The sequence below is a fragment of the Heloderma suspectum genome, chromosome 9 (assembly GCF_057233095.1).
Source record: "Heloderma suspectum isolate Gila_16-S chromosome 9, 16-S_ref, whole genome shotgun sequence".
NCBI lineage: Eukaryota > Metazoa > Chordata > Lepidosauria > Squamata > Helodermatidae > Heloderma > Heloderma suspectum.
In genome coordinates, this window is record NC_139466.1 from 38,940,019 (window position 1) to 39,000,966 (window position 60,948).

At 44.9% G+C, this 60,948-nt stretch overlaps 1 protein-coding gene across 3 annotated transcripts; it reads left to right on the plus strand.

Moving 5' to 3' along the window:
- Positions 1-13,090: 13,090 nt before the first annotated feature.
- On the plus strand, positions 13,091-60,192 carry MTMR8 (myotubularin related protein 8). 3 transcript variants are annotated; one of them, XM_084814168.1, is made up of 14 exons: positions 13,091-13,206; positions 24,660-24,782; positions 26,292-26,454; positions 28,954-29,111; positions 31,391-31,519; positions 37,527-37,661; positions 39,503-39,635; positions 40,963-41,072; positions 42,004-42,129; positions 44,834-44,883; positions 46,801-47,001; positions 48,608-48,736; positions 49,548-49,674; positions 52,988-60,192. In XM_084814168.1, exons 1-14 carry the CDS (start codon positions 13,183-13,185, stop codon positions 53,282-53,284), a joined length of 1,905 nt encoding a protein of 634 aa, XP_084670294.1. In that variant the 5' UTR covers positions 13,091-13,182; the 3' UTR covers positions 53,285-60,192. The 3 variants fall into 3 exon arrangements, with proteins under 3 accessions (XP_084670294.1, XP_084670295.1, XP_084670296.1); XM_084814170.1 differs by lacking the exon at positions 13,091-13,206 and adding an exon at positions 23,107-23,152 and having other exon boundaries at positions 24,658-24,782; XM_084814169.1 differs by lacking the exons at positions 26,292-26,454; positions 28,954-29,111; positions 31,391-31,519; ... (7 more) ...; positions 49,548-49,674; positions 52,988-60,192 and adding an exon at positions 17,233-20,378 and having other exon boundaries at positions 24,660-24,749.
- The last annotated feature ends 756 nt before the right edge of the window (positions 60,193-60,948 follow it).

A 60,948-nucleotide genomic window follows, 5' to 3' on the forward strand; every position in this document is an offset into this window, starting at 1 on the left:
GGAGACTTCATGCTTTGCCTATGCAAGGGTCTCACTATAGATCTGTAACTTGGCACCACAGAAATAGCTCTCCCCATTAAAGAAAAGGCTTGGGGGCTATGAAACGCCTTTGGCAACACCTTGCTCCCAACTTTTCTCCCCCACAGGTGTTTTGGACATCATACAAGAAAGTCACTCCATGTTTACAAGCTATTTTCCTTTCAACACAGAACCTTCCAGCACAGAGTGGCCCTTCTAGTGACATCTTAAAGAAGGGAGTTTGGTTGCATGACCTGTGCGTGTTTCTACTTTCAGGCATGCTGTTGAATAGGTCCCAAAATCAGCAAAGAGCAGGCAGCTCACAACAGCTAGGGCCAGCCAGCAGGATACCAGTACCCAGCGGAGAAGGGGCTCCATCATTTTATTACAGCCCCTCCCTTAAGACAAAGGTAATGATCCATGAACAGATATTTTGTGCTTCCCAACACTGCATCAATTGAGGTGCAAAAGGGCCCCCCAGGAAGTCCTCTGCACTGTTGCTCATCACAATCTCCCAGTGTATCGTCTTTGAGAAAATTTACATCTTGGGCAGGTAGTCAGTCTTGTTAATACGTGCCCTTAAAAGCATCATCTTACAGTGTCCACTCATGTCTTGGATCCTAAAAGCAAGCCATAACTATCCACAGTGGTATTCCAGTGTTGCAGGAGTAGCTCGTCTTTGAGGCGCATCTCTCCCTCACCATACATAACTTCTTGGAGTTCCATCTCCAAGGCAGGCTCTGAAGCACAGCCAGGAGCACTTCTGTGCATGAAAGGCCCAAGAACAGAACTGTCTTCCGGGTTTCCAGAATTTGCATGACAGAAATGCACAACAGGTGATGGAGGGAGCAAGCCCCAGTTCCCTTGAGGGTGCTCAGCAAATCTATATGGTGGGGGGTCCTCAGCAAAGGTATATGGTGCAGGGTCCCCAGGGTAGGGGGGAGGAGTTCCAAGGTTATGGAGTGAAGGAGGACCAGGAATCTCCAGCCAGATCTGCTCCTCATTCTCATGGTTGAATCTGTTTGGAAGCCGGTGGGATCCTGATTGACGACGGAAGAATTTCTCCCTATAATAGCACGTGACACTACAGAGGAGCAGGCAAACAAGTAGTGTGATGAAAAACAGTAATGTGCCCATTCTGGAAACAGAGAAAAGGACAGTCATTACTTTTTACAGTGATCCCATATTCCAACATCTGTCCCCTCACCCCTGGCTCATTTCTTCTCCCCTCCTTTCATGAGCACCCCTTCCCAATTCCTGCCCTCTCCGGGGGAAATTTTGCATATTCACAGAACGCACCCCTTTCATCCCAAATAGGGGTGCATGGGAATTTCGGTTCAGTTCATAAGTCATCCGAACTTGCCCTGTTCACAACTCTGAACATGACTGGGAGCACATTCTTTCAAAAAAATGTTCTCACATTCTCAAACTTGCAACTATGTTTGAAAGATGTGTATTTTAATGCACACTTTGACATGCACATTTAAAAAAAAAAGCACTCTTTTCCATGCTTTAGTCAATGGGTGGGGGAAGTGAGCACTTTTGAAAAGTGTGCAAATAAATACACGTTATCCCCATTCAAAATGTGCACTTCCCCCATTTGAACGAACCAAAAAGCGTCCGCGCCGTCGGACCGCCCCAGGGACGGGCCAGCTGTTCCAACCGAGGGCTCGGCCCCGCGCGCGCAGCTGGCGCACAGCGGGCCCCCGCTCCTCCCAGAGGCGTCTCCCGGGGCCAAGAGCGGGACAGCAGCGCCCTCTCCGTGGCGCGCATGCAGGCGGGGATCCCGTCGGGGCGACACCTCCGACCAAAGCGCCCGCGCCGACCAGCTGGCGCAGCTCCGTCCTGCCCGTCGAACCAGCCCGAGCGCCCGGCAGGATCACAAGCGCAAGCACGCCCCTGCACTCCGCCTTTATAGTCCTCGAAGAGACGCAACTAGTCTCAGCTGGGCTGGCCCCGATCCCCGCCCCTGCGTCAACGAAGACGCCCCCAAACATTATCACACACACACCGCTAGGCATTGGGCCAAAATGGTTGCATCTGTAAATGGAGAATGGACCCAGCTCCTGTCTCCCGGTTCGTGGTCGCTAATAGCCTTTCAGAAGGCAGTTCGCTCGGGAGTAAGTCTCGGTGTTTGAAATGGGACTTGGCCCTTAGTACCAGCTTGATCCTCTCAGTGTTTACTTGGAAGTAAATTCTACTGAGTTCCATAGAACGCACTCTTTAGTAATGAGTTTGTGCTTATTTACTCGGAAGTAAGTCTATCTGATCTAAAGCTACTTCTAGGGCACCTTTAAGGGTGAAACCTAGAGGTGGCCGGTGGCTCAGATATCAATGGGGCTGTGCATCCGCTCTGGGTTTCAGTCAGAACTCTGAAGGAGTTCTCTAAAGGTGCGCCTTGGATAGCTCCTTTAGAGTTCTGACGGAAACCCATAATGGATTCACCCGCCTGCTGACATAGGAACCACCAGCCTCCCCTGAAACCCTTTCAAGGCAGGTTCTGAATATCTTTATTATGGTCATAACACAAATAAAAGAACACACAAATATTTCCCCTAATTTAGCTAATACTATCAGTTGAAGTCTTATAGACATGGTGAATAGAAAAAAGTTAGCCACCTGTTCAGTAATATGTGGGCTGGGACCTATCTGACAGACATAAGATGCTTTACCACTCTTTCACCTGAATGCCCTGGAAAACCAGTCAGAATATGGTAAGCAAGCAATCCTATGCATGTTTAGACAGAAAAAGGCCTACACCTCCCAGCATGCCTCTGTCTACACACACACACATTCGCTTCCTAAATTATACAACTTCTCAAATCAGCATAGGATTTACAATATAAAAGTACTTGTTTCAGGAGTAAGTCCTTCTACATCTAACTGAGCTTATATAGAAGAATTTACCTCTGAGTGTGCCTAGGTATGAAAGGAGAGTTATTTAGCTTACCACTGAATAAGAAAAAATGAGCTACTCCCTTGTTAGAAGCAAAGTCCATCTTATTCTTCATCATCTCCTGTTCCAATAGCACACCAAAACAGGCACAGGAAATAAACAGCCCCGCCCTTAACCATCTATCTTATCAGTTAAAACTCTCTGATGTATTAATCAACTAAAGTTTAGGTGAGTACTTACCAATTCAAGGTTGCTTAAGAGGATAGACAGACACCATGCATAATGTCATTATATAGTTTAGTCACTAGGGGGCACTGGACTTACTTTCATCTAGGCAGAATCAGGACTTTTCTGCAGCTGTTCTGTTCTTGCTGGAGAGAGACAAAGTTCTTCTCTAGTTTCCAGAGTGGTGTGCTCTCTGTCTAAGCCTTCCCTGGCAGTCATAATCAATGGCCATGATCCTAGAAGAGCTGTTGTTATTTCAAAGGGACTATCTACATCCTAGAGAGTGAAGTCAAGTGGGCCTTAGGAAGCATTAGTAACAACAAAGCTAGTGGAGATGACAGTATTCCAGCTGAGCTATTTAAAATCCTAAAAGATGATGCTGTTAAAGTGCTGCATTCAATATGCCAACAAATCTGGAACACTCAACAGTGGCCACAAGACTGGAAAAGGTCAGTTTACATTCCAATTCCAAAGAATTGGAATTGGATCAAATCGCCAAAGAGTGTTCAAACTACCGCACCATTGCGCTCATTTCACATGCCAGCAAGGTGATGCTCAAAATCCTACAAGCTAGGCTTCAGCAGTATGCGAACCGAGAACTACCGGAAGTACAAGCTGGGTTTAGAAGAGGAACTAGAGATCGAATCGCCAACATTCGCTGCATCATGGAGAAAGCAAGAGAATTCCAGAAAAACGACTATTTCTGCTTCATTGACTACTCTAAGCCTTTGATTGTGTGGATCACAACAAACTGTGGCAAATTCTGAAAGTGATGGGAGTACCAGACCACCTTACCTGTCTCCTGAGAAACCTGTACGAGGGTCAAGAAGCAACAGTAAGAACCAGACATGGAACAACCGATTGGTTCAAAATTGGGAAAGGAGTACGACAAGGCTGCATATTGTCACCCTGCTTATTTAACTTATATGCAGAGTACATCATGAGAAATGCCGGGCTGGATGAATCAGAGGTCGGAATTAAGATTGCCGGGAGAATTATCAACAACCTCCGATATGCAGACGATACCACCCTAATGGCAGAAAGCGAAGAGGATCTAAAGAGCCTCTTGTTGAGGGTGAAAGAGGAGAGTGCAAAAGCTGGTTTGAAACTCAACATTAAAAAAACGAAGATCATGTCATCTGGCCCTATCACTTCCTGGCATATAGAAGGGGAAGAAATGGAAGCAGTGACAGATTTTACTTTCTTGGGCTCCAAGATCACTGCAGACGGTGACTGTAGCCATGAAATTAAAAGACGCTTGTTCCTTGGGAGGAAAGCTATGGCAAACCTACACAGCATAGTAAGAAGCAGAGACATCACCTTGCCGACAAAGGTCCGTCTAATCAAAGCTATGGTTTTCCCATTAGTAATGTATGGCTGTGAGAGCTGGACTATAAGGAAGGCTGAGCGCCGAAGAATTGATGCTTTCGAACTGTGGTGCTGGAGAAGACTCTTACGAGTCCCCTGGACTGCAAGGAGGTCAAATCAGTCCATACTAAAGGAAATCAACCCTGAGTGCTCATTGGAAGGACAGATAATGAAGCTGAAGCTCCAATATTTTGGCCACCTAATGCGAAGAGAAAACTCCCTGGAAAAGACCCTGATGCTGGGAAAGACTGAAGGCAAAAGGAGAAGGGGACAGCAGAGGATGAGATGGCTAGATAGCATCACGGATGCAATGAATATGAACTTGAGCACGCTCCGGGAAAGAGCGCAGGACAGGAATGCCTGGCGTGCTATGGTCCATGGGGTCACAAAGAGTCGGACACGACTGAACGACTGAACAACAATCTATGCCTATATGAACTTTGTCTGTTTTTTATAATCACCATCTTAGGCTTTCCTGTCATTTCAACCAGACTTTCTTGGAGAATACTGATGACAGGGCCTTTTTTGCAGCAGCACCAAGAATGTAAAATTCTGTCCCTAGGGAAATTCATCATGCCCCCTTTCTCTATGCACTTTTGTGTGTTGTGAAAATGTTGTTGTTGTATTCTGGGAAGCTTTTCATGATGAATGTTTGTTTATGCTGGCTTGTTTTTAAACTGTGCTATTACATTGTTTTGATATTATGGCTGATTTTTAATGTGGGGGGGAATTATATCTAACTTAAGTTTTGTTGATTTCAATGGGTCTACTCTAAATATGACTAAGTCTGGATCCAACCCTTTATTTTTTATTTAACTTATTATAAATTATTATATTTAGATCCCTTCTTTCTTTCACGAGGCAGAGTACATAGTTCTCACTCTCCCCTTTCCCCTCTCCACCACCACTATTTTATCATCAGAACAACCCTGCAGGTTAGGTTAGGCTGAGAAATAGTGACCGGCCCAAGGTCACTGAGGGTGCAATCCTATGCATGTTTAGACAGAAAAAATTCCTACAATTCCAACATGCCCCAGCATGACTGGCTGGGGCATGCTGGGAATTGTAGGACTTTTTTCTGTCTAAACATGCATAGGATTGCACCCTCAGGGAACTTTATTGCTGGCAGTGGACTTGACCCCAGGTCTCCCCAGTCCCAGATTGTCTCTACATTAAGGAAAACTCCCACTGCCCTACCAGAGCATTTTGCTTCCGTTTCTGTGGCGGGATTAGGATTGGCTCCTTGAGATGATAAACCTGACCTGACTGGAATTGAAAACACCCTTTCTCAGTAGCCTTGCAGGGCTTTCTATATTTTTCAATGGAACAGTTCCATCTAGTGGTGGAATTATCACATTACGCTGGCACTACACTGCAGAAATGGAGGGTTTAAAAAAAATATTCCAGCTTATCTCCAGTCTTTTTTAAGGCAGGTTAACTGGGAAAACCCTCGAGAGATGTCTTGGAGGTTTAACAACGTCGTGTAAAGGACCCGCAAACTTCTGTGAGTGGCCAGTCATGTTATTCAGTCGTTCAGTCGTGTCCGACTCTTCGTGACCCCACGGACCACAGCACGCCAGGCCCTCCTGTCCTGCGCTCTCTCCCGGAGTATGCTCAAGTTCATATTCATTGCATCGGTGATGCTATCTAGCCATCTCATCCTCTGCCGTCCCCTTCTCCTTTTGCCTTCAGTCTTTCCCAGCATCAGGGTCTTTTCCAGAGAGTTTGAGTGCACAATAAATGTCTTATGTAGAAACGGCCCCAGTTAAGAGTCTGTCACTCCAACTGCTGCATCACAATCAAAATGTCACGAAATAGTGAGCAGGCTTTTGAGGTCTTCAGGCTGGATGCTACACAAAACAGGATGGTCAAACGGTGGTGGTCAGGGGATAATGTTGAGACCCCAAAGTCTACAGACTTACAACACAATCCTATGCATGTTTACCTGAAAGTAGGTCCCACTGTCTCCAATGAGACTTAGGGCGCAATCCTATGCATGCTTAGAAAGAAAAACGTCCTACAACTCCCAGCATTCCCCAGCCAGCATGGCTGGCTAGGGAATAGCTGGCTGGGGGATGCTGGGAGTTGTAGGATTTTTTTCTGTCTAGGCATGCATGGGATTGTGCCCTTACTCCCCTCTATGTGTGTTTAACATTGCAGCCTCAGTAGGATTAGGCCCTGCTAAGTTGTTTTTGTTTTTTACATAAGTGATGTGTAAGCCAGCTTGAGAGAAACTTCATTTTCTGCTCTCAGTGGAAAAGACCCTTTATTTTCTATTTTTTCCTTCTTCCCACATGCCTCTTACTTATCTTCTGTCATTTCCTTTCCCCTTCTCCTTTCACACTTAAAGTGTACCCTATCTTCCCCAACAGCCAGTGTCCTTCATCCCTCCTCCTGCTACTTTTACATTCACTTCCTCCTCTAACAGCCTTCCTAGCTACCCCTTGCACTCTATTCCATGATGATGACGACGACGACGACGACGATTAAAATACGAACCTTTTGTCTTTCTTTCTAATTTTCTACAAAGTCCCCTCTAGCCCTTTGCCTTCAGAGGAGGGAGACCCTCCCTTCCCTCCCCCACCCCATCCCAAAGGTCTCCATCTTCAGCCCCCTTAACTCTGCTCCAGCCAGTGGAGGCTGGTGGCTCCGATGTCAGTGGAGCGGTGAATCCACTCTGGGTTTCAGTCAGAGCCAGTCAGCACTCTAAAGGAGCTATCCAAGGTGCTGAACCCTTTCCTCAATCCAGATTCAGCACCTTGGATAGCTCCTTTAGAGTGCTGACTGGTTCTGACTGAAACCCAGAGTGGATTCACTGCTCCACTGGCATCAGAACCACCAACCTGCACTGGTTCAAATTTCTTTCCCCACCACCGGGAGAAATGTACGGACTGTGTAAAATCCGCTTCGTCTGTGTTTCATGGATTATCAGGCACCTTTTGTTCCATCGTCCGCCCACAGACGGATGGGAATATTTCTTTTTTCCATCATGTGGAAAAATACACAAATAATTATGTAAATATTTATGTAAGTATTTACATAATTTACCTCAGTACATAACATTTAGCGTATTGTCCCCCATTCCATTCAACATTTCCTCAGCAGAAACCTACAGATTTTTCTACAGATTTATATGTGTAAATTTCGGGAAAGTAAAAAAAATCCTCCGAAAGTCCACGGACTCCGCACGGCCTGAGGGGGTCACTCCGCAGCAGATTCCAGAGGTCGAATTCTTAGAAATCTGAGCTCATTTTAATCCATCTTGAATTTCTCCAGCATCCCACCACACACAGATGCACATGCGCGTGCACGGCCTCTCCAGTTTGCAGTGCCACTGCCCAATGCCAGCTGGTTCTTTTGAGGTGGAGGAGGTAGCTATAGCCACTCTTCCCTCAGTCGGTCTGTCCTTTTCACCTCCCTGCTTTCCATTTTGTCTCCTTCTTCTCTCTCGGCTGGCCCTTCACCGTGTCCTTGCTCTCTAACCAGCTCCTGCTGCCACATGTGCCTATGCGCTTGCCCGCACAGAGCTGCTGCTGGTGGCGTCAGTCCAACCCAAAGGCCATGGGGCAGCGAGAGAGCACTGGGCAGGCTGCAGCGCTGAGGCCCACAGGACTGACAGATGGGACTTCAGGGCCTCCAACAGAGAAGGGTTTTCCCCAGCCCTTCCTGGACATGCTGGGGATCAAACCTGGGACCTTCCGCACGCAAAGCAGGTGCTTCACCACTGAGCTACAGCCCTGCCCCTGTCTGAGACCCTGGAGAGCCACTACAAGTCAGCACTGGGCTGGATGAGCCACTGATCAGACTCAGTACAAGGCACCTTCCTACACTTACGTTCAATGTCTTTGTAAAACAGACATTGTGCCGCTGGTTCATATCAGCACCTGTTTCTGCCCTTATGCGCTGCTCCACATTAAAAAAAAAAAAAATCAGTGCTAATTTCTGCACTGCTGCTCCTCTGTGCAAGCTTTGCCATTACCCCCGCCCCCAGCCGGGCTTCTTAGTGTCCACTGGAGAACTATTTTTCAGCAATTTCAATAGCTTGCCATGGGGCATCTCATCCATCCTTTGTCCCTGTAATTGAATCCTGCCTGGCGGAAGGTGGGGAGGGTGAGGGGGTGGCTCCTTTGCAGGAAAACAACAGCAGCAGCACACACAACATTCCCATCAGCTCGGGGATAAAGCCTGAGACAGAAGCTGTGCTTTTGATTTCTGCCCTAAACAGCTTCCGAGCAAAGCTCATTAACGTTGTGAAAGCTTTTGTGAGGCACTCGCTAATCCCTGGTTTCTCGGGCCCCGGAACTTCTTATTTTTGATTAGATGGTCAATCAGATTAGAGAAAATCCCAAGGAGTTAACAAGTTTCCATGCTCTACTAGAGTCCTGAGAGAGATATCCTCTCAAGTTGTTTTTGCAAGGGAAGAGACGTGTACCTCTGAACAATTACACTGACCGCCGATGGGTTTCCTACCACAAATTACGGTGCGGATTATAACTGGCAAAGCTCAGTTGAACTCCTTGTGCTTTAAGGTCTTCTGGGGAAGCTCCCAGGTCCCTCCCACCCCCATGCATGGCCAGCCCTAGGATAAATTGTGCCCTGGGTGAAGCGTGCCCTTGGTGCCTCCACACACACCACTGTCAGCTTTGCAGGGCCATCCAGAGGGTATCTGGGGCCTGGTGCAGGTGTGATGTTGTGGGCTCTGCTGCTGCCCCCTACAAGTACAAAGCTGAGGGGACAGGTGAGAAATATTGCATCCGTGGACTGCATCTGAGAATTCTCGCCTGCAGCTCCTTCTTGCCCGGGAATCAAGCAGCATGAGAGATGTGCTCCGTTTTTTCTTACATGAGAATAAGGGAATAGGGATCAGGTTGTGCTTTCCCTGAGGACCTCCTCCAAATTCCAACCCCCTTTTGGCAGAGCTTCTTCCTGCTTCCTGGGGCTCAGTCTCACAGGTCTTCTGGCTGTGGCCTGCTGCTGGCTTTCTCCATGCCTCGGGGAGGAAGGATTCCTCCAAGGCTGGCCTCACACCACTCCTATGCCTTTCCCTGTGGAAACTGCCACAGAAAATTACTCTCCAGTGGCACCATGAAATCTTAGGTGTCGTTCACTCACTCAGTCAGTCACTCCCTGAACCCTTTCCAGGGTGGTCCTGGAGTTCTTTCTGTGACAAGAACAGGCCACCAGCTCTGCCACAGAATCCCTCCTTAAAGCCATCCCTGTTCCTTCTCTGCTTACAACCAACTCTATACCCGGGGCTACTTGGCCTTGGCCGATCATAAGCCTGCCTGACCAATCTTTTTTCTATTGCTGCCCAGACATGAAGATTTACGGGTTTAGACTCCCTTACTGTTGGGCTGCAGGCCTAGCTAATAAGCAGGCCTCTCTCTCCCTTCCAGTTTCCCAAGGATACATTTCACAGCCAGCTTAAGCCTCAAATTAGCATCTATCCTATTTCATACACAACTATGTAAAATAGTTACTTCATCATGGCTGCGGGGAGGTCCCATGAAGTCACAATTGTATGTTGAGAGTCAGTGGCATCTTACACTCTTAACATACCATTTCCACCTCTTATGAACATTTTAAACGAAATGTTTAAATTCTTTAAACCAAGAATTCTGGCAAGCAATGTGGCAGGGTCAGGGCATGGGCCAATGATACACACAGGAACTGAGGCGCGGGGGGCGTGCTTTCTCTGGGCCTGGGGCAAATTGCCACAGTCCGTCTCCCCCCCCCCCCCCGCACGCCTGCCCCAGCAGCCCTGCAGCTTTGCGGTGTTACCAAGTTGCCTGGCTTGTGTATAGCAAATGACATCACAGCAGAAACCAAAAATGAAACATTCTTTACAGCGAATGGAGGGAAGATAAGTTTTGGAGTTAGTGCTCCAACAACCTGTAGAACCTTGAAAAAAAGTTACAGTCACTTGCGTTTTGCCACCCTAGCTCGCTGCAGGCAGTATATTAAAAAAAAAAAAATGCAGCCACTGAGGTCAGCTTGGTGTGCCCCCCTCAACTCAGTTTGCCCCCCCCCCGCTTGGTGCCTTGGGCAGCCACCCAGTTAACCCGCTGCTAAGGCCACCCCTACCCCCATGGGATGTGAAATAGAAATGTACTTAGCAGGGCCATCTACCCAGTGGCACCACAAAAGTAGAATAATCTCAGAAAGGGCAGCTTGAAAATCTTGCTTTTTGGTTTTCAGCACTGCATGGTGGCGGCAGCGTTATTTTACAGGCATCTTGCTTTTTAAGTTGCTGTTTGGTTTCTTTATTCTCTAGATTGCTTCCAGATGAGGTTTTTATCATGCAGTTGCCCTGCCTCATTCATGGAAATTTACAAGGGGTCCAGAGAATGGCGTTTTCCACTCGTAACCCTCCTGTGTTTACCCACCACTTCTTCTGTCTTTCTTTCCTTCCACAAAATGACCATTAAGGAGGAAAAGATGGAATGGCTTCACAATGTCTTTTGATTGGTAGTGCTATGATCCTTCTTGTTTCAAAACACCCTTGTTTTTAGTACTGTGCTTTGTCTGTGGCTTACAGAAGACATTTTCTTCTTCTGCAGCCCTCCGGTCTCTTTTTTGCAGGCCCTTCATAGCAAAATATGGAAAGCATGGCAGAAGAAATTACCTATTACTGAGTATTCATTCAGCTCTTAACAGCAAACCAACAAAATGAAAGTATATCGCCAAGGTTCATCTATCAGCTTTCTCTGCTCTGTTGGGAGCAAATTGAGTACCAGGAGAATTCTGCCGCTCTTACTGCTTGTTTTCTTTTCGTTAAAAATACCCAGCTACAGAAAAAATACTCATTTGAGCATTTCCTTACCTGATGTTTCCTTTGTGCATTTCAGGCTCTGCAAGCAATCCTTTAATTAACCGGGAAAGCTCTGAATTTGTGCAGGTTGGCGGTACAAGGTCTGAACAACATAGGAGGCTAAACATAAAAGCAAAAATAAATATTTTGCTTTAACTGACCAGTCCATTAGGCAGAGTGAAGTGGCCATCCCAGGAAGTCAGTGGGATGGGGTGGAGTGGGGTGGGGTGGGGCCAGTAGCAAGGTGTTAGAGGACAGAGCTGTGTGTGCATTGCGGCCTGCCCTGCACCCCCTAAACTAGTCTGCTGCCCTTAGGCGTGGTGGAAGATGCTAACCTGTCACCAGCGTCAAATTAAGATTCAACTGCCAGCCTGGTTAGGGGTTGTACGTTGACTGGGAAGAGCTGCCATCTTGTCCTTCACCGCAGGCAGCAAAATGTCTTGGGCTGGCCCTGCTTACAGGGGTTCCATTTCGGATTTTAGCCAGGGCAGGGGGAGCATGCTTCTCAGTTTAAAGGCCCACTCTTAGTTATGTTTACAATAAAATGGCCAAAAAAAAAAAAAAACCAGAAAACAACCCTCAAACAAGCTGTACTTATTGCAGTTACAATTTAGTTGTTGTTGTTCAGTCGTGTCAGACTCTTTGTGACCCCATGGACCATAGCACGCCAGGCCTTCCTGTCCTGCGCCCTCTCCGGGAGCGTGCTCAAGTCTACAATTTAGTGCCTCGCAATAACTAAAGCTATGTTGTCAAGAAAGGTCATAGGCACATATGCAGCAATATCTGTCAAAGCCTTTCCTCCAATTATGGAAACAAGACTAGGGTGCAATCCTATGCATGCTTAGACAGGAAAAAAAGTCCTACAACTCCCAGCATTGACTAACCAGCATGCATGGCTGGCTGGGGAATGCTGGGAGTTGTAGGACTTTTTCCTGTCCAAACATGCATAGGATTGCACCCGTAATATAATGTGTTATTATGAAGAAACATAAAGAAAACCTCCAAGCAGCAAATGGATTCCACCTCTATTTTTGTCTGTAAAGTAAAAAGAAAAGGGGGGATGTTAAATGTACTACGCTCTGTTGATAACTAGATTTAAATTTGATGCATTATTGTTTGTCTATGGATTTGGAAAATTAATTAAAAAAAGAAAAAGAACAGTCAGTGTGTGCGTTTGTGCCTTTGACATGCATGCAAACAAACCAAGGATTTAGGCTACTTGCCTTCTTCCCTTTACCATCTGTTTGTCATGACGCACATGTACAGAATCAAAGATACAGAGAGACCATGGTGCAAGGTAGCATAAATCAGAGAAAAGAGAATTTCCTCATTAATCAGTGAGCAATAATAATAATAATAATAATAGATTGGATCCAAGCTAAGACATACCTAGCGTAGATCCGTTGAAATCCATGGGATTTAATTTAATCATGATTAGCTTATCTCCCATTGATTTCCTTGGGTCTGCTCTAAATATAACTAGGTCTGGATTATTATTATGATTCCCAAAGCAAAAGAGCCTTCTTCTCCGTGAGTGTAAAACTGCATCTTCCCGTCCGCATGCGGCGGACTACTAATCCAATGCTCGGGGAGAGTCTGCTTCAACTTTGCAAAGCGCCTTGCGGAGAGGTAGTCCGCGCAGCGGGCGACGCGACGAGGTCGCGGCGTCCCCGCCGGGCCGCGTGTGGGCAGCGTGCCCTCGCGCAAAATGGCGCCCGCCGCTTCCCGCCGCGGCGCACGCCCCCGCCCGGCTCGGAGTCTCGCGATGCTTCGCGTCGGCGGGCGCTTGCCGAGGACGAGGCCGGGCTTGGGCCCGCAGCGGGCTTCGCCTGAGGGAAGGGGGCGAGGCGGGCCCGCCTCGGCCATGGAGCACATCACGACGCCGAAGGTGAGCGGGGTGGGGAGGCAGGAGCGGGCCCCTCGCGCTCACCCGCCCCCCGAGGGGCCTGCTCGGCCCCCCGCCCCACGTTCCCAGCACGCCCGCGACCCTCGCCTCAGCCCCCACCCGCCCAAGGGGGCCGCCCCAGCCCCAGAGGCGGCTTCGGGTGCGAGAGGGTGGGGGTAGGCCCTGTGCCGCGTGAGCGTTCCCGTTTTGGAGACTCCCTGCGCATGTGCGGAGTGCCTCTGAGCATGTGCAGAGCGCGTTCCCGTTCTGGTGCGCCCCTGCCTGGCCATGGGTTAGCGGGCCGTGGAGTTTGGCCTGGGAGCGGCCCCTCCGCTTGCCACGGAAGGGGCTTGCCCCTGGTCTGGTGTGTGCCCCCTCCCCCAGGACTCGGCCCTGTCCTCGCTGCGCCTCGTGCCGGATTTCAGCAACCCCCCACCTCCACCCCCGGGCATATACGAGGTGGGGGGCCCCACCTCGGCCTCAGCCCCAGAGCCTGGTTTGGACGGGCGGGGTGGTGGTAGAAGCTAAACCTTACACAGTGTAGTTCGTCTCGGAGGGCACTCTGTTAGCTGCTCAGATGCCACGAAACTCCTTTTCGGTAATAGCAGCAGGGCCCCTGAGCATATAGAGAGTGCCTCTCTCTGCACTAGTCTGTGTTGCATTCTTGCTGTTGAATTGCAATTCAGTAGGAAACTTGACAAGGCAAGGAATACGGCCTCAAGAAGTCGTGGAAGTGGCTTAGCTTGCCGCAGAAATCTGTTATTGCTCTCTAGGTGTGTGTTTGCTGATTCTCCTCCCTCTGTTCCTCAAGACCTACTGAGGTTCTGAGCTTTCACCCCATCTCGCTCCAAATTTCCAGCAACCCTTCACCGCCGCTCCATGCAAAGTGAGGCTTTTGAGATCTCAGCACCAGCGCCTGCTTTGGAATGGGGAGATCCGTGCCAGGCAATGTGAAATAGTCCCACAGGGGGTTTTGATCATGTGCAGAGTGTGTTCTGCTGTGCTACCATTGTAATTGCTGAACTAGAATTAATTAGCAAGTTTCAGAAGGGTAGCTGTGCTACTGTATCTGCCACATTTGCATGTTAGTCTACATACATTTGAGTTTGTATAGAAACGTAATTGGCTGTACCTTGCATTTTGTGGCCTTTTGTCCTCGCTCCGTGTCTGTGTGTGTGTGTATATATATATATTCTTAGGTCTTTGTGTGTGCGTACACACATCTTCCAACTAATTTCATATATCCAGTGAAGTGGGCTGTATCTAAGGAAACCTATGCAACAGTAAAGGCTCAATCCTATGGATGTTTAGACAGAAAAAAATCCTACGCTCCCAGCATCCCAACAGCTAGCCATGCTGGGAATTGTAGGACTTTTTTTCTGTGTAAACATCCATAGGATTGCACCCTAAATCCATTAGTCTTTAAGGCAGGGGTTGGGCAGAAGGTAGATCTCCAGGTGTTTTGAATTTCAACTCCCAGCATTCATGACTATTCGCAGTGACTTGAAGTCCAAAACATCTGGAGATCTGCTATCTGCCTACTCCTGGTTTAAGGTACCACAAACCTCTCTCTTGGTATTAGAATCATAGAATAGTAGGGTTGGAAGGGGCCTACAAGGCCATCGAGTCCAACCCCCTGCTCAATGCAGGAATCCAAGTCAGAGCATCCCTGACAGATGGCTGTCCAGCCTCGTTTTGAAGGCCTCCAGTGTGGGAGAGCCCACCACCTCCCCAGGTAAATTAAAATTAGCAAATTTAACACTGTGGAAATTGGTCTCGCTAGACTCACTATAGAAAGTAATTATAGATTATGTTAGATTGTAAGCCTGAGGGCAGGGTTTGTCTAACTACTGATGTTTGTAAGCTACTCTGGGAGCCTTTTTGGCTGAAGAGTACAGTAAATGTTTTGAAATAAAATTAACTGACCCTCTATGCCTTTTCATTGCCAGTGGCTCCTGGTCATGAGGTGGGTTGGTTTGTTTATTAAATATATGCCCCATCTTTCCGCCACAAATGGTGCTCAGTGAGGCTAAAAACAATGAAATACAAGGTAAATAGAAAATTGTAATCAAAACATAAAAGCCAATAAATTAAAAAGGAGTAATATTGAACAGTGCACACCAGTTAAAACCTCTTTCAGCAACTAACAAGTCAGATCAAAGGTCAAATGCCTGTCTGAATAAGTGCATCTTTGCCTGCTGGTGGAAGGACATCACAAATGGTGCTAGCTTGGTCTCCCTTGGCAGGAGTTCCAGAGTTGGAGCAGCTACTGAGAAGGGCCATCTCTCACATTCAGGACCAGCATCAAGGGTAGGCGTGGTTGGGCACCTGCCAAGGGCCCACATCTCAGTAGGGGCCCAACCTGCTTGTTCACTTGCCTCTTGCTCTGGCCTAGACAATGGTGGTGGTGGCGAGGAGGAGGAGCAGGAGATGCCACTGTTTACTTTCTCACTGGCTCTCTGCTTATCAAGCAAGCAAGTGGTAGCAGCAGTGAGAAAGAGGATAAGGAGCAAGAGCAGCTGGTGCAATGGCAGTGAGAACGTGGACTCAGTGAGAGAGGCGGCCTACTGAGGGTGTCTTGCCCAAGGGCCTTCAAAAACCTGAAGCCGCACTGCTCACATTCCTGCGAAACATGCCTCTGGTGGTGGTGGGACACAGAGAAGAACCTCTCTTGAGGATCTTAAAACTTGGGCAGGCTCATATGGGAGAGCGCAGTCTTTCAAACAGCCTGGTCCCTTCAAGCCATATAGGGGTAAGGGTACGGTTCCTGGGTAGAGCATTTTACCCGGAAACAGATGGGTAGTCATTGAAACTGTTGTAACGTGGGAGTTGCATGCTTCCTATATCTGGCACAGGTCAGTAAACTGGCTGCAGTGTTCTGGGCAAGCTGAAGTTTCTAAACACTTTTCCAAAGCAGTTCCACATACAATATGTTATGATAGCCCAAACGAAATGTTACTAAGACATGTGGTACTGTGGCCACCTCTGACATTCCAGGAACAGGTGCAGTTGGTAGACTAGCCTTTGGCTGTACAAATGAAATTTGGGCGTCCAGGTTCAAGGCTGAATTTAGGGATACATTCATACTGCAAATCTGAATCTTCAAGGGGAGTATAACCCCATCAGCCCTATGGGGTTGCCCCCATACTGACTGGATTTGGTATCCATTTATGCTCTGTGTAGTAGTAAGACATGCCTAAGCTATCGCTTGTGTTGATTGCTTTCTGGCTCCATTTTGTAAATATATCTGTGTTTTATTCTCTAAATTTAGGGTGTACATTCTTATCCCTCCGCTAAGTAACTGCTTTGTGTATCTGACAGTGTGGGCTATGACCCACAAAAGCATATGCCATGACACATCTGTTATTCTTTAAGGTGCCCCAGGATGCTTTGTAGTTTTTCCATATGCCAGTAATACACAGCTCCTATAATTTTGTACGTGTTGAAGATTTTCTTAGGTGCTTAAAGGAGTGGGGGAAGGGAATTTATTTTAAGAGATGCTTTTCAAGTACATATTTCAAAGCCGTGTACAGTGTAACAATCATAAATGTGTATATAATCAAATTGCACAGAAAAACAATATGGAATTATTGCACAGAGTCCACTTGCAGCCCACTTCTGCCTCAGGTGCAGTCATAACGGGAAGGCTGCACCCTCATGGGCCTGTTCCCTCATTTCCTCTGGTGCAGGAGCATCAGGTTCTTTGTCCCAGAGAAACAGGCCTGGATGCCACAACAAGATGCAAGAGCCCCTTCTCCCTAGTGGCTCACTGCTGTTGGCCCAGAACTGTACTTAGGCTGTGGAAGCCGATGAAAGGAGAGTAGGAAGAGCCACTTCCAAAGGTTCACTCAACCCGATTTATTAAGACCCAATGCTCTTTAAAACCATTGATAAAGACCCAGTGCACTTTGAGTAGAAACACTTTGGAGGGCAGCCAAGCTCAGTTTCCTCTATATTTAGTTGATATTTATATGTATTCCCCTCAACACAGAACTACCATAGTCCTCTTCCTCTCTCCTCCTCTCCCAGTGCACACAAAATTAGAGGTCAAGTATTCTCAACAATACCAGGTGGAGAGTTCTGACAAAATGTGGTCCACTGGAGAAGGAAATGGCAACCCACTCCAGTATTCTTGCCAAGAAAACCCCATGGAACGTATCACAAGGCTAAAAGAGATGACGCCGGAAGATGAGCCCCTCAGGTCGGAAGGTGTCCAATATGCTACTGGGGAAGAGCAGAGGGTATTTCCAAGTAGCGCCAGAAAGAGTGAAGCGGCTGGGCCAAAGCCAAAAGGATACTCAGCTGTGGATGTGTCTGGTGGTGAAAAGAAAGTCCGATGCTGTAAAGAACAATATTGTTTAGGAACCTGGAATGTCAGATCAGTGAATCAAGGTAAGCTGGAGGTGGTCAAACATGAGATGGCAAGATTGAACATCGACATCTTGGGAATCAGTGAACTAAAATGGACAAGCATGGGCGAATTTAATTCAGGTGACCATCATATCTACTACTGTGGGCAAGAATCCCTTAGAAGAAATGGAGTAGCACTCATAGTCAACAAAAGGGTGGGAAAAGCAGTACTGGGGTACAATCTCAAAAACGATAGAATGATCTCAGTACGAATCCAAGGCAAACCATTCAACATCACAGTAATTCAAGTCTATGCCCCAACCACTGAGGCCGAAGCAGCTGAGGTTGATCGGTTCTATGAAGACCTACAACTTCTAGAACTAACACCAAAAAAAGATGTCCTCGTCATCATAGGGGATTGGAATGCTAAAGTAGGAAGTCAAGAAATCACCAGGATAACAGGCAAGCATGGCCTTGGTGTACAAAATGAAGCAGGACAAAAGCTAATAGAGTTTTGCCAAGAGAACACGCTGATCATAGCAAACACTCTTTTCCAACAACACAAGAGGCGACTACACATGGACATCACCAGATGGTCAATATCGAAATCAGATTGATTATGTCCTTTGCAGCCAAAGATGGAGAAGCTCTATAGAGTCAGTGAAAACCAGACCTGGAGCTGACTGTGGCTCAGATCATGAGCTTCTTATTGCAAAATTCTGGCTTAAATTGAAGAATGTAGGGAAAACCACTAAACCATTCAGGTATGACCTAAATCATACAGTGGAGGTGAGGAATAGATTTCAGGGATTAGATCTGATAGACAGAGTGCCTGAGGAACTATGGACGGAGGTCCGTAACATCGTTCAGGAGGCAGCAGCTAAATCCATCCCAAAGAAAAAGAAAAGCAAGAAAGAAAGTGGCTGTCTGATGAGGCTTTACAAGTAGCTGAGGAAAGAAGGGAAGCAAAAAGCAAGGGAGAAAGGGGAAGATATATCCAACTGAATGCAGAGTTCCAGAGACTAGCAAGGAGAGACAAGAAGGCCTTCTTAAATGAACAATGCCAAGGAATTGAGGAAAACAATAGAATGGGAAAGACTAGAGATATTTTCAAGAAAATCGGAGGTATCAAGGGAACGTTTTGTGCAAAGATGGGCCCGATAAAGGACAAAGGTGGCAGGGACCTAAGAGAAGCAGATGAGATTAAGAAGAGGTGGAAAGAATACACAGAAGAACTGTACAGGAAAGATCTTAATGTCCCTGATAGCCATGATAGTGTGGTCACTGAACTTGAGCCGGACATCCTCGAGAGTGAAGTCAAGTGGGCCTTAGGAAGCATTACTAACCACAAAGCTAGCGGAGATGACAGTATTCCAGCTGAGCTATTTAAGACCCTAAAAGATGATGCTGTTAAAGTGCTGCACTCAATATGCCAACCAATTTGGAACACTCAACAGTGGCCACAAGACTGGAAAAGGTCAGTTTACTTTCCAATTCCAAAGAAGGGCAGTGCCAAAGAGTGTTCAAACAACCGTACAATTGCGCTCATTTCACATGCCAGCAAGGTGATGCTCAAAATCCTACAAGCTAGGCTTCAGCAGCATGCGAACCGAGAACTACCGGAAGTACAAGCTGGGTTTCGAAGAGGCAGAGGAACTAGAGATCAAATTGCCAACATTCGCTCGATCATGGAGAAAGCAAGAGAATTCCAGAAAAACGTCTATTTCTGCTTTATTGACTATGCTAAAGCCTTTGATTGTGTGGATCACAACAAACTGTGGCGAATTCTGAAAGAGATGGGAGTACCAGACCACCTTACCTGTCTCCTGAGAAACCTGTACGAGGGTCAAGAAGCAACAGTAAGAACCAGACATGGAACAACCGATTGGTTCAAAATTGGGAAAGGAGTACGACAAGGCTGTATATTGTCGCCCTGCTTATTTAATTTATATGCAGAGTACATCATGAGAAACGCTGGGTTGGATGAATCACAGGTCGGAATTAAGATTGCCGGGAGAATTATCAACAACCTCCGATATGCAGACGATACCACCCTAATGGCAGAAAGCGAAGAGGATCTAAAGAGCCTCTTGTGGAGGGTGAAAGAGGAGAGTGCAAAAGCTGGTTTGAAACTCAACATTAAAAAAACGAAAATCATGGCATCTGGCCCCATCACTTCCTGGCATATAGAAGGGGAAGAAATGGAAGCAGTGACAGATTTTACTTTCTTGGGCTCCAAGATCACCACAGACAGTGACTGTAGCCATGAAATTCAAAGACGCTTGCTCCTTGGGAGGAAAGCTATGGCAGACCTAGACAGCATAGTAAGAAGCAGAGACATCTGCTTGCCGACAAAGGTCCATCTAATCAAAGCTATGGTTTTCCCAGTAGTAATGTATGGCTGTGAGAGCTGGACTATAAGGAAGGCTGAGCGCCGAAGAATTGATGCTTTTGAACTGTGGTGCTGGAGAAGACTCTTACGAGTCCCCTGGACTGCAAGAAGGTCAAATCAGTCCATCCTAAAGGAAATCAACCCTGAGTGCTCATTGGAAGGACAGATACTGAAGCTGAAGCTCAAATATTTTGGCCACCTAATGCGAAGAGAAAACTCCCCGGAAAAGACCCTGATGCTGGGAAAGATTGAAGGCAAAAGGAGAAGGGGACGGCAGAGGATGAGATGGCTAGATAGCATCACGGATGCAATGAATATGAACTTGAGCACACTCCGGGAGAGAGCGGAGGACAGGAAGGCCTGGCGAGCTGTGTTGCATGGGGTCACGAAGAATCAGACGTGACTTAACGACTGAACAACAACAACATTCCCAGTAAGTTCATAACACAGCCCTTCTGCCTTCAATATTTTTTAAACATGCATTAATCATTGCTCCCAGGTCTCCAGTAACTCACCCCACCTTTCTACAGATCTTAAATTCCCGCTCCTGCCCTCCTCTGTCATCCAGGACAGATAGAAGATGTACCTCTGTGCAATGTGATGGTAGCCTCTTGCTTAGGTAGCTTGTAGCTTTGATGGCTGAACTGAACCTTCACATAGAGAGGCAGTATACCTCTCAGGATGCTTGGGACAAAAAACATGAGAGTGGCTATTCCTCTTGTGCTATTATTGTAGCTTTAGTCCTGTAAAACACTATAATACTCAGGGAATCCCAGAAATCAGTGGGCTTAGCAATGTGCTTAATTTGGAAGCAGTGATTGTTGGCAGAAACATGCAGTTATTCATAACAAGTTTGTATCCTTATTTTCAGCATATAACACTGTGAATATTTATATCGTGTCCTGTCATTCCAAAGTCCTATTACAACCTTTGGAAGTTCCTTTTGCCTACAAATATTGTAAATATTAATAGTGTAAATATTAAATCAATGAAGGGTAGATCTACCTTATGCCAGTGAGATTTACAACTCTCACTTCTTGCTTTACTGTATTTTCACTTTGGGAGGTGTCTCTACCAAAGTATGGCTCAATATAGTAGCTTTGTGTGAATTTCCTCTCAAAATAGTTGAAGCTGAAAGATCTTGCACTAATTATTAGCATCTAAGGATCTTTGTGAACTAGCTGGTAGTAGGAATGTCCAGGGTAAGTTTGCTTGCCAAAGACAAGCACAGAAATAATTAACTTAAGGAGTAAGACTGGTGTATGAATAATGCCAGGGCTAATTAGTTACTAAGGGGAGGCAGCAAAAATGTGGGTAGGGTAGCCAGTAGCCTGATTGCAACAAGTGGGGAGGGGCTGTTAAAGTAGGATGTCCCAGTTTCAGTTCCTGGCATCTCTGGTTAGAAAGATCCCCGCAGTGCCAAGAAAAATAATAATACTTTGCATTATTTAGCAGTTTTGAGTATGCATGTAATGAGCATTTGAGAATCTTATTATCCTTACAACAACCTTACAAAGTAGGTCTGTACAAGTGGGCCTGCAACAAAATGTTGTAGTGTAGAGTGTTCCTGTTCAGGGTGCCAGCCAGCCATGCCCTCTTCCAGGATATTTTTTTTCCATTCCCTTTCCCAAAAGACACTCAGTGTGTGGCCACTGAGCATGTTCAGTTCTCATTAGGCTGTGGCGGGGGTGGTGGTGGTGGTAAGAACATAAGAAGAGCCGTGCTGGATCTGACCAAGGGTCCATCTAGTCCAGCATTCTGTTCACACAGTGGCCAACCAGGAACCCACTAGCAGGACACAAGTGCAACAGCACCCTCCCACCCATGTTCCCCAGCAACGGGTGTACATAGGCATACCACCTCTGATACTAGAGGTAGCACAGAGCCCTCATGACTAGTAGCCATTGATTGCCTTCTCCAGGAATTTATCTAACCCCCTTTCAGAGCCATCCAAATTGGTGGCCATCACTACATGTTGTGGTAGCGAATTCCATAGTTTAACTCTGTGCTGTATGAAGAAGTCGTTCCTTTTATCTGTCCTGCATCTCCCACCAATCAGCTTCATGGGATGACCCTGGTTTCTAATATTATGAGAGAGGGAGAAAAATGTCTCCCTATCCACATTCTCCACACCATTTTGTACACCTCTACCATGTCTGCTCTTACCCTCCTTTTTTGGGTTGACTCTTTAGGTGTTACCTAAATATTTTTTTCTACTTCAGCAAACCTTGGAGTTCCCCAAAATAACTTGACACCTCCCTTTTATTTCTCATTGGGCCTGTTTTGACTTCAGTCTTTTTGGCACTTCCTCCAAAGTTCACTATTGGAGGGAGTGATTATTGTGTCAGCGTAGATGGGAGGATGCTGAGGTCACCTAGTGAGTTTAGTAGTAGCGGTAGGATTTGACATTCAGTTAGCTGCTTTGTTATACCAGCTCTATTCCTCTGTTTCCCAAAGGCTTGGGTTAAACTCTCCGCTAGAATTTTTTTTCAAACATTTGGATGAATGTTCGAGTATATGAAGGAAACATTTTGCTTAGCCAGCTTTACACTGAGGGGGAAATTCGTATTTTTTCTTAGAAACCAGTACTGAATATTATCCTGCAAGTACATGAAACCATTTTTTAAGAGATGGCTATTGAGTAATGTTAAGCATCTTCAATGTGGAGCTTTATTTTAAGATATTTGTGACTTCTCAAAGTTGGGATCCCTTAACCTGAGCAGTAGAATCTTATCTGAAGATGAAAGAACCTGAACACAATTTTTTTCTTTAACCTCATTTCCTCTTATCTGGGTGATATAGATAAGAAAACCAAACACTGCATGAATGAGCAATAATCAGGCATATAGATAGTAGGGAAACACTGGATTTAGCCATTTTGCTACAGCTGTCCTTATGACATCTACATTGCACTCTAGTTTCCTGTTTTGCTGGCTGTTGGCTTACAGGAGACACAGGAACATGAGAAGTTCTTTCCGTAACTGGCGCCAGCGTGATGTGGCAGGGAATTGACCTAAAGCTTCAGTTGTCCATAATTTTATTTATTCTGCAGTTTCTATCCTGTCTTTCTACATTAAAACTGAGCCATGCAAATGTTGTTCCATTTTAAGTGTAAAGCATGAATGTTCTATGCTTTGGCAGTTAAGTTTGCAGGAAAATCCGAAGTTGACTTATGGATGTACAGCCTGCCATGTCCCCGAAATGGTGAGGAGAGAAACAAAAGTGAACCTCCCAGCCTTCGCTTACTGACTTAAACCTGAGCCCTGGAAGCCCGCCTGAACGGGTAGGCCTTTCATGGACAGCCCATGTTTGCCATCCAGAAAAGATTCATTGGAGAGCCCTTTGTCAGCAAAAGAGGATGACTGAGCTGCGTCAACTGCCATGGCATATTTTTAACCAATATACATGCGGCAAGTTAGCCATTTTCTGCTTGAGCCTGAAGCCAGCTGGGCTCTAGTCCTGTCAGGTTCTACTTCAGGTGTTGCATATCATCTGGAAACCAAGGTGGTCTCCACTGGCAAAACACCAATAACAGACACCTAGAGCTATTTTGCCAGTAACCCTAATCAACCTACTGTTCCACAGGTCAAAGTTGGTGGGAATGTCCTTTCAGGCAGAGGAGGGCAGACTTCAGCTTTTCCAGATCTTCTTTGCTTTTTTACTAAGATGCCGAGGTCCACCAACTAGAGCAGGGGTGGGAAACCTTTTTCAGACTGAGGGCCGAATTTTGATTTGGGAAGGGTCTTGGGGAGTGCGTTCCAACAGTGGGTGGGCCAAGGACAGATGTAATTTGTACCAATTTGTACATTTTCCTACCAAACATACAAAACTCAGTTCAATTCTAGGCATGTCTACTCAGGAGTAAGCCCCAGTGCACCAGCTTTCAGGCCTGCAAAAACAACAGCTCAGTTCTAAGCAAGTTCTAGCTACTAGAACCAGGTGCCAAAATAGCAGTTTAGAAGCACAAACATACACTTTGGATTAAGGAACAGAGTGCCTTTGAGCCCACACCCAGTGCAGGAAATTGTCTTCAGTACCAAAAATGACTGTACAGTTCTTTTGCACAAAACTCCACTCCTGTTTCCTCCCCTAAGCTTTCTTATTTAGAACAGCCTACTTTGGAAAGAAAAATAAGAGCCTTTTAGTTGTTGCTGTTGTTGAACAATGGAGAGTCAGAAACCTTTGCAGATCACCCAGCGATCTACCAGTGGATCCCAGTCTGTCTTTTGCCCATTCCTGCACTAGAGAGCTTGGGCAAAACCTCCTGGCTCATGAGTCTCTGGAGTGGACCAACCTAAGTGAGTTCCTCAAATACAGTGAGAGCCTCAAAATGGCTAGGGTGGGGTAGAAGACCAGTGTTTTTATAGTAAAAAAAAAAAAAAAAAAGCTTCCTTGCTTGGCCTCCTAAAAGTGATTTTTCCTCATCAAAGGTGACGGATGAGAGGCTGTTACAAGCCTGACCTAACTGGCTCACACCTGACAAGGGACATTGGAGGATGAGGCTCTGTGCTTAATGACCACAACAATGACATTGTATCCATAAGCCCAATAACTGGATTGCTCATTTCTAAGCCAGTACAAAGCATTCAGTCGGAAGAGTGTGCATCCTATCTGGGCAGGCATATGGCTTTTGTGTGCTGTGACTGATCTGGCGCATTACAGATCTTTTCAACATCTTCTGATTGGTTCCTCTTTTCTTCCTTGTACCCTGCAGGTAGAAAATGTCAAGTTATTAGATCGATATACCAACAGAAAAACAGCAAATGGGACACTATACTTGACAGCAACTCATCTGATCTACGTAGATGCTTCGGCTGAAGTTCGAAAGGAGACATGGGTAATGTTGGAGCACAGGGGCATCTTGAGAACCAAGTTGGGGGCATCTTGTGAGCTAAAAGCCTGTGCTGATTTCCACATTTCTGTGTAAAAGCTTTAACCCTGTTAGCGCACAATGATGTGTTTGAGCTCTATGTGATTAGCATGACATGAACATTAGGACATAACGGGAGCCCTGGTGGATCAGACCAAGACTTCAGTTCCCTTTTTCCAACAGTTGTCATCCAGTTATGTCCAGAAAGCCTGCAAACATGGAATGAAGGCAATAGCGTTCTTCTGCGGCTTGCTCTTCAGCAGTTGATGTTCAACACCATATTGTGTTGCTGTTACTGAATTTTTGGTTATGAGAGTAGCATTTCTAGAGATGAACAGTTATTAAGACCTAAACTTGCACCTTTAGGGCGCAATCCTAGAGACAGACGGGTGCCCCCAACCTCCCCAGAAGTCAGAGGTGACCGCCTGTCCAATGCAGGGTAGAAGCAGCATGGAGGAAAGGATTCCCTCCGTGCTGCAGCCGCCCCGTGCATCTAAGTGCGACTTCGGGGAGGGGGTGGAACTGGGCTGGAGACCACATAGGAAGCTGTCTAAAACAGCTTCTGTGGTCTCCCCCCATCCCCGCCCCCAGGAATGCCCTGTTTTCACCCCTCTGTGCTATGTGTTATAAGCACAGTGGCAGCATGGTGCTCCGCACGAGCTACGAGGGGGTGTGGAGCATGGTTTCCCAGCTGTGAGCTTGCAGTGCTGTCTACAAGCTTGGAGCCAGGAAACCGAAAAATCCTGTCTCCCCCAGATGCTGTCTAGGGGACATAGGATTGCTCCCTCCAAGGTTCAGCAGTGTTTTGCTCACACAATTACACGTTGCCGGAATGGTGTCTGCGCACTGGGGAGATAAGAGAGAGATGTATAGGATACCACTTAATTGTTAACTTTTCATCCCTGTATTTTCACACTGCATTAATTTTACTTCATGAAAGGGAAAATGTAAAAGCAGCCTGGCAAATAAATCCCCTGTCAAATTATTATCCTGTAAGTTTTCTTCCTAGCTTTGCCTGCCCACACATCCCTATCTTAGTCATTTGTGCCTTCAAAGAAAAAGAGAATTAAAGTTGATAAAGCACCCCTGCCTGGAGACACTTGCCCCAGGGAAGCGGCTGTTTATAAGCCTGATTCAAAGTACCTGCATCCAAGATTTAATTCATGTTTAGGAAATGAATCATCTTAATAAACAATATGGGTGCCTGTGGGTGTATGGTGGCCTAGCTGTGAGATTTCACTTTGTAGAAGTCGAATTACGATATCTTTCATGCCGAGTCACAATTCTTAATAACAAATACTGGCTGTTTGGGATGTTTTGTGGTTCTAAACAGCCACTACTTTCAGTTAAAATTGCTTCTTAAGTTGCATTCGTCAAGTCACTTCCTCCAGATTGGCACTAGTACTTATTTTGAATGTAATTCACAGGAAGAAGGTTCAGAATTGCCTCTGTAAGCTCTCTTCCTGTTTTCTACAGATTCTTCACCACCATATTGCTTCTGTGGAGAAGTTGCCTCTGACCGCATCTGGATGCCCGCTGCTTATTCACTGCAAGAACTTCCGTGTGGCTCATTTTGTTATTGGGCAGGAGAGGGACTGTCATGAAGTCTACACATCCTTGCTGAAACTCTCACAGCCAGGTATTCGTGGCGTGCAGCCTGTTTCAGGCCTGGCAGTGCAATTTCGGGCTGATGATGGGAAGCTCTTGTTATTGACCTTTGAGTACTTCTTAAACTGGACAGGTAGAAAGGAATGCATTGATTAGATGCCACCACACTGGAGAGCTAGTGTGATGTAGTGGCAAGAGTGTTGGACTAGGAGCTGGGAGATCCGGGTTCTAGTCCCCACTTGGCCATGGAAGCTCACTGGGTGACTTTGGTCCAGTCACACACTCTCAGCCCAACCCACCTCACAAGGTTGTTGTTGTGAGGATAAAATGGAGAGGAGGAGGATAATGTAAGCCGCCTTGGGTTCCTTGCAAGAGGAAAAAAGGCGGGGTATAAATGCAATAAATAAATAAATAAATAAATATTCCTTTCAGGAGATAAAATATCCTATATTTTATCCTGGCAGGATGTTGGTAGCATTCATACATACTTTTTTGTGTTGTATAAACTGAAGTAGTCTTAAGAGTTGAAAAAAAATCTTTGACCTTCTAAAATATCTTTGGTCAGCTTTGGTAACCTCTGCAGTGATAAGTTGGCAGTGCTAGAAAAAATGCCTGAATTGTGGTGATGAAAAAGAGAAAACTTGGAGCACACAGTGAAGCAGTGGAACTGTCCTTCCCAATTGAAATTTTTGGGAATCCACTTCTCTAAGCCTGGAATAAAATATTGGCATTGAGCACTGACAACGTTTGTGATATGCGGACAAGTGGAACTTTTTTCAGCCTGTGGGGCCAGATTCCCACTGGCTGCTCTGTGGGCTGGACATCAATATGCCCATAACCTTTCAATGAAAAAATCTCAGCTTCATCTGAATTTGATACCAAATTATCAATTCCACCTTAAGTAGGCACAAAAATTGGTGTGGGGGGGGGGGTTGAAATAGTTCCAGCCATTTATAGTTTGAGTATGATAATATTATATCATAATTATACTGTCATAAGGTTGATCTGCATGAAAAGTTGCCACCAAGTTCAGTGCAAAATGGAACTAATTAGTGGAAATGCTAATGAGTATAATTCTAACATATTTTAATTATAACTTCATTTCCTTTGTATTGTTGGCCACCTTGAACAGTAATTTTACTGGAGAATAAATATAATAAATACATGTATTTATTCGTACACAGTACTTCATTGCATGTAGTAGCAGCCATGAACAAGTCGGTCCCTTTCCCACAGCAACGTGTGGAGAATGTGGTAGGGGTCCTACAGCCTGCAGTGGGTACCTTCACAGGCCTTGTGAGGCTCTTGGACCTATATCTGACCCAGCTGAGTTTAGACTGCCTCTCATGATCAAGCGCTGAAGGCAGCTTCTGTTGTCTCACCACTTTTGTGTGCTGTGGCCTTTATCCTGTTTGAGTTCCCGTAGTTCTGTTCTGGTTCAGTTCCTCCACAGAATCCCACAGTATCTGTCCTCAGCAGAGCACATAATTACTCATTATTTGCTAGCGGGTGACTGGCAGTTGAAGATTACCTGTTTGGCAAACTGGGTACTTTATCAGATGCTGGCAGGGCCCAATCTATCCCCAGAGAGCCTACTGCCATGAGAGTGTCAGCAGGATGAGTTATCGATTGGATTTGCATTTTGCAAAGGCAGCCTGGGAAGACAGACAACGAAGAAGGATGGAGGGGAGTTTTCATTTGTCTATGTGAATACTGAAGCTGTCACAGGGTTTGACCACAATGCTTGAGGGAACCATTATTCCTCTCCCCCCCACCCCCACCTCCAAATTTGAGAGCATATTATTGAAACAGTTCTAGGCAGGTGAGAGAGCCTCAGATGAAATGAGTGCAGACATGACATCTTCCTTACTGAGATAGATATAAAAGATCAACTGTATTACAAGTTGTAAGTAATCAAGCAAATACAGAAGAGGAAGGAAAACTGTCAGTAGCAGAAGGGCCACAACCAGTTCCTTTATTGATATCTGATCGTGTTTAAGTAAAACATGCTTTCAAGCAACTTGGCACAGAAGTTTTATGAAAGTTGGTCGCCTTCTTTTAGGACAAAATTGACTATCATAGGCATGTGTGGATTAGCAGGTGAGGACACCAGTCTTATGAGTTAGTAAATTTAGGCCTTATTTTTCCTAGGTGAGGAAAGTTGTTAAAAACAAATCTAATATGATTGAATGAAAGATGCACCTGCTAACTCCACTTTGCAGCTCCTAACTCCACAAGGTGGAGTTAGGAGCTGCTTCTTTCATTCAGTCATTTTAGATCTGTTTTTAACAATGTTCTTCATCCTTAAAAAAAAAAGGCCTGAAGTTACCAACCCGTAAGACATTCTACTAGTTTCCTCGCCTGCTAATCTCCACGCATGCCTACGATAGTCAATTTGGCCCTAAAAGAAGAGGGCCAACTTTCATAAAGGTTCTGTGCCAAGTTGTATCCTTTTCTGAAAGACTCTGGCTTGAGCTCCATATGAAAATGGCTGATTTTTGCCACTCTTAAAATTGCTTTTGTGCTCTAGTGAAACCTGAAGAACTTTATGCATTCTCTTACAACCCCAAAATGCCCAAGGACAACCGGGAGATGGGCTGGAAGCTGATAGATGTCAAAGTTGACTACCAACGGATGGGGCTTCCTAATGACTACTGGGAAATTACCGATGCTAACAAAGACTATGAGGTGATTCTTGTCCAGATGGACACAACATTTCATTCTGATAACTTCTTTTGGTATTGCTTCATCATGACTTTATTGGTGAATTTTGGTTTTACTTGTAAGCTGCCCTGGAAGCATTTATATCCTTCAGGGCTGGATATAAAAAATAAATAAATTTTATCTGAGTAAGGGATACTCCCAGCGGCCAAGGAGGAACTTACATCGTTAAAAGCACTGATAGTCTAGAAGCGTATTGCTTAAGAAGGCTGATCACATGGTAAAACGTCTGGACTGTACCATTCACACTGCAGAAGTGGGTTAAGTAATGTGAAGGTTTGAGGCCTATAGAGGCAAGGAAGGGTGAAAAAGATCAGGCCTAGAGGAAAATGAGGATGTTGGGGAGAAATAACTGCTTAGATCCCTTCTCCATACTGTCTACTTTCCTACATGCATAGAAGTCTGTTTTATAGGTGGGTGGGGGGGGGGGTGTTTGTGCATATAAATGTGCATTCAGTTGTTCTGTTTTAATTTATTTTAAATGTTTTTTAGCTCACTCTTCAGCCAACAAGGCTTGTACAGTACCTTACATAAAATCACTGACCATCAAAGCAAAGCAGTAAATAAAAGCAGCATTGTAGTCCAAGATCTAAAAGTTTTTTTTAAATCCAGCATTAAATATTTGCAGCATTTGCAGCCTGTGCAAATAAATTTTTTACATGAAACCTAAAAGATAATAAAGATGGCACCGGGTGAGCCACTCTACAAACAGGGATGCAGCAACTGAAAAGACCCTGTCTCTCGTTACCACCTACTTGACTGCAGTTGACACAGAGCAGGACCTGTGAGGTGATCTTAATAGCTGAGCAGGTTCATGTGGCAGAAGGCAGGCCTCTACGTCCCCTAGTCCTAAGCTGTTTAGGGTTTTATAGGACACCAGCATTTTGAATGTGATTCCTTCACCTGCAGTCCAAAGTGGTACACTCCAGACACCGTTTTACCAGCATGATGTGCTATTTGTATACATCAATTCTTCCTGCTAGACTAGATGGTATGCTAGGTGAGATTTATATTCATAAGCTCACTGTAAAGTCAGTTGAAACAATAAAACAAAAAATATTGTAGCATTTCCTGAAGGTAGATATTAGTGAGCTTCCCAAGGGAATTGTACCACAGTGGGGCCACAACTGAAAAGGTTGTGCTCGCTATTCAAGCCAGTCGTGCGTTAACTTGGAGCAGGTCCCCTCTCCTCCAGATCATTTATTATTATTATTATTATTATTATTATTAAATTTATTAATCGCCCATCTGGCTGGTCACCCAGCCACTCTGGGCGATGTACAACATACAATAAAAACAGTTTAAACAATAAAATTCTACAATAACAACATTTTCTAAAATACCCTAACCCACCCCAAATGCCTGCCTGAACAACAACGTTTTTAATGCACGACGGAAGCTCATTAAAGAGGGGGCATGACGGAGTTCCCTAGGGAGGGAGTTCCACAGAGTGGGGGCCACCACAGAAAAGGCTCTCTCCCTCGTCCCCACCAGTCTAGCTGTCCTGGCTGATGGGACAGAGAGAAGGCCATCCGAGGCTAATCTTGTTAAGCGGCCTGTCTGGTGCTGCTGGAGGCGCTCCTTAAGATAGGCTGGGCCGGAACCATATAGGGTTTTAAAGGTCAAAACCAACACCTTGAATTTGGCCCGGAAAACAACTGGTAACCAGTGCAACTCCTTCAGCACTGGAGTGATGTGATCTCGCCGGCGGCTGCCTTTAATCAGGCGAGCCGCCGCGTTCTGTACCAGCTGCAGTACAGATCATCATGGGTCTTAGTGCTATGCATTCCCTCTCTGAAGGCAAATTTAGAATGAATACATAGATTTGAGGAGAGACTGTAGCTCAGTGATAAAGCACCTGCTTTGCATGCAGAAGTTCCCAGGTTCACACCCCAGCATCTCCACATAGGGCTAGGAAAGAATCCTGCCTGAAACCCTGGAGAGCCCTGCCAGTCAATGTCAACAATACTGGGTTAGACGGACCAGTGTTCTGACTCAGTATAAGGCAGATTCCTGTGTTCCTATTTTGTTTTACTTGCAACAATGGTATCTTACGCTAATTGTAAACAAATACTGTTAATGTTCTTAGGCTCTTGCAGCTAATTTTAATTTCAACGGTGGGTTGGTTATTGTCGGCAAGTGCTAAGTTGCAAATCTGTAATAAATGCTTCAGCAAGCTAATATCGCACTGATGAATAATTTAAGGTCCCAGTTCTCTCTTCTCTTCATTCCTTTTCTTGTCCTAGGTCTGCAACACGTACTCTCCGGATCTAGTGGTGCCTAAAGCAGCTACTAGGGCGATGGTGCTGGGGAGCTCGAAGTTTAGAAGCCGAGGTCGGATACCAGTGCTTTCCTACTTCTCCAAAGAGAATAATGTTAGTCATGCAAGTTCTGCTGTTTATGGGGTTTGGTCTGCCTCCCAGGCCAGGGGGCTTTCCAACACAAGAGATAAGACCTCATCTATTAATGTGACACTTTTCTGAGTTCTGCCTGTCTTGTGAGCCTGTTCTTGGACCTTGTCAACATATATAGCACAGTGAGATGGTGGAGGTCAGCAAGTGAAATGTGCTTCAGTTGGGGAATCACTTTTTGAATTGTCTTCCTTACAGAAGAGTTCTCTGCAAACAGAAGCTAGCACAGCAGGAAGCAAACTTGGCACAAACGTCCCTCCCTGCTGTGCTAGCTTTTTATGTGTGTGGAGAGATTTTGCATGTGTGTGTTCAGCAAGGCCAAGAGTGTTCAAAACTGTGATTTCTCCCACATAAGCACAGTCATGCCCATGCATACATGACTACAATATTCTGCAGAAATGGCTAAGCAAAAGCTGTGATCTGTCTTAAACCAGTAATTTATTGTCCCCTCCTCAGTGGCTAGGTGGCCTACTTTGAATTGCATTTAGAGTAGAGATGAGTAAAATCAGGGTTTTTTTTTAAGTTTTAAAGATTAAATTCAGCTATTAAAATCAGGGATGGGGGGCTGAATTTCTGATTTTCCAGCTGAGGTATATCCAAAGCTTTGCAGGGGTGGGGGGCAATGGAGATGAAACAAACCAACTTAGCTATTCCAGCAACTGTTGTGTGAAGGCAGCTGTCGGACTCTGTGCTGGCTGCAGCCTGCATGATGAAGATCTGGCCCTCCTTTCCCCCACTCCCCTCCACTCCCTCATTGCCCCAGGGTGTCTCTGCAGGAATCATGGGGTGGAGCCAGATCCTTGCCTTGTACACCACAGCCTGCACGTGCTGCTGATGTCTTTGATGCATGCAGGTGTCTCAGGTCTTGCAGTGTGTACTGTACCTTGTGGTCGCTAGGTAACTGCTTCAGGATGTCTTTTTAGATATAGTCAGGCGGTCTATAAGGGAGCAATCCTGTGGCCTGTAGACAGAGTCTGTGGGGCCATAGGATATTTCAGATTCCTGGATCTGAGGTCAGAGACAGTGCTCTGACCTCGGACCCAGGAATCCGGGCTCTCCTCCCCCTCACAGCTGGTGTGGAGAGAAGTGTGCCGGCTGCCTCTCTGAGGTTGCAAAAGCAACCTCGGAGAGGAGGTAAAAGGGGTGTTCCTGTGGGAGGGGAGGGGACTAGAGAGGCTGGCTTAAACCATATCCTGAGACCTCTCCAGCCTTCTTCCCTCCCCCTCTGCAACACCTCAGGTAGACAGGCAAAAAAGCCCATCTAGCTGAAATGCAGAGCAGGAGGCACAGCAGAGGTGAGGATCTACACTGGATACTCATAAGCCTCTGAGTTTGGAGGCTTCTGAGTATCAAAGGCAGATCCTGAGTATCAATACTCAGAGTATGATACTCAGAGTATTCTGAGTATCAAAGGCAGCATGAAGAACTTCATCAGGAGGGCTTTAAACTGAATTCTACGGGGAAGGGAGATGTAATGTTGGGGGTAACAATGGACATAGGCGCATGCACTGCAATGGAGAGAACAGCTCTGATAGCGCCCAATAATAGTCTTCAGACACATGTAGGAAGAAAGCCAGACTATGAAGCACATGGTGTTCGATGTCTATATACTAATGCCCAGAGTATGGGAAACAAACAGAACGAACTTGAACTCTTAATACAAGAGGGAAATTATGACCTGATAGGTATAACTGAGACTTGGTGGGATGACTCTCATGACTGGAATACAGCAATTGAAGGATATAACTTGTTCAAAAAGAACAGGAGGAACAGAAAGGGAGGTGGGGTTGCACTGTATGTGAAAAATACATATCTCTGCACAGAAATACAGGAGGATGAGCTTGGTAGCCCCATCGAGAGCATCTGGGTTGAAATAAATGGAGCAAAGAATAAAAGGAACCTGGTGGTCGGAGTCTACTACCGGCCACCCAATCAAGGAGAAGACAAGGATGAAACTTTTGAAAAGCAAATAGCCAATGTTTTAAGGAAGCATGATGTAGTAATAATGGGGGACTTCAGTTTCCCTGATATTTGTTGGGAGACAAATTCTGCAAAACATGGCCCCTCCAGGAAATTCCTGACTTGTGTGGCGGATAACTTCCTCCTACAGAAAGTAGAGGAAGGAACTAGAGGATCAGCTATCCTTGACTTGATCCTAACCAACAGAGATGACTTAGTGGATCAAGTAGCAGTTACAGGAGCTCTGGGGGAAAGCAGCCATGTTGTACTTGAGTTTTTGGTTCTAAGGGAAGCAAAAGCCGAGTGTAGTCAAATGCGTACCCTGGATTTTAGGAAAGCTGATTTTCATAAACTCAGAACAATGATCAGTAAGGTCCCATGGCAAACGATGCTAGCGAGAAAAGGAGTCCAAGATGGGTGGGAACTTTTAAAAAAGGAAATTCTCAAGGCACAATCACAAACAATTCCAACAAGAAGAAAAGGTGGAAGACAACAGAAGAAGCCAATGTGGCTTCACAAAAAGCTTAGGGATGACCTGAAAACAAAAAAGGACACATATAGGAAGTGGAAAGAAGGCCAAGTAACAAAGGAAGAGTACAGGCAGATAGCACAGAATTGCAGGGATGGCGTCAGGAAGGCTAAAGCTGAGAATGAGCTGAGGTTAGCAAGGGATGTTAAAAACAACAAAAAGGCTTTCTTCAGCTACGTGCATAGTAAAAGGCAGAGGAAAGAAATGGTGGTTCAGCTATTAAATAAGGATGGAAAAATGATAACAGATGACAAAGAAAAGGCAGAGGTGCTCAACTCCTACTTTGGCTCAGTCTTCTCCCAAAAGAGGGTCTATGACCCCCCTGGCAAAGGCAAAGTACAGGCTGAAGGGGCAGAATTGCAGCTTGAGATCGACAGGCATATGGTCAAGGAACACCTCATTACTTTGAATGAGTTCAAATCTCCAGGGCCAGATGAACTGCATCCTAGAGTAATAAAGGAACTGGCAGAAGAACTCTCAGAACCGCTGTCTATTCTCTTTGAGAAATCATGGAGGACGGGGGAAGTGCCAGATGACTGGAGGAGGGCTAACGTTGTCCCTATCTTCAAAAAGGGTAAAAAGGAGGAACCTGGGAACTACAGACCAGTCAGTCTGACATCAATCCCTGGGAAAATTCTGGAGCAGATCATAAAGCAATCCATCTGGGAGCACCTTGACAACAATGCCGTGATTACTCGAAGCCAACATGGATTTGTCAAAAACAAGTCCTGCCAGACAAATCTGATCTCATTTTTTGATCAAGTAACCTTCCTTGTAGACCGTGGGAATGCTGTAGACATCATATACCTCGACTTCAGCAAAGCTTTCGACAAAGTGCCCCATGATATCCTGATGATCAAACTAGCTCGAAGTGGGCTAGATGAAACAACGATCCGGTGGATCCACAGTTGGCTACAGAATCGGACTCAAAGAGTGCTTATCAATGGGACCTTCTCAAGCTGGGGAGAGGTAACGAGTGGGGTACCACAGGGCTCACTCCTGGGCCCAGTGCTCTTCAACATTTGTATTAATGACTTGGAGGAGGAGGTGCAGGGAATGCTGATCAAATTTGCAGATGACACAAAATTGGGAGGGATAGCTAATACTTTGGAAGACAGAAACAAAATTCAAAGTGATCTGGATAGACTGGAGCGCTGGGCAGAAAACAACAGAATGGCATTTAATAGGGACAAATGCCAAGTTCTGCACCTAGGAAAAAGAAACCAAATGCACAGTTACAAGATGGGGGATACGTGGCTCAACCACACTACGAGCGAGAAGGATCTTGGAATTGTCGTCGATCACAAGCTGAATATGAGCCAACAATGTGATGTGGCTGCAAAAAAGGCCAATGCTATTTTGGGCTGCATTCATAGAAGCATCGCTTCCAAATCCCGGGAAGTACTAGTTCCCCTCTACTCAGCACTGGTTAGGCCTCATCTGGAGTACTGTGTCCAGTTCTGGGCACCACACTTGAAGAAGGATGCAGACAAACTGGAGAGGGTTCAGAGGAGGGCAACAAAGATGATCAGGGGACTGGAAACAAAGCCCTATGAAGAGAGACTGAAAGAACTGGGCATGTTTAGCCTTGAGAAGAGAAGACTGAGGGGAGATATGATAGCACTCTTCAAGTACTTGAAAGGTTGTCCCAGAGAGGAAGGCCAGGATCTCTTCTTGATCATCCCAGAGTGCAGGACACGGAATAATGGGCTCAAGTTACAGGAAGCCAGATTCCAGCTGAACATCAGGAAAAACTTCCTGAGTGTCAGAGCAATACGACAATGGAACCAATTACCTGGGGAGGTGGTGGGCTCTCCCACACTGGAGGCCTTCAAGATGAGGCTAGACAGCCATTTGTCGGGGATGCTCTGACTTGGATTCCTGCATTGAGCAGGGGGTTGGACTCGATGGCCTTGTAGGCCCCTTCCAACCCTACTATTCTATGATTCTATGATCCCATAGGATTGCACCCTTAATTCATTAAATAAATAAATAAATAAATAAGTAGGTAGGTAGGTAGGTAGGTAGGTAGAGGAGTTGGGGTTGCTGAAATCCATGTTGAAAACAACAAGTCCCTCTTCTGGTTCTCATGGAAAAATGTCCCACTGAGTTCCATTTGTACCAAGTTCCATTCAAGCACTTGGTGGCAACTTTCCATTTAGATCATCCTCAAAGGAATACTTCTTTCCTTCTTGGAACTACAAAGCTGGTTACGCTGGGAAATCTTCAAGTAATTACATCTTACCTCTGCTAATCTCAGCCTTTTGGACCAGAGGAAATAGCTTGGAACAGATAACTTGTTGTTGTTGTTGTTATTGGCCTTATTAAGTGGAAGTGGTTCTCTTTGCAGAAAAAACGCTAAGTGCTTAGTTTTTAATTTTGCTGTGTCTGCAGTGCCCTAGGCTCAGATATGTGCAGAATTACTTCGCAACTGAATTTGTTTTCCCGGGGAAACTTTCCTTGACCAATGGTGTGTGTGCTGTTAAACTTGCATTCTGGCTGCTCCACACTGCCACCACTGTGGGAGAAAAGCTATAGTTAAATGTTAATAGTGATAAAATGAAGCATATGTGGGGATGATAATCTTGTTTCCCAAAAAATCATTGCCTCCTTATCCAAAAGGAAGTAATCTCTAAATAGAGGCTGTTCCTTTTAACTCTCCTTATGCATTTGGGGTTTTAATAACTCCAGAGAGTTATTAAACTCTGCCATTGTGTCCATACCAGTCTTCCCCACCCTGGTGCCCTCTTGATGTGCTGGACTGCAACTCCCATCATTCCTAGCCAGCATGGCCCATCCTTTAGCCATGCTGGCTGGGGATGCTGGGAGTTGTTGGCCAACACATCTGGAGGGCACCAGGTTGGGGAAGACTGCTTCATATTCCATGTATTCTCCCAAAAGCTTTCCTCCTAATATGTGTGCACGTCCCTGGGCCAAAGCAGGTCTTTCTGGCATTGCTACAGCTACATGCAAATGGGGGATGAAGAACAGCAGACATGTCACTGGACGATTCTGTTTTGATGAACTCCTTATCCAGTACTAGGGATCTATGAGAAATTAATTTGTTCCTTTTTAACCAGAATTTACCCACCTCCTGAAAGTGGACCTGAACACAATTTGTGGTCAAATTCCATACATTTCTGAGCGGGCTATGCCATTCGTGGACCCCCAAAAAATGTGTTCAAAAAATGCGTACATCTGAAAAATTAGCATGAAATAATACATACATTCGAAAAATGTACATGAACACGCTTTAATCAATGGGAGAAAAATGTGCACAATTGATGCACACACATTTGGGAAAATGTGCACAGAAATTATAATGAATTTTCATTCGAACAGAAAAGAACGAACTTCACAATCTGAAATGGACAGGAGTTGGAACGAGTTTTGAGGCAGAATTCAGGGAACGTCAATGAGCTCAAGTTTCGCTGATTGGCATCTCTCTGTCTGCTACACACAGCAAACCTTTTTGTGTTTCAGGCTGCCATATGCCGATGTAGCCAGCCTTTGTCCGGGTTTAGTGCTCGCTGCCTGGAGGATGAACAGCTGCTGCAGGAGATTAGGGAAGCCAACCCCGGAAGTCCGTTCATGTATGTTGTAGACACAAGGCCAAAGGTATCGCTTCACAGGATTTATGGGCACTCACATGTTTCAGTCTGATGCTACTTTTGATAGGTAGTGATGTGCTAAAATACAGCCTTGCTAAAAAGGATGCATTCTTCACGGCTGCATGCAGAACAATAACATTCCATGCAAAGAAGAACTGAATTCTGCAACCTGTGTAAAATATCCAGATATAACATTTCTCTTATTTTGTATAATACTTGCTTGCAGAACTTGTTTTGCATGTCATGGGGAAAGATAACAGCCTCAACTATGGCTTCTGAGCTTTCGGCAAATGAGGCACAATGCCCACATACACATCTTCACAGTCATAAGATCTAGGAACTTGTGTGTGTTTTTTAAAAAGTCAGAGCTGAAACCTTCATCCACTGCTGTATATCTTGTGCTCCCATGAATTTTCAGTCTACTCTTACCCTGATTAATAGCTATTCACGTAGTATACTTTTAAATTACTTTTTATGGCCAGAATTAAATCCATGGAAGGGAAGGACTAATAGTTTAGTGGAGCTCTGATAGCAGGGCTGGGAAAGACCTTTCTCTGCATTGGAGAGCTGCTCTCTAAGGAGGTGGTATTGACTGGATCAGGAGTGGAGAACATGTGGCCCTCCAGATGTTGTTGGACTGCAAGCCTAGCCAGTGGTGAGGGTTGATGATAATGGTGGTTGTATTGCAACATTGGGAGGGCTGCCCATTTCCCATCTCTGGACTAAGTGGAGCAATGGTCCAAGTTGCCACAAGGCCGCTTGTGGATTTAACAGACTAGAGTGAGGTTTTGAATTAGTAAGTAAAGGGATGTGAGCTGTTATGTTTGTATACTGATTTTCTACCACAGAGCTGAGGGTGATGTATTCTCACAATAACCCTTCAAGCTAGGTTAGGCTGAGAGAGATTGACCCGGTTTACGTGTCACGACAATCCAGGTGTTTTTTTTTTAATCCTAGGTAATCATAAATGAGCAGGAGTGAGTGAGCATGCTTGGCCCCTGGCCGCCTGATTGTTCCTGCTGAGCTAAACAACCCAGGGCCGCTCCATCCCTGGGTTGTTTATCGTGATGTCCGAACACAATATTCTGAGGTCGGGGGGGGGGGGGGAGAGACAACTCAAGAGCTGGATCCCCTGGTTTGCAGCAAGAGTGATTGGGCGGCCAGGAGCCAACACACTCACTTGCTCCTGAACGTTTGTGACTACACAGGGTTTTTTTTAAAAAAAAAAAAACCCTTGGTAGTCAGGTCATGCAAACCGGGGCAGAGACTGGCCTAAGGTCACCTAGAGATTCATAATTATGCAGGGATCCCTGAGCCAAATCTAATAAACAGTCTTGCTGTACCATTTTTCCTGCCAAATTTGGGATTGCCAAAGAGTTTTCAGGAAATGGGTTTTTGAGGGTAGGTTTGTCACTTTTCTCCAGTACCTTCCATGCTTTTCCAAAAAGTTTGAGCTTGGTGCAAGATGCTACTGAAGCTGGGTGGCTACTGCAGGAAGTCACAGCCCCTCACTGGCTCGTTCACTTCTCTACATTGGCTGCCACTTGCAGGAGGTGGGGAAAGACACTGTGCAGTGATGTTGCCTCATGTAATACCTGATGCTACTAGCAGGGAGAGGAGGAAGATTTCTGGGGCTGCTGCTTTTGGCTTCAGCCACACAGGTCCCATATTCTGCCCTAGAAACTCTTTCTGGGGTTAGGGGGACGATCATATGCTGCACACAGATTGCAAGTGCCAGTTTTTAACTGACTTTTCTCAAACTGTGCTTAGAGGGCCAGTGGAGTGGGTGAATGTGAGCCTGCGAGTCTAAAACTGCCACTAATCATTTTTGCCATTTGCTTCTTCCAGTTGAATGCCATGGCCAACCGAGCTGCTGGGAAGGGCTATGAGAATGTTGATAATTATGACAACATCCGCTTTAAATTCATTGGTATCGAAAACATCCATGTAATGAGGAACAGCCTGCAGAAGCTCTTAGAAGGTGTGCGTTTTGATCTTCTTTTGGCTGACCTGTTGTGACCACCTGCTGAATTTATTTGCTGTTGAATAGGCAAATCTTGTAAACAGAAGAGTCTGTGTGTTCTGTGGGTGTGGGACAGAAACGAGATTAGGAGAGTAAATATCTGTCTGTTCTCTTGGCTTGCTCAAGTGCTTGAATTGTTAGCCAACGTTAGCGTTTGCTATGAGCAGCTACCTGGAAGGCTCATACTTTGGCCGTAATATTTACAGCAAGAGTGGGCAACTTGTGGCCCTCTGGATGTTTTCCCCTATAACTCCTATCACCCTTGGCTGTGCTGGTTAGGGCTGGCAGGAAGTATAGGTCAAAACATCTGTAGGGCCACAGGTTGCCCACCCCTGAGATAGAGAGATGGAAACTAGTTTTCTTGTTGAAATGCTTAAAACTTAAGACATCCAGAAATAAGGTTTTGAACTATTTGAGCTGCTGATTTTGAAATCACCTGGCTAAATCAGGAATAGCCAAGTTCTTCAGAATTGGGATGGGGGAGGGGGAGTGTCAAATTCTCCCTGGCCAAGCTGTTTGGAGGCAGGATCGTCTCCAGTCATGACATCACCAAGGAGAATCTGGCCAAGCAGGGGAAAGATGTTGGCTTCCTAGCACTTCCCACAGGATGCCCCCTGAATCAGAATGACACTTCATTGGTGCTTTACCACACATGAGGTCCTGCTTCTGATTTGTAGGGTGCCCCAAAGGCCTCTGCTAAGCATTGTGATTGTTATCTTTGGTGGGCCAATTTTGGTTCCATACAGAAGCACATAAGTCACCAATAGCATATGGCTGAAACGCTCTTAAAATCCCAATTTGTGTAGATGAGGGCGCTGAACTTCTTTCAGCCCAAGGGCTGAATCCCATTTCAGAGATGTTCTTGGGGTGCATTCCAGTGGCGGGTGCAAATACCAAAAATACCAGCATGTTTTAGCTTAAATCTTGCACTACAAGTAACTAAGCCTTAGGAGAGGCATTGCAACCTTTTAGAATGGAGAAAAACTGCAGAAAAGCTGGGAAACCACCAGATCTTTGTTGGTTGGGGGAAAGAGAGTGGGGTCAGGAGGAGGGACGTGGCCATCTGGGGAACCCCGGAGGGCTGGATTGGGACCCCAGAAGAGTCAGATTTGGCCATCAGGCCTGAGGTTTTGCACCCCTGATGTAGACAAAAAGTATATTGGGTAGCAATTTGTGAGTAGTGTTCTTGTCAACAATCTGTCAGTGCTTGGAAACAACATTATGGAGGACAGGGTCAAAGCTGTATACTAATGTCCTATTGAATCTTCTCCTTTTGTTCCTTTAGTGTGTGAAACAAAATCTCCATCAATGAGTGATTTCCTTACTGGCCTAGAGAACTCTGGCTGGTTACGGCACATTAAAGCTGTAATTGACGCCAGCGTCTTTCTTGCAAAGGTAGAGCGTGCCTCCGATTTCCAAAAATATACATCGTCAGTGATATGGTAGAGGATTAACTGAAGTGAAAGCTTTGTTGCTTGTGGTTAAAGTTATGCCTTTAATGAACACCAGGAAAAACAAGGCGATAAGAGTGAAAAAATAACACTAGGAAAAATAAGGTGACCCAGCGCTTGTCAAACTTGTCCAGGTTACTAATTTCTACATGGAATTGACATATTTATGTCCTTAGGGGGAGGCAGCTCTGCTATAAGATGTTCTTGATAAAGGCACCCCAACTGTGGAACTCTCTTCCACCCTTATATATGGGCAGTGCCAATCATTTATAAGCTTTCAGTGCCAGCTAAAGACCTATTTGTTTAACCAAGCATTTGATTAAACTTTCCCCTCTTTTGCTGCATCATGTAAACTGTTGTTTATCTGTTACTGTTCTCCCCTTGTTTGACTGTGTTTTTTTGTTCTATTATTTTACTGTCTTACTGCTTTGTACTTTGCTTTGGGATTATTTTATAATGAAAAGTGGGTAAGGCATTTCTGAAATAAATAAGTCCTGGTAAAGAAGTTGTTAAAATCTGGGGCACTCTTAAGGATCGTAGACAAACCCATGGATCTTTAAAGTCCATGAGGCCAAGAGCCATGGAAACAATCAGGGGCCATCTCCTTTTACATTCATCCTTTTCTCACTATTAGCAAGAAAGGGAGGGGCAGACGTACTGACATTGGGATGCTTTTGGAGGTATGGAGGAATTTGTGCATTATGTAGGCCCTGCCTGTATCTCTGTTTCACCTTTGTAGTTTGGGCTAATTGCGGTCACTCCATATTGGTATCGCACAACCCAGTACTTTAAGTGATAATCATGTACAACAATCAGCAAGTTTGGATGTCCCCACCCCGCCTTTATTTCAATTTGTGTATTTCACCTTTTTATAGGCTGTGAAAGATGAGAGGGCCAGTGTCTTAGTGCACTGCTCAGATGGCTGGGACCGCACTGCCCAGGTCTGCTCACTGGCTTGCCTCCTCTTGGATCCCTTCTATCGGACATTTAAAGGATTCATGGTAAGAGCAGGGGAACATCTGCGTTTTCTTGTCGGGTTTCTTTAATTATTATTTAAAACATATATAATACAAAAAAAGGGGAATCGTACACATGAAGTGTACATAAAATATGCATAAAAGAGCCAACAACTTAGACTGATTAAATCTCACAATTTCTCTTAGCCTTGTGACCACTAACACCCTCTGATATTGCTTATACATGTCTTTGATCATGCTTGCACCAAAAGGAGAGAAGTAAATCTGGTTGCTGGTTTGGGGTTTTTTTAAAACAAAGTTGATTTGGGCACATGGCTTGTGTGACTTGGTCTGAAAGGTAAACAAGCCCCAATTAAATGCCTCAGATTGCTTCCATTTGGAAGTAACCTTTGAGCACTTATGATCTGGAGAAGCCAGATGTATGTTTGCGTGGAACAAAACTAATTAATTTAAAGAGTGCGGAGTTGGAGGACCTTGATATTATATATAACTTGCCCTTTGACCTTTTTGCACATTTTCAAGAGCATAGGGGGCCAACATATGACATGGGGAGTGGAGTTTTGGCAGGAGTAAGAATGCTGATGGGCCCAGCAGTGGCATGGAATTAAGCCTGTGCTACCGCCTGCCTCTTCCATACTGTGCCTACTCCTAGAGCTCAGTAGATTACAGGCAAAGCCGTATCACGGGCTTGGCTGGGGCTCTCTACATACTATAGTGTGCATCAGTCTCACTGTCCAGATGGATAACAGGGACCAGAGGGTCTGAGCAAGCAAGGTCGATTCTGTCCCTCTTGCACTGCCTGCCTGTACTTTTCCAAGCTCAATTCAGGGCACCGGATTTAACCTATAAACCCTTACATCACTCAGGATCGCAATAGGTGATGGAGCGCCTCTTCCAGTATGAACCTACCCAAGCCCTACGATCAACATCTGAAGCCCTCCTCAGAGTGCCTTCTCTAAAGGAGGTTCAGAGGATGGCAACAAGGGAGAGAGCCTTTTCAGTGGTAGTCCCCTGTTTTCCCCAGTAAGGCCCACCTGGTACCAACACTGTCATCTTTTCGGTGCCAGGTTAAGGCTTTCCTTGATTCCTATGCATTTGATGGTATATGATGGGCTGTTTAATGCATCAAGTCAAGTTGTTTATGGTTGTCAGTGATGTTTTAGTTGTTTTATGGGGTGATCATATTTTAGTGGTTAATTGTTTTATCTGTTTTAAATTGAGTCATTTCTGACAAAGTCTGAAAGCCTTCTAGAGCAGAGGTGGGTCCTGTGGCATATATACATTAATCAAATGTGCATCTTGGCTTATATTTGCATGATGTATGTTCATTATACTACACATGGGGAGAAATATTGTGAGATGCTGAAGCCCTGTCCCCTAAATCAGAGGTGGGCAAACTTCAGACTTGCAGGATCAACTTTATTTTTCATTGAAACCCTCAGATCCTCCATCTGGAGCCTGGTCCAAAAGACATACAATGAGAATTAAAGAATTCTAAGCCCAGGACTTTGTTTTGAGTATCAGGACTGAACAGAACTCACAGTTCTTCTACGCCTATTCCTGGTTATCCAGAAGTTTTGGACTACAACTCCCATAAGTCCTTGACCATTGCCCATGCTGGCTGGGGCTTGTGGGTGTTGTAGTCCAAAACATCTGGAGGGCCTTCTTTATTTCAGGAGCATAATTTAGGGTTGGGGGGGTCATTTTATTGCTGCTATTAGGAGCCAGAAATCCTTGATGGTCTACTGCAAATCATCTAGAGATCTACCAGTAGACCCAGATCTACCTTATACCCACCCCTGCCCTAAATCATAATCAACACCATTGTTTTTAAAGCTCCTAATATTATTCGGCAATGTTCAATAATAATTAAAAACCACAAGGCCCTGGCTGCACTTTTACAGTTTGAAAAAGCAGCACCTGGGAAAAGTGGAACATGGGTCATGGGCCATATACATTTAAAATCTGTCTTTGTAGCTCTTGGGGTAGATGCAGGATATTTTTTCAAGAAAGCTGCTAAGTCTCAAAATATTTTCCTGCAATTTCATATCGCAAATGACACCAGTCCTGATTATAACATCATACAGCCTATCCTACATTAGAGATGCATATGCTGTTTGTATAAATATATTTTTTGACTAGAAGCAATTCATATAATTAAGGATGTAACTATATGTGTGGCACTGCATAATCTGATCCTGAGGTACCTCAGAATGTTTTCGGGAGGTGAATGTTTCTGAAGGCCTTTTCTCGGGTAGTCCTCCCTTTGAGCTTGACACAAATTAGCCTTTGATGATGTCAGTTATGTTTCTGTGGCTTACATATTTTCATCCACAGAGAGTTTTTGGAGCAGTTCCCTTATAGAAACAGATGTGTTGGAATTAAAAATCCAAATGCTTGTTTTAAATACCTACAATCTATGAGCATTTGTCTCCTCAGATCTCCTGTTGGCGGGTGGGCGTGGATTTTTCTCCCTTGAAGATAATATTACAAGGGATGTGCTAAACACTGCTTGGCTTTATTAACAGCCCTTTAATAGGCAGCTCCTTTTAGATCTGGTCTGCACATTATGCAGAAGGAAGCAAGAGTGCATCGCATGTGGTTGAGACTAGTGTCCTGAGGCATTTGTGCTGCCATCAGTGGTGCCACTTAATTTCTTCTCTAAGCCATGTTATAATTTCATCTCTCTCTCTCTCTCCCCCCCCCCCCCCCCGGCTTAACACTGAAGGTCCTGATAGAAAAGGAGTGGATTGCAATGGGCCACAAATTCTCACACAGGTAAAATCAGGTTTGTGCTTTAAGATTAGGAAGACATGGAAAGGGGATTCTCCTTGCACTGTGTTTTAGGCAAAACTGCTTTTCTTTGCTTTTTCTTAGTCAGATGTTACAGGGTGTAGAGTAGGGGTATAAAACCTCAAGCCCGGGGGCTGAATCTGGCCCTCCTGGGGTCCCAATCCAGCCCTCTGGCGTGCCCCAGATGGCCATGCCCCTTTCCCCTGACTGCCGATCATTTGATGGTTTCCTGACTTTTGTACAGTGTTTTTCTCCTTTCTAAAAGTTTGAAACGCCTCTCCTAAGGCTTTGTTTCTAGCAGTAAGAGCTTCAAGGTACAATATACTGGTATTTTTGGTATTTGGCCCCACCCCTCTTGCCTTTCGCCCCGCCCACCACTGGAATGTGGCCCCCAAGAGCCTCCCTGAAATGGAATTTGGCCCTTCAGCTAACAGACGTTCAACAACCCTGGTTTAGAGTGTTGAACTTTTCTAGGACTGGGGAGATACCTAGTTCAAATCTCAACTCCTCTGGGAAGCTCGTTGGGTGACTTTGAGTCAGTCACTATCTTTCAGCCTTACTTGCCACATAGGATTGTTGTGAAGATAAAATAGTAGGGGCAGGGAGAGAGCCATGTAAATCACCCTGAGCTACTTATAGGAAGGCGGAATATATATGTAATAGATAAATGTTTGGCATTGGCTTAAGGAATCCTGATCACTCGGCCTTCTACCCTGTTCTCCAACCCCTTCCGCCATTCACAGGAACACAGCAGCTTGGGGAATAAAGTGTGTACAACTTTCATGAAGGCTTCCTGAAGCATTTGCTATGCAACATATTGGGATGTGGTAGGCCAAGTTTAGAATTTGTCTGAAAAAGAAAGGGAGGGAGGGAGGGAGGGAACTCCAGGAAGTGGAATCAAGAAGTCTAAGGACTTTGGTTAAGAAATTCCAGAGAGAGGACAAAGTTCTACAAGTGCCCTCCCTTTCAATTTAGCAACTGGCGTTTTCAGTTTGTGGTCACTTCTGATTTTTCTTTCATGTAGCAACTCAAAGTGGGTAAATCAAAGCAGGGGGTTAATGCAACAAATATACCTTATTGTAACTAAGCTAAAGTCTGTGTCATTGGAATAATCACACATTCTTCCCTTGCTTGTCCATGCCCCTTCCTCTGTAGTTTTCCTGTGTATATTTTAGATTGTAAGCCCTTTGGGGTAGGAACCTGTCCACCTTTCTTTGTAAAGTGTACACAGATGGCACTATATAAATAAATAAGATGCATAAATAAATATTTGATTAAAATCAAACTGCAAGCCTAAATAGGAATAGTTCCCATCTACACCTCTTCTTCTCCCCTTCCCACTGTCAACTTTACCATCTCTGTGCTAAGCTGCAGCTTATTTCATGAGATTCGGCAAAGAAAAGATTCCATTAATACCTTAGTTGTTATAGAAAATACTTGAAGAGGAAGCGGGGGAACCTAGTCATGCTGCTGCAATAATTATTGGTGCCATATTTTTATATTTGCCTTTCCACAAGGTGACATGCATAGGATTCCCATTTGGTTTCCTATCCAGGCACTGAGTATTCCTGGGTCTGCTTAGCTTCACCACAGTTGCTGCCTCCCATAACAATAAGGTCAATAAGCAGATCAACTGCAGTTCAGAGCCACCTTTTTGAAGTAATTATTCCTGCTACTTGCCCTAAAGGACCTTTCCCTTATTTATTTCCCTCCGTAAGGTCTGAGAATGTGCCTTTTCCCATTGTAATAGCAAAGGTTGTATGGAGGAACATGGACCTCTCCCACAGTGGAGCAAATTCTTTAGGGAAGGGTGTGAATCCATCTGAGGTTAAATATGTAGGGTTTTCCTTTGAAGATACTGTCAAATACATTGCCACATTGACGTGCTTTCTGCTTCTCCAGGTGTGGCCATCTGGAAGGTGACCCCAAGGAAGTGTCACCGGTCTTCACCCAGTTCATCGAATGCACCTGGCAGCTCATGCAGCAGTTTCCCTGTGCATTTGATTTTAATGAGCGCTTTCTTCTTGAAATTCATGACCACATCTATTCCTGTCAGTTTGGCAACTTCCTGGGGACCTGTCACAAGGAGCGGGAAGATCTGAAGTGAGTTGGCATTTTTCAGCATGCAGGGATAAAGATTAAGGAAGAAATTCTCTAAACCAGGGGTGAGCAACCTGCAGTCCTCAGGCCACATATGGCCCTTGGCCCAGTTACACGCTGCCCTCAGCCTAACTTCAAATGTCTCTGCATACCATCAGCTAGGATCTCTGGCATGAGCGATCTGGGCCTTCTTTGGCAGCCTGCTAGGAAGGAAGGAAGGAAGAGAGAGGAAAGCGGGTAGCAGAAAGAGAGAAAAGGGGATGGCTGAAAGAGAAAAGGGATGACCCACTCATAGTTTGTTCTGGTCCTCTGACTGCTGGGCAGCAGTCAGAGGACCAGAGCAAAATGTGGGTGGGTCATCCCTTTTCTCTGCCAACATGTGGCCCTTGACAGATTATCCATGAGGGAATGTAGCCGTCAACAGATAAAGATTGCCCACCCCTGCTCTAAACCACCCTCATCTCTAGGGGTTAATACTCAACATATATTGAGTTTGCAAAATCTCTGGTTCATTACAAACAAGCATCAGTTTGGACCTCTGTTTGTTTGAGTATTTCTTAAAAATACCTCAACACATCCCCATGTTGAGTCTATAAACTTTTGCAAACATTTTATAGATGACTTAAAAGGGGGATTGAATAAATCCATGGAGAAGAAGAGCTCTACTGATGACCATTAGACATGCTGGCCATATGGAACCTCCATATTCAGAGGCGGTGTACCTCTGAATACTGTTTGCTAGGGGCAACAGCAGAGGAGGGCTATTGCCCCCATGCCCTGCTTGTGGACTTCCCAGAAGCATCTGGTTGATAATTGTGAGAAGCAAGATACTGGACTGGATGGACCTTCAATCTGATCCAGCAGGGCTCTTACATCATGCATCATATTACTTCCACATAAGCAGTTTATAGTATGGCTGGAACTCCCATGTTGAGCCTTCAGGGCTTGTAGGAGATTTGAATAGAGGGGAAGACAGCTGATGCTCTGCACCCTTTCCCAGTGGCTTACCTCACCTTCTGTGAACTGTGGGTGCATTTCCATTCCTGCAGATACGCACACAATGGGTTGGATCCAACTCTCATGCATTCAGAAGTCCACTCATGCAGCAAGACTTCTGCTTTTGAAACAGGGCTTCCCTGTCCTCTCCTCCCCCTTGAGCCCCCCATGCGTGCCCAAGATCTGATCCAAAGGGTCCCCCAGTGCTCCAGAGTAGTTGGGGGGGCTACAGGGGGAGAGGAAATCTGTTCCCACAAACAGTTCCAGTTGGTGAAACTACAGATTACACAAACTAAGGGCCTGCTGTTGAAAATGGCAGCCCTGTATTGCTTTCTACCTGACTATAGTATGTGGTGAAATTTAGCTGTGTCTTGATGTCCTAAGTTGAAATAGTTGCAGGAGTAGAGGAACTGCCATTTTTGGTGGCAACGCCATGTCTTTGTCACTTGTGGTTCCCACCCTATGACTGGTTGGATTGCAGTTGTACTCTTTTTCTCTGAGGCACACTTCTAATTCTCTAGAAATAAGTCCCTTCATTTATATCTCCATCATCAAAGGCTTCCGCATAGCTGTATTTGGTGAGTGCTGTAATCTCTCATTTTTTTATTTGCAGAATCTTCGAGAAGACTCATTCCCTGTGGCCTTTCCTTCTCCAGAAGAAGCAAGAATTCAGAAATCCACTCTATAAGGGATTCACAGCTTACAAGGAACTTCAGCCCAACACTCTGCCTTTCAGTTTTCAGTAAGTTGGTTATTGGGGAAAATAGAGAGCTTTGATCCTGGTGTCTTTAAACCACTTATGTCCAAAACATGGAACTATGGTTTAACGTTGGTTTACTATAAAGGACCTTAAACCATAGTTTGATCTATGAGTTGAAGTCCAAAACTTCTGGAGAAGGCTGGTCTATTCTGAGTTGGCAGTAGCACTGCAGGTTCTCAAGCAGAGAACGGTTTTTCCCATCACCTGTGAGTTTTAATGTGAGGGCTTGAACTTGGGACAAGTAATGTGCTCTAGTTCAGAGCCACGGCCCCTCCAGACTTGTACATTAAGATAAAAAAACGCAATTCAAAACTATTCAGATCGGCAGACATGAGCCCCCAAAGCTTTTTGGAATTTCCATACTCTTCTTGCCTGCCAAAAGGCAGGCAGAGCTGTAGCCAGGTGATTCACAACTGAAAAGGCCCTTTTTCTCATGCCCTCTCGCCGTGCCTTTGGCAGTGAGACATGGAGCTGAGCATCCAGTGCTGATCTTGGTGCTGGGGTAGATTAATAGGCTGCTGAGTGTCAAGATTTTTTGTAATAACAGTGTTGCTTTTTAAGTATTTGTGACTACAGAAGTGAAAAGTAAACAAAGCAAATTTATTCTGAACTGCGCCTCTTTCTACCAGGTTTGTCCAACTCCTGTTTGGGGGAGCAAGGACCAATGTGTTGTAGCTAAAATCATAAGATTGTCTTCCTTTAAAAGGAAAAAAGAAAGGATTCTTGCATCCTCCCTCCCTTTTTTACAAATCCTAATATTTCAGAGGTCTCTAAATTATTCTGTCTCCTTGAGGTTCTGGTGTGGCATGTATAACCGGTTTGATAAAGGGATGCACCCAAAGCAATGTGTGTTGGATCATCTTCTTGGCTGCACCAGCCAGAAATCGGAGTTGGAAGATGTTGTCACTGAGCTGGAAAATGTGAGTAGTGCACAGCAATGAGATAATGTTCAGAAAAAGGAAATCTAGTAATCCAGCTTTAATAATCTAGTCTATGCTATAATAATATGACTGGGATAGGATGGTGGGGTTGCTTTTCACTGGGAGGCAGGTGCAGAATTACCACATTGGGACCAGAGAAGCAAAAGGATCTCAGCTGAACTGGATTGATGGCAAAATATGTGAAGTTGTGTTCACTTGCTCCACATTTTGTATTGCCTCTGCGCATGTCAGCATCCCAGTTTCCAGAGCAGTAAATCGAGCTCTTCCTACTGGTGAAAAGATGACACAAATTCTGTGCTCAGAAATCAAGGCTTTAGTTCCTTGGTTTTGGTTGGAAGCAGAGCATATTGGAGATCCAGTTGGAAAGATGTGGTAATGCTGTTGTGGTTAGACAGCCCAGTTGCAGTAGAGCTCCTCTAAGAACATAAAAATTTCCCCACAGAAGCAGACCAAAGTTCCATCTAATCCAGCAGCTAGAGCAACCAGTCAGATATCACAATGCACGACATGAAGGTTTTGGCAATCTCACAGCACCTCTTTGCTCAAAGATCCACTGTCCTTGCACATATAGGTTCTGGTTCACTTTTGTGACCTACTGATAGTCCTTGATAGCGCAATTGTCCAAGACTTTCTTTAATCCTTAAAAGCAGCCACCTGAGTTCTTATTTATATCCTGCCTTTCTTCCAAAGACCTCAAGGTGGCATATATTGTCTCCCCCTTCCATTTTACCTTCATAACAACGCTGTGAGGTAGGTTATTTTGAGAGGGTAAGTGTCAGCTTGTCAGCCCAAAGTCAGCTTGTGAGTTTCATGGTTGAGTGGGGATTTGAACCTGGGTCTCCCCAGTTCTCTCCGTGCACTCTTAACCGCTACACTATACTGGCTGCCTAACTTAGTGGCCGTCACCACATTTTGTGGCAGTGTATTCTAATAGCTAATAATCTGTCATGAGATGCAACCCTTTCTCGGTATGCTACAAATCAACTTAATGGGATGTTCCCAACTTCTGCTAATAAGAGAGAGGGAAATGCATTTCTGCAATGCTCTCCACGCCTTCATAATTCTACAAATTTGCACTGAGCTTACATATCCCCAAAATGTTACCCTTCAGTGCGGAGGTTGATGTAGGAGGTTGCTACAGTGCCTTGATGGTTTCTCATAATACCCATTTTGGGAAGGGGTGACAGGAATTGGACACACTCTTCTAAATATGGCCACATCCTAGATGTGTTTACAAAGACATTATACTACTGGCTGTTTTATTTTCAGGCACGCTTCTACTAATCCCTAGCCCTGAGGTCTTTCTTTATTCAACATGAATTCAGATTTGTCTTCTTCTGTTTCTGAACAATAAGACATATGGCCATGATCCAAAGAGATACTTTAGATGTGCCCAAGAGCTTAGCCATGCCCAGTTGGAATGGTAGATGCCAAACCATCTTGCAAACTGTTTTAAAAACATCTCTCCATTTTCAAAAGATTTGCCATGAGGCAAGGGAAGGGTGTTGGTGTTAAGAAACACAAGCCCATAGCCTCCTTTGGCACATGGAACTAGTTGCCCAGTTCTTGGGCGGGGGGGTGGGCAGGGAGGGGATTGGGCATGGACAAAATGTGCTGTCCAAGCCCAGCTCCTTCTTTTAGCAGGCCCACGTTTGCGCCTGCTCTCTGCTGCCAAAGAAGTTCCTTGATTATATTTATTTATTTAGACTATTTCTATCCCACTCCTCAGCCAAAAAAAGTCTCCCTAAAACATAGTGGCTTGCAATCATTAAAAAAGACAGTCCCTACCTGAAGGCATACAGTCTAAAAAGTCACGACAAACAAGGAACAGGGCATGGGGAGGGAAGAGGAAAAAATTAAGTAGCCTGTCAACAGGGCTGGTGGAATGGCCCTGCTTCCCCTCTCATCTCCTGCAGGAGGGCAGTCCAGCTGGAGCAGGTCCTGATGTTTCGTTTGTCTGCTCTTGCCTCTCTCACTCTGTATAGGAAAGGCATGCCTACACAGCATAAGAATGTAAGAAGAGCCATGCTGGTCCATCTAGCCCAGCATTCTGATCACGCAGTGGCCTATCAGATGCCCGTGGGAAGCCCACAAGCAGGTCATGAATACAATAGCACCCTCCCACTTGTGTTCCCCCGCAATGGGTGTGCATAGGCATACTGCCTCTGATATTGGAGGTAATATGTAGACATTATGACTAGGAGTCCTTGATAGCCTTATCATCCATGAATTTGTATAACACCCTTTTAAAGGTGTCCAAGTTGGTGGCCATCCCTACATTTAGGGGAGCGAACGCCATAGTTTAACTATGCGCTGTGTGAAGAAGTACTTCCTTTTTTTTGTCCTGAATCTCCCACCATTCATCTTGGATGAGCCTGGGTTCTAGTATTATGAGAGAGGCAGAAACACTTCTCCTTATCCATTTTCTTCACACCATGCAGAATTGCATATGTCTGTACCATATACCTTTGTATATGGAGGTTTTGGTGGGAGGCTAGTGTCATTCCAGTTTCCCTGCTATTTTCCTGCCAGATTAGGAGGCCTCAGCGATTGTTAGAGTGTGCTCCTACCCCACTGCCACATGTTTGTGCCTTTGGGGTCCACATGCAGACACTGAATTTTAGAAATAGATAGCAAGTGGTCCCAAGAGTCACAGTTGCTTGTTTCCCCCCATTGTGGCAAACTGGCCATACATTCCTACCTTTTGCTTTCTATTTCTTTAGTTAATTACTCTAGTAATTGCCGGGGGCGGGGGGGTTAGTAGCCTTTGGTGAAGGACTTCAGCCAGAGTCTACCAGATTATCCCTATGGACATGTTTAATTGACAGAACTTGAAAAGGTTACTGAGGTAAGGATTCCCATTGTAAAAGCAATGCTAACTCTTCCACAACAAGACTTCTTCTATCCCAATCCTGCCAATTTGTGACCTGTTGAGCCACATCATGGCTTGGCATCTCCCTGTTTTTGTAATCCTAGGCAGGCAGCAAAACCAAGAGAATTATAAAGGTCCTGGTGGGCTGTTTTTGGTGGGTCATAATTTCGGCTTTAATCATGCTTTTCACTGATTGACTGGGACAAGTTATGGTTAATACATGAGATCTCCCAGTAAGTAGCTAATATTGGCTAGGCACTGAAGTGCCATTGGCTCTAGTCCTCCGTCCTACCTACCTAAAGGTTAACAAAGTTGCTCCAGGCTTTTAAGAATTGACCCTTGTAAATTCAGTGACACTCGGCCTGAGGCTCTTGCATTAGCTTTTTGCTTCTAATGGTTGATCCCTCTCTACCAATACAGAAGTTGCCTCTCATAGGTGGACCCCTGCCGGATGAGATTTCTGTCTTATCCAAAATCGTAACTGCTTCGACCAGCTGCTCAAACTCCCCAATGGTCAACACTCCCCAGGACTATGAGAGTGAGGAGGCCCCTGTGCTGCTGGCCAATGGCACTATAGCAGGGAAAGATGGTGATGGACCAGATCGACAGCTGAAGAGCACAGAGAGTCTCGTTAATCCCCTTGACATTCCAGATGGTGACAGCACAGCCTCCACCAACGGGACCATGCAGTCTGCAGGAGATCTCCATGACCATTGAACTGATCTGCGCATCTGCTGTGAGAGCCATAGGAAGGTGGCAATAAAGCCTGCAAGACCTGTGGCCAGATGCTGGGAGAGTCACTCCACCCACGTATGGCTTTGTGTTGTGTTCTTTGAAAACAGGGGAAGGAGGCTGCTGTTTTGAGGCTTTCAGGAGCAACCCAGAGGTAGGGCGTGGGCCTGAGGTTTGGGGTGCTGCAGATTGGGACTCAACATACCTGCCAAAACAGCCACAGATGCTCCTTTTCCGGTGACAGTACAGCCCGTCCTCCCACCATCCACACATTTCTTCCGTTACTGGCTTCTGAGGCAGGCGGCCTTCTAAGAAGTGGGGGGATGAAAATGTCACACAGTATACGTGGAATCTAAAGCAGTGTGAACTAGTGGTAAAAGGATGTAAATGTCTAAAGAGGCTTTTCTTGGCTGGCTTATGACACCTTGCATGGGAATTCCATTTTGTGGCAATACTGGGTTAAATTTTGTTGGCCCTGCACATATTTTTGTAAGTAGCTGTGCCTTTTAATTTTTTAAAAAAACATGGAGATTCTTGTTATGTCCAGCCATTGGCAATGTGATACTTTATTATTGTGATATGTGGCTGTAATGTGCAAGTGCGTGGTGATCTTTTTTGGATCAATAACTTTTTTTTTTTTTAAGCAACAACTGTTTTGAACCTGCCATTGCTGTCTTGCTGATAGTTATCTCTTTATCAATGTTAATGGTCTTGAATGATCTCACAGTACATAGATGAATTGGCAATAGAGACTGTGGTCATAGCTCTTAAAGCAGCTACAGGCAGTCTTAACTGCTCAGTAATGCCTCATTTGGCTTTCCCTCTGTTCCAGGGCCCCTATTTCAGTCACTAACTAGGCTACTGAGCATCTTTGCTGGTGTAGGAGAGGGCAGACTGCACTCCACTCCACCACACAGATAACATAATGTGTGACACAGAAACCTTATCACACAAACACCTGATTCTCAAAATCTTCCTGCCCCCTCCTCGAAGGGGAAGAATTTCATGAACTGGGTGTCCACATGGAGTGCCAGCATCATACGTGATACATACATGGAGTGGAGGAGGGCGGTCTGTATCCATGCTTCCAACACGCGAAGTCTCGCCAGCTCTTTAAATATCTGATCTTAGCCAAAGTGTTTCTCTTAACACACTTGAAACAAAAAGGAACTTGGGTTTCCCATTTCGCATCTTGGGAAGTGCTTTCTGCCAATAACAAAGCATCTCTCAGAATGAAGAAAATACAAGGCCCGTGCATGTGGCAATTCCAGTTTCAAACTTATCAGTAATAACATATGCATTATGCTTCTCGATCCCTAATAAATGGCATGCTCTTCCTCTGAGTGAATTTGACACCATTTTGGAGAAAACCTCTCTCACCCCTAGAATTCTATGAAATGAGAAGTAGGTGGTGGTGGGCTCCAAAAATGTCAAAAATGTGGTGGTGGGCTCCAAAAACCGGTGAAAGAGGTGGTTGGTGAAATCTTGGTCCAATTGGAAGTGTTCCCGATTGGACCAAGAATTACAGATTTGAACTGACTCATTAGAGCTTACAAATAAGTAGGGAACCTTAATAACTACAAGGAAGGAAAAAAACATTTGCACTTGCTAAGCAGTCATTTTCCCTAAATCACCAACAAACCGTATAGCATCCTACATGTATATTTTACTCCTTCCTTCTTGGGCCTTTGTTGCCTCAAGTGGATCAAATCAGAGCAGTATTCTTTGGATTCTTCTGTACTTAAGTGAGGAAATGAGGTTCCAGAGAGGAAAGCATCTCTGCGTGATGATATGGTGGTGTGAGTGTCTCTTCCAAACAGTTCTTCAGTTGCCATTTTGAGCTAATTTTCAGGATTGTATGTTATATAAACTGTACATCTAAAATATTGTTCTGCTTTGTGAAAAGTATCTGCTCTTTTCCTTTCCGAATAACATCTTTGGGACCAACCTGGCATTTTCTCAAGAATGTGCAAGATTGGCAGACTGCATTTATTGTGCCAAGTCAATCTGCTCTGCTCTTCTAATAGACATTCCTTTAAGAACCTCTCTTCCTGCTTGGACAAGAGCATTCTGCCCTTCTTCCTCTTAGCCTTGCTGATCAAAAATTCATTAGCAACTTGCTGCTAGAGAAGATGCAAAGCTTCCACAACACTGCATATCTACCTACCCTATTTGCTTCTTGGCCTGCTGATTTAAAAATCATTTTAAAAATCTTTGCTTTCAGAATGTGAAAAAGGGAAGAAACCTCAGGGCTTAAAACACTGTTATAATAAGCACAGGGTCTTGATAGAGATGGTAGATATAGCACATACATACAATTATTAGCAAGTAAATGCGTGGCCAAATATATTGATGTTAATCTATGTGCACTGAAAAGTCACACATGTTGTAGTTCTTTCCCTGTAGAGAACTTAACTTTTTATTCTTATGCCATTATTAAAAAGAAATACAAATCTTTATGCAGAAAACAAATTATGCATATATATCTTGTAGAAGTAAAATATTCCAGTCAAATATAAAATGGCAGGTGAAAAAAATTAAATTATAGATTCATATCAACCCACACCATACACACCAAAATCTTCTAACAGTGGTATATAGCATACACCAAGCTTTTCCATTTAAATCTTAACATAGAGTTTAATATGTTCTAAAAAGAACTTGCTGTCTTCATAATTACAAGGCATATGTTATCTGACCTGCATGAAAAGTAATTTGAATAGAAAACACCATTGATAACTAATTCGGTCTTGTGAACGAACTGTAATTGCAATCCTTAAAGCTGTTTCATTAGTCCTAAACATACTTACTTGTGCGTAAGCCCAAGTGAACTCAGTGGGACTTACCTCTGAGCAGATTGCGCTATTGTGAATGCACTTAAAGCTTTGCAAGCTTGATAGAGATTTTGGATTTCTGCCATTAAGCCTGAAGTATCAATCTTAACTCTATTTTCCTTAAATCTTTTATAACTACCTGCACATCTTGATTCTACAGTAGCCCGAGTTAATGCTTTTCTTCTTCCAAGTCTGATCAGTTTCTCTAAAAATATAACCTTCTGTTCCTTCAGGGCCACCTCTTACATTTTATTTTTCCCTTTCATATTATCTAGGTCCTCGGTTCGCATAATCCTCTCTAGTGTAATTACATTTATCAGTGCTGTAGTCTTGCTCTCCAATCCTTTCTAGTCTCTCATCCAGTTTTTTTAATCCTCATTTTTAAAAAAGATGCAGTGTTTATCTTTCTAAAGCTCTAACCTCAATGAACTGTAAAGAAAAGTGTGAATTTTTAAATAGGGGTGCTTACAAAATTCACCCCAACTGAATCTCTCCCAGGATCAATTTTGGGATTCCAAATTACTTTAAATTTAACAGGAGTGGCACTGATGCATCATTAATCTACCATTTTTTATTTTCAGACTTTGTTCAGTCTCCCATGCATATGCAGTTGGCCCCAGTTTTCAGTTTTTTCTCCTTACATGGAAACAGACTAGAGTGTATGTGTATTGCTTCGAACACAGTACAAAAAGGACATAATAGACCGAGATATTTTCGCCCCACTTTAATTTAATCAATCTGCACATGCAACCACATCCAAATTCCATTTTACACTGATTTAATTGACATACATATGCATTGGTGCGTATTGGTCACATAGCAGACCAAATCAAAACGGGAGATATCTCCCAACCCTTAGAGATATAGCAACAAAACCACTGGGCTGGGCTTATTGGTGATAATAAATATACATAGAACAGGATCTAATAATAAAAAAATTATGTAGTTAAAAAGTATATACATGAAAACAATAAGAAAAAATACACTATTGTGCTGTAAAGAAACATACATCAAACCAATAAGGGAGAATACAATGTTGTTGTGTTATAAAGGCCTAACCGTACCAAAAATAACCAGTACTCTCCCTTATTGTATTCTCCCTTACTGGTCTGATGTATTCTTTCTTATTGTTTTTTATGTATATACTTTTTAACTTCATAGATTAAAAAAATATATTATTAGAGCCTGTTCTATTCATATTTATTATCAACAGTTAAGCCCAGCCCAGTTGTTTTGTTGATGTCACATGTAAGAAGAGGAAAGATGTGAGCTAAAAACTGCAGCAAACTGTGCCTGCTCCAATTCTAAAATTAATTTTAGGAATTCTCCCAAGATCAAACTAAAAGGCAGGCAGAGCTGAGCAAATTTGTTAAACAAGAATAGAATAGAGGAAATGTGCTCATCCCAAATTTGAATGGTTTTAACTGGTGTCGTGAAATGAAGTCTGTTTGGGGTTGGTGGTGGAGTGATGTTGCCTAATTCGTATCATAATGAATTTCTTTTCTGGTGTATTCTTTCATGTTTGTCCTCAAGTGATCTTTTGTTTTGCGCGACTTCATTAAAAGGTGTATTATGCAGGGATTGGGATATTCCTTTTGCATCAGGAGTGCAAAACCTCCGGCCTTTCTGATGTCCTGATCCGGCTTTCAGGATTCCCCAGTTGGCCCCACTCCCTTCCCCCCCAACCACAGAACATTGGGTGGTTTCCTAGCTTTTATGCAGTTTTCCCCCATTCTAAAAGGTTGCAGTGCCTCTCCTGAGGCTTAGTTACTGGCAGTGAGAGCACTAAGCTAAAGCATGCTGGTATTTTGGCCCCACCCCTTTTGCCTTAGGCCCCGCCCGCCACTAGGATGCAGCCCCTGAGAGCTTCTCCAAAATGGAATTTGGCCCTCAGGCTGAAAAAAGTTCTGCACCCGTGTTTTACACTTTGGAAAAAGATTCCATCGTGTCTGCCTCTGACATATTCAAAGGAGATTCAAAGGTTTCATCCTCTGCCTTCTCCTGGACTTGATTAGTGGAGACTTTCCCTTCTGGCTTAGAAGTGATTTGTTAATAAACTGCTGATATGTTGATTATTTTTTGGATTTTTTGTTTAAGGGAGTCATTTAATGGCAGCATATGAAATTACGAACTGTTCAAAATGTATTCTAGAGCTATCTTCAGTTGCCACTTCTAAAGCTTTTTAACGAATATTTTGTGTGAGAGCTTATATCTCAGGCTTCACTAAGACCGCAGTCCTATGCATGCCTTCCTGGTAGTAAGTGCCTTTCAATTCAATGGGATGTACTTCTGAGTAAACATGCAGAGCAGGTGTGAGCAAAATGTGGGCTGCATGTGGCCCACATAGCCCCCCAGTGCACCCCCTCAAAATTCAGGGGGTTCTGAAAACGTCAAAAACAAAACACATTTATAAATAAAATGACACCTGGAGTTGCTACAGAACACCAAAAGGGTCAAATTAGCAAGCAAGCTAATTTTGACCTTTGGGGCACTCCGTAACTGCTCCTGACACTATTTTGTTTTCGTTTTTTGTTTGTTTTCCTCCCCCCACCCCATTTTTGGCACCCACGGGGAGTTGCCCACCCCTGATGCAGAGGGTCAGCTTGCAAGTCATTTTTCCAAAGCTGTATCATGTCCTAACTAAAACAACCTGATAAGCAGATCTGCTGTAGCTTTTTCTTTCTCTTCACATGACATTTGTCAAAGATATGTGTATTTCTGGAGGGTTCTTTGCATGTGGACAAATGTACTAGTTCTAAAGAGGTAGCCTATATTCACCTAAATTTCTGTACCAGCTATGAACTGGCACAGGTAACAGATATGCAACCAATTCTACACAGGCCAGCCTTGAGATGGGTTAAGGCCAAAGAAAAATAGAATTATTTTCAGCAGTACAGTCTCTACTTTTGTATGTATGATCTGCATGCTAACAATCCACATCCACTTGAATGTACAAAGTCACGTACACTGATATATATGATGCATTAACAAGCAAGGTGAATTATTTCTTTGGACTGCATTATGCAGTTCTGCTCCCTGGCAGTCAGGTCTTTTACGGATTACCTGGTTATGAGCAGCATTTTCCATGTCAAGAACAAAAATCAGAAAGCTGTTGAAAGCACCACGATATGTCCTTGGGCTTCCTCTGTCAGATATAATTGGCTTCCTACTGTGGCACCGAGCAGAGCTTCATTTTGTTAAAGCTCTTACCTGCTGCTAAAAATAGTGGTTTGGGACAAATGTCCTTGTTCAGTAATGTCTACCTAAGCTAGCCATGCATACGTTCCATGGGGCTCCTTTCCGCAGCGGATGGGGGTGGCAGCCTTGTCACACCAACCAGGTCTTTTTAGGGCTTGAACTCCCCACGCACACCTGGTGCCTTCCTGTTATTTTGGACTACAACTCCCAGCATTCCTGCCCATTGGCCATGCTGGCTGAGGCTGTTGGGAGCTGGAAGTCCAAAAGGTTGGGGAAGACTTCTCTAGCTCTTTTCTTCCCCCTTCCCATCACTGTTATTCTTGGCAGCTGCTGATGCCTCCGTCTGACTCTCGTTATACTGGGAATGCCATCACATGGGGGAAAGAATAAATGAATAACCCCCTCCACCATCATGGCTGCCACCATGAGCACAAGACAGGTGGAAGGTCAGGTGTGTGATCCTCCTGCTGATAGGGATGTACGAAAGGCAGTTACCTTTCGCGGATTATGTTTATGGTTGGGGGGGAGGCGCTCCATCCCTCCCCCTGGAATCCTTGCCGGGGGCGGGGGGAGGCGCTCCGTTCCTCCTCCCCCCCGGAATCCTGGCCGGCCAGCTGTGCTCCGCAGGGATTCTGCGGAGCCGCCAGCCAGCTCCACCAGCAGCCGGACATCCGGCTGCTGGCTAGCAGGGACGCAAATGGCGGCGGCCGTAGGCACCACCGTTTGCGTCCCTGCAGTCAGCTGTGATAGGCTACATAAATGTTTATGTAGCCTATCACGGCTGACTTAAAAAAAAAAAAAGCGCATACGCAAATGGTGGTGGCCACGGCCGCCGCCATTTGCGTTCCTTATTTTGGCACGTCTTAGTCTACGTAAACATTTACGTAGACTAAGACGGCGAAAATAAGGGGAACGCAAATAGCGTAGCCTATCACGGTTTTTTTTAAACCTAGCCATGATAGGCTACGTAAATCTTTACATAGCCTATCACTTTTTGTTTTTGTTTTAAACTGGAAATGGCGGCGGTGGCAGCCGGTCAGAAGACCAGCAGCCGCCGCCGCCGCCGCCAGGAAGATCTGCCCAAGGTAAGTCTCGTCCCGGGGGGGTGGGGGGGCAGGTTGTTCCGCCACCGTTTTCAGGGGGCCAAATGCGCTGGCATTTGGCCTCCCCGAGATCCATGGCAGAATTTTCGTACATCCCTACCTGCTGGTTAACACTGCCATAGCAAAGTGAGTGTCTGTTGACTTCTTGCTCATGATCAGTGGGTGGATTCAGGTGACCTGATGTCACATGGAAGCCATTGGCCTTCTTGCAGAGCACCTCCTGCATCCAGGTGAAGGGTCACCACCTGTAGTGGCAAGCAGTGAAGCTGACCTTACCACCCTCTCACTGCCATATGGAAGCAGGCATAACGTGGGCAATGGGCAAAATAAAGTTGGGTTCATTACTGCAGACCCCACCCGTTGCGTGCAGAACAGCCGTATGGTGCCATGACTTCCATTCACTGTGCTGCTCCATGTGTCAGGTGGAACTGAAGTTAACTCCAGCAAGGGAAGACAGGTGGCCTTTGCAATGCGAGGAGGGTTTGAGCCCATTCCCCATCTCTTGCTGAACATG

Coding starts and splice junctions, on each gene's coding strand:
- MTMR8 (XM_084814170.1), top strand. CDS start 23,122: ATGTACAGCCTGCCATGTCCCCGAAATGGTG. Junction 23,153..24,657: donor GCCATGTCCCCGAAATGGTG/AGGAGAGAAACA, acceptor CTTGTACCCTGC/AGGTAGAAAATGTCAAGTTA. Junction 26,455..28,953: donor GCTGAAACTCTCACAGCCAG/GTATTCGTGGCG, acceptor TTTGTGCTCTAG/TGAAACCTGAAGAACTTTAT.